The sequence below is a fragment of the Mesoplodon densirostris genome, chromosome X (genome assembly GCF_025265405.1).
Source record: "Mesoplodon densirostris isolate mMesDen1 chromosome X, mMesDen1 primary haplotype, whole genome shotgun sequence".
NCBI classification, from domain to species: domain Eukaryota; kingdom Metazoa; phylum Chordata; class Mammalia; order Artiodactyla; family Ziphiidae; genus Mesoplodon; species Mesoplodon densirostris.
Genome location: NC_082681.1, coordinates 96,724,062 through 96,796,150, shown reverse-complemented (window position 1 = coordinate 96,796,150; position 72,089 = coordinate 96,724,062). Strand labels below are relative to the sequence as shown.

Genomic DNA, 72,089 nt, shown 5'->3' with positions numbered 1-72,089 from the left:
GCTAGTATCTTTTTGAGGATTTTGCATCTAATTTATATTGGCCTGTAATTTTCTTTTTTTGTAGTGTCTTTATCTGTTTTTGGTATCAGAGTAATAATGGCCTCATAGAATGAATTTGGGAGTATTCCATCCTCTTCAATTTTTTGGAATAGTTCAAGAAAGATAGGTATTAGCTCTTCTTTATATGTTTGGTAGAATTCCCCTGTGAAGCCATCCAGTCCTGGACTTCTGCTTGCTGGGAGTTTATTACAAATTCAATTTCATTATTAGAGATAAGTCTATTCAGATTGTCTATTTCTTCTTGATTCAGCCTTGGAAGATTTTATGTTTCTAGAAATTTTTCCATGTCTTCTAGGTTGTCCAATTTATTGACATATACCCGTTCATAATTTCTCTTATTATTTTCTGTATCTCTATGATATTGATTATTATTTCTCCTCTTTCACTTCTCATTTTACTTGGGTCCTCTTTTGTTCTTGATGAGCCTGACTAAAGATTTATCAATTTTATTTACCTTTTCAAAAAAACAGCTCTTGGTTTCATTGATCTTTTCTATTGTTTTTTGATCTCTATTTTATTTATTTCCTCTCTCATCCTTATTATTTCCTTCCTTCTGCTGACTTTGGGCTTTGTTTGTTCTTCTTTTTCTAATCCTTTAGATGGTTGGTTAGAGTGTCTATTTGAGATTTTTGTTTCTTGAGGTAGGCTTATATCACTATAAACTTCTCTCTTAGAACTGCTTTTGCTGAATCCCATAGATTTTGGGAAATTGTGTTTCCATTTTCATTTGTCTCAAAGTATTTTCTGATTTCCTCTTTGACTTCCTCATTGACCCATTGGTTTTTTAGTAGCATGTTGTTTAGCCTCCACATGTTTGTGCTTTTCCCACTTTTCTTCCTGTAATTGATTTCTGACTTCACACTGTTGTGGTCAGAAAGAATGTTTGGTATGATTTCTAACCTCTTAAATTTGTTGAGACTTGTTCTGTGCCCCAGCATGTGATCTATCCTGGAGAACGTTCCATGTGGACTTGAAAAGAATGTGAATTCTGCTGTTTTTGGATGGAATGTCCTGTAAATATCTATTAAGTCCAACTGGTCTAATGTGTCTTAAAAGACTACTGTTTCTTTATTGATTTTCTGTCTGGATGATATGTCTACTGATGTAAGTAGAGTGTTAAGTACCCTAGTATTATTGTGTTATTGTCAATTTCTTCCTTTATGTCTGTTAATATTTGCTTTATGTATTTAGGTGTTCCTGTATTAGGTGCATATATGTTAATGAGTGTTAGATCTTCTTCTAATATTTACCCCTTTATCACTATATAATGTTCTTCTTTGTCTTTTGTTATAGACTTTGTTTTAAGGTCTATTTTGTCTGAGTATTGCTACACCTGCTTTCTTGTCATTTGCATTTGCATGAAATACCTTTTCCCATTCCCTCTCTTTCAGTCTCTGTGTGTCTTTAGCTCTGAAGTAAGTCTCTTGTAAGCAGCATATAGATGGGTCTTGCTTTCTTTTATCCAATCAGCCACCCTATGTATTTTGATTGGGGCATTTAGTCCATTGACATTTAAAGTGATTATTGATAGGTATGTTCTTCTTGCCATTTTGTTACTTGTTTTCTTGTTGTTTTTGTAGTTCTTCTCTGTTCTTTTCTAAGTCTTCTAGTTTATTCATTTGTGGTTTGATGATTTCCTTTAGTGGTATGCTTGAGTTCCTTTCTCTTTAGTTTTAATGTATCTACTGTAGGTTTTTGATTTGTGGTTACCATGGGGTTCATATATGTTGACTTATAACTATATCTACTAGTTTTACACTGGTAGTCATTTAAATTCAAATACATTCTAAAAGATCTTCATTTTTTCCTCTCCTCTGACACATTTTGTGTTTTTGATGTCCTATATTACATCTTCATGTTCATCCCCTTACTCATTAGTGTAGTTATAGTTGTTTTACAATTTTTGTCTTTTAATATTTGTACTAGCTTATATAACTGGTTGATCCTCAGCCTTTAACATATATTTGTCTTTACTAGTGAGATATTTCTTTTCCTATAGATACTTCTTGTTATAGCCTTTTCTTTTCCACTTAGAGAAGACCCTTTACCATTTCTTTTAGGGTCAGTTTAGTGTTGATGAACTCTTTTAGTTTTTGCTTGTCTGAGAAGTTCTTTATCTCTCCTTCAATTCTAAATGATAATCTTGCTGGGTAGAGTATCCTAGGTTGCAGGTTTTTCCCTTCAGCACTTTTAATGTATTATGTGACTCACTTCTAGCCTGCAACATTTCTGCAGAAAAATCAGGCAATTGCCTAACAGGGGTTCCCTTGTATATTACTCTTTGTTTTTCTCTTGCTGCCTTTAGAATTCTCTGTCTTTAGCTTTTGCCATTTTAATTATGTCTTGGTGTAGGTCTGTTTGGGTTCATCTTGTTTGGGACTCTCTGCTTCCTATACCTGGATATCTGTTTCCTTCTTCTTTTTTGGAAAGTTTTCAGCCATAATTTCATCAAGCACATTTTTTACCTCCTTCTCTTCTCTTCTCCTTCTGGGACCCCTGTAATGCAAATGTTGGTATGCTTAATATTGTCCAAAGATCCCTTTCTAATTTTTTTATTTGCTTTTCTTTTTTCTGTTCTGATTGGGTGATTTCTATTATCCTATCTTTCAGATCACTTATGTGTTCTATATAACCTAGTCTGCTGTTAATTCCTCCTAGTGTGTTTTTCATTGCAGTTATTGAATTCTTCAGTTCTGACTGGATCATTTTAATATTTTCTATTTGCTTGTTAAAATTGTCATTGTGTTCATCTATTCTTTTCCCTAATTCAGTTAACATTATTACTACTAATGTTTTGAATTCTTGTTCTGGTAAATTGTTTATTTCTGTTTCATTAGTTGCTTTTTTCAGGGGTTTTCTCTTGCTCTTTCAATTGAAACAAATTCCTCTGTCTTCTCATTTTGCTTAACTTTCTCTGTCTCTATGAAATTAGGTGAAACAGTTACCTATTGCAGTCTTGAAGGGGTGTCCTTGTGTGGGAGCAACACTATACTGCCTGCATGTGCCCCGTGGCTTTGAAGGAGGAACTGGATCTGACATGAACACAAGTCACATCTTTCCCCAGGGTGTGCAGGCAGTTATCACCTTGATAGGAGGTAGGGCTGGAGATTGAGGGGCTAGGGCCTGAGCCAGGTGTGAGCTGAGGGTTCTCCTCTGCTCAGTGGCCTTCCCTCCCCTTTCTGGGTTGGGACTGGATCTCAAGTTGCTGGAGTAGAAACCCTGAGGGTTGAGTCCCAGCTGGCTCCATTCCCTTTAAGTGTGTGCTCTCCCCACTCCCAGCACCAGCACCCTCGCCCCAGAGGGGAGCAGTGCTGGGGCAGGAGGGGCTGATGCAGGTGCTGGGCATGGGTTGGGGTGCAGGCTGTGGGGGTCAAGCCACAGTCAGTGACCCTGACCGCTTTTGATGCCCTGCCTGTGTAAGCACCAGTAATGCCTGCCCCTGCCCTGCTCAGATGCTGCTCTGGGACTGGGCCACCTTTATCCTTGGCTTCAGCAGTCCTTGCCCCAGTGTGGAGCTGTGCCATGAAGCTGTCACTCAGCTCAGACTGGGGTGCACACCAGGGTGGTGGGGGAAACTGGCCAGTGACCCATGAAGATTCAATCTGCCCTCTCCACCCTGTTTCAGGAGTAAATGTGTGCTCACTCTTCATGAGTGAAGTCCAGGCTTCCCACAGCCCTCCTGTTAGTCCCACTGGCCCTCCAACCAGCCAAGGGGACTCATCTTCCCAGTGTCAGACCCAAGGGCTGAGGCACCCAATCTGTGGCTCAAACCACCACTTCCCAGGGAGGATCTCTACCTGTGTAATCCCCCTCCTCTTCTGAGTCCCCTCCTAGGAGCACAGGTCCCACCCTAATCACTTCTCTTCCCTTCCTATCTGATTCTGTGTGGATCTTTCTTACAGTCTTGGCTGTACAGGAGTAGTTCTGCCAGCCTCCTGTTAGTTTTCAGGGAAAATTGTTCCACATGTAGATGTATTTTTGATGTGTTCATAGGGGGAGTTGAGTTCCACCTCCTCCTTCTCCACCATCTTGGTCTCCTCTTCTCTCCTGGCATTTTTGGGTTTAGCATTTCAATTGTCAAAAATCAACTGACCATAAATATAAGGGTTTATTTCTGGAGTCTTTATCCTGTACCACTGTCTGTCCTTGTGACAATACCACACTGTCTTAATTACTGTAGCTTTTTAGTAAGTTTTTGAAATGAAGAAGTGAAAGTCCTTCAACTTTGTTCTTCTTTCTCAAAAATCCTTTTGCTATTCTGGGCCATTTTAGGGTCAACTTGTAAATTTCTGGGGGGCAGGGAGAAGCCAGTTAGGATTTTTGTAAGGATTGAGTTGAATCTATAGATCTAGCTAACAGAATTTGGTTTTCTAATCTATGAACATGGACTGTCTCTCCATTTGCTTAGATCTTCTTTAATTCCTCAGCTATATTTTGTATTTTTGGTGTACAAGTCTTGCATTTCTTTTGTTACATTGGTTCCTAAGTATTTTATTGTCTTTGATGCTAGTGTGGATGGAATCCCTCCCTTAAATTTCATTTGCAGATGGTTCATTGTTAGTATATAAAAATACAATTGATTTTTGTGTATCAATCTTGTATCCCACAACCTTGTTCACCTTGTTTATTAGATCTAGTAATTGTTTTTTGTAGATTCCCATAGGATTTTCTTACATACAGGATCTTATAATCTGCAAAGAAAGTTTTACTTCTTTCTTTCCAATCTTGATGCCTTTAATTTTTCCTCTTGTTGCATTGGCTAGAACATACAGTTCAATGTTGAATAAAAGTGGCAAGAGTAAACATCTTGCCTTTTTCCCAATTTAGGGAAAGCATTCAGTCTTTCATTATTACATAGGATTTTAGCTGTAGGTTTTTCATAGATGCCATTTATCTAATTGAGAAGTCCCTGCTTATTACTAGTTTGCTGACACACTTTGGTTTGTGTTTTTATCTTGAATGTTGGATTTTATTAAATGTTTTTTCTGTATCTATTGAGGTGATTCATGCATTTTTTATCCATTACTCACTAATACAATTTATTATATAAATTTTGAGATGATAAAGTCAATCTTGCATTCTTGAAATAAGTTCCACTTGGTAATGGTGTATAATCTTTTTAATACGCTGTTGGATTTGGTTTGCTAATATTTTGTTGAGGATTACTGTATCTATGTTCAGGAAGGTTATCAGTCAGTATTGTTTACTTTTTTCTTGTGCTATCCTTAACAGGTTTGGGTATCAGGGTAATATTGGTCTCATAGAATGAATTGGGAAGTGTTCCCTTCTCTGTTTTCTAGAAAAGCTTGTGAGAATCAATGTTAACTCTTCTTTACATATTACATAGAATTCACCAGTGAAACAATCTGAGCCTGAACTTTTCTTTGTGGGCAAAATTTTAATTACTAAATTCACTGCATTTACTTATTACAGGTCTATTCAGATTCTCTATTTCTATCAGTTTTATCTATACTCTATCAGTTTTGGTGATTTATATATTTCTAATAATTGGTCCATATTATCTACATTTTCTAATTTGTTCGCATAAAGTTGTTTATAGTATTCCCCAACCGTTCTTTTCATCAATAGTGAAAGATCAATAATGATGATGCCTCTTTCATGCCAGATTGTGGTAATTTGTGCCTCTCTTTTTTTCTTAATCAGCCTAACTAAGGGTTTTTCAAAATGCGTGGATTTTTTTCTAAAAACCAACTTTTGCTTTCATTGATTTTCTAAAAAGTTTTGTTTTTGTTATTGTTTTCTATTTAATTGATTTCTCCTCTAATCTTTATTATATTCTTCCTTCTGTTTGCTTCAGTTTGTTCTTCTTTTTCTAATTTCTTAAGACATAAGCTTAGGTTATTGATTTGGTATCTTCTCTACCTTTTCTAATATAGGTGTTTAAAGCTATAAAATATCCCTCTAAGCACTGCCTTAGCTGCACCCCATAAAATTTGATATGTTATATTTTCATTTTCTTTCACTTCAACATATTTTTAAATTCCTTTTCTGATTTTTCTCTTTCACTCAAGAGTTATTTAGAAGTTTGTTACTTAGTTTCCAAATATTTGGAAATTTCCCAAATTTCATTATTTGTGGTTTCTAATTCATTTCTATTGTGGCCAGGGAATATGCTTTGCATGATTTCAAATCTTTTAAATTTACTGAGACTTTTTATGGACTACTATGGTCTAATCCTAGAGAATGTTCCATTTGCACTTGAAAATAACATGTATTCTGCTTTGGTTGGATGGAATGTTTTATAGATGTCAGTCAGTTCAAGTTTGTTAATAATATTGTTCAAGTCATTTCTATCCCTGCTGATTTTCTATCTAGATTTTTATTTATTATTTAGAGTAGGGTGTTGACATCTCCAGCTATGATTGTGAAGTGTCTATTTCTCCTTTCAGTTCTATCAGCTTATGCTTAGTGCATTTTGGGGCTCTATTGTCATGTGCATATAGGTTCATAATTGTTATAGATTCCTGGCAAATTTATACTTTTATCATCATGAAATATCCTCCTTTAACTCTGATAATACTTTTTTGTCTTAAAGTCTATTTTGTCAGATACTAGCATGACCACTTCAACACTTTCTTAGTTGCTGTTTGCATTGTATATCTTTTTTCATCCTTTTACTTTTTTTTTTTTTTTTTTTGCGGTACGTGGGCCTCTCACTGTTGTGGCTTCTCCCGTTGCGGAGCACAGGCTCTGGATGCACAGGCTCAGTGGCCATAGCTCACGGGCCCAGCCACTCCGTGGCATGCGGGATCCTCCTGGAGCGGGGCATGAACCCGTGTCCCCTGCATCAGCAGGCAGACTCTCAACCACTGCGCCACCAGGGAAGCCCCATCCTTTTACTTTTAATGTACCTGTGTCCTCCAAAAGAAAGTGTGTCTCTTACAGACAGCATAAAGTTGGATCTTGTTTTCTGTCCTAACAATGTCTGGTTTTTGACTGGAATGCTTAATCTAATCACATTTAATGTAATTATTTATATGGTGAACTTACATCTCCCATTTGGTTATTTTTTATATGTCCCACGTCTTTTTTGTTTCACTGTTCCTCCTTTACTTTCCTCTTTGCTGTTATACATTTTTCTATATTATACCATGTAAATTCATTTGCTGAATTGTTTCACAATTTTTTTAAGTTATGGTCTTAGTTGTTGCTCTAGGGATTACTATATATATTTTAACTTGTCACTCTACTTCATATTAATACTAACTTACCTTTGGCAAAATATAGAAAAATTGCACTAACCTAGCTCCATTTCTTCCTCCCCCTTCTTTGTGCTATTATTGTCATATGTTATATCTTTATATGTTACAAGCTGAACAAAAGAGGCTTGTAATTATTATTTTATGAAACCTTATCTCTTTTAAATTTGTTAAGAAAATGTTTTAAATATATATAGCATTTTATATTTACCTACATATTTATCTTTTTCTGGAACTTTTTATTTCTTTAGGTGAATTAGAGTTACCACCTAGTGTCATTTCCTGTCAGCCTGAAGGACTATATGTATTATTTCTAGAAAAACACATCTGTCTATAAAAAATAAGGTTATTGGAGAGACCTTCAAAATGGCAGAGGAGTAAGACTTGGAAATCACCTTCCTCCCCACAAATACATCAGAAATACATCTACATGTGGAGCAACTCCTACAGAACACCAACTGAATGCTGGCAGAAGACCTCAGACTTCCCAAAAGGCAAGAAACTCCCCACGTACCTCGGTAGGGCAAAAGAAAAAAGAAAAAAGAGAGACAAAAGAATAGAGATGGAATCTGCACCACAGGGAGGGAGCTGTGAAGGAGGAAAAGTTTCCACACACTAGGAAGCCCCTTCACTGGCGGAGATGGGGTGTGGCGGAGGGGAAGCTTCGGAGCCATGGAGGAGAGCACAGCAACAGTGGTGCAGAGAGCAAAGCGGAGAGATTCCCACACAGAGGATGGGTGCTGACCAGCACTCACCAGCCTGAGAGGTTTGTCTGCTCACCCACTGTCTGGGACGGGTGGGGACTGGGAGCTGAGGCTCCGGCTTCTTCAGTGGTCAGATCCCAGGGAGAGGACTGGGGTTGGCTGCATGAACACAGCCTGAATGGGCTAGTGTGCCACAGCCAGCCGGGAGGGAGTCCGGGAAAAAGTCTGAAACTGCCTAAGAGGCAAGAGACCATTGTTTCAGGGTGTGCGAGGAGAGGGGAATTCAGAGCACCACGTAAACAATCTCCAGAGGTGGGCGTGAGCTGTGGCTATCAGCGCAGACACCAGAGATGGGCATGAAATGCTAAGACTGCTGCTGCAGCCATCAAGAAGCCTGTGTGCAAGCACAGGTCACTATCCACACCTTCCCTCCCAGGAGCCTGTGCAGCCCACCACGGCCAGGGTCCCGTGATCCAGGGACAACTTCCCCAGGAGAACACACAGCGCGCCTGTTGCAATGTCATGATGACCTCTGCTGCCTCAGGCTTGCCACACATTCCATGGCCCTCCCTTCCCCCGGCCGGAGTGAGCCAGAGCCCCCTAATCAGCTGCTACTTTAACCCTGCTCTGTCTGAGTGAAGAACAGATGCCCCCAGGCAACCTACACACAGAGGCGGGGCCAAATCCAAAGCTGAACCCCAGGAACTGTGCAAACAAAGAAGACAAAGGGAAATCTCTCCCAGCAGCCTCAGGAGGAGTGAATTAAATCTCCACAATCAACTTGATGTACCCTGCATCTCTGGAATATCTGAATAGATAATGAATCATCCCAAAATTGAGGCGGTGGATCTTGGGAGCAATGATATATATATTTTTTTCCTTTTTCTCTTTTTGTGAGTGTGTATGGGTATGCTTCTTTGTGTGATTTTGTCCGTATATCTTTGCTTTTACCATTTGTCCTAGGGTTCTGCCTGCCCATTATATTTTTGTTGTTGTTGTTTTTGTTTTTTAGTATAGTTTTTAGTGCTTTTCATTGGTGGATTTGTTTTTTGGTTTGAATGCTCTCTTCTTTCTTTCTCGTTTTCTTTATTACTTTTTAATTTTTTTCATTTTTAAAAATCATTTTTTATTTTTAAATTTAATAACTTTGTTTTATTTTATTTTTTTCTTTCTTCCTTTCTTTTATTCTCCTTTTTCTTCTGAGCCATGTGGCTGACAAAGTCTTGGTGCTCTGACCGGGTGTCAGGCCTGTGCCTCTGAGGTGGGATAGACGAGTTCAGGACATTGTTCCACCAGAGACCTCCCGGCTCCACGTAATATCAAACAGCAAAAGCTCTCCCAGAGATCTCCATCTCAATGCTAAGACACAGCTCCACTCAACGACCAGCAAGCTACAGTGCTGGACACCCTATGCCAAAAAAGTAGCAAGACAGGAACACAACCCCACCCATTAGCAGAGAGGCTGCCTAGAATCAAAATAAGGTGACAGACACCCCAAAACACATGACCGGACATGGTCCTGCCCACAAGAAATACAAGATCCAGCCTCATTCACGAGAACACAGGCACTAGTTCCCTCTACCAGGAAGCCTACACAACCCACTGAACCAACCTTAGCCACTGAGGGCAGACAACAAAAACAACGGGAACTACGAATCTGAAGCCTGGGAAAAGGAGACCCCAAACACAGTAAGTTAAGCAAAATGAGAAAACAGAGAAATATGCAGCAGATGAAGGAGCAAGGTAAAAACCCACCAGACCAAACAAATGAAGAGGAAATAGGCAGTCTACCTGAAAAATATTTCAGAGTAATGATAGTAAAGGTGATCCAAAATCTTGGAAATAGAATGGAGAAAATACAAGAAATGTTTAACAAGGACCTAGAAGAGCTAAAGAGCAAGCAAACAAACAATGATGAACAAAACAATAAATGACATTAAAAATTCTCTAGAAGGAATCGATAGCAGAATAACTGAGGCAGAAGAACGGATAACTGACCTGGAAGATAAAATAGTGGAAATAACTACTGCAGAGCAGAATAAAGAAAAAAGAATGAAAGGAATTGAGGACAGTCTCAGAGACCTCTGGGACAAAACTAAATGCACCAACATTCGAATCATAGGGGTCCCAGAAGAAGAAGAGAAAAAGAAAGGGACTGAGAAAATATTTGAAGACATTATAATTGAAAACTTCCCTAATACGAAAAAGGAAATAGTTAATTAAGTCCAGGAAGCACAGAGAGTCCCATAAAGGATAAATCTAAGGAGAAACACGCCAAGACACATAATAATCAAACTATGAAAAATTAAATACAAAGAAAAAATATTAAAAGCAGCAAGGGAAAAACAACAAATAACATAAAAGGGAATCCCCATAAGGTTAACAGCTGATCTTTCAGTAGAAACTCTGCAAGCCAGAACGGCATGTCAGGACACATTTAGAGGGATGAAAGGGAAAAACCTACACACAAGATTACTCTACCCAGCAAGGATCTCATTCAGATTTGATGGAGAAATTAAAACCTTTACAGACAAGCAAAAGTTCAGAGAATTCAGCACCACCAAACCAGTTTTACAACAAATGCTAAAGGAACTTCTCTAGGCAAGAAACACAAGAGAAGGAAAATACAATAACAAACCCAAAACAATTAAGAAAATGGTAAAAGGAACATACATATTGATAATTACCTTAAATGTAAATGGATTAAATGCTCCAACCAAAAGACATAGACTGGCTGAATGGATACAAAAACAAGACCCGTATATATGCTGTCTACAAGAGACCCACTTCAGACCTAGGGACACATACAGACTGAAAGTGAAGGGATACAAAAAGATATTCCATGCAAATGGAAACCAAAAGAAAGCTGGAGTAGCAATTCTCATATCAGACAAAATAGACTTTAAAACAAAGACTATTACAAGAGACAAAGAAGGACACTACATAATGATCAAGGGATCGATCCAAGAAGAAGATATAACAATTGTAAATATTTATGCACCCAATATAGGAGCACCTCAACACATAAGGCAAATGCTAACAGCCATTAAAGGGGAAATCAACAGTAACAAAATCATAGTAGGGGACTTTAACACTCCAATTTCACCAATGGACAGATTATCCAAAATGAAAATAAATAAGGAAACACAAGCTTTAAATGATACATTAAACAAGATGGACTTAACTGATATTTATAGGACATTCCATCCAAAAACAACAGAATACACTTTCGTGTCAATTGCTCATGGAACATTCGCCAGGAAGGATCATACCTTCGGTCACAAATCAAGCCCTGGTAATTTAAGAAAACTGAAATTGTATCAAGCATCTTTTTGCAACAACAATGCTATGAGACTAGATATCAATTACTGGAAAAAATTTGAAAAAAATACAAAACTTGGAGGCTAAACAATACACTACTTAATAACCATGAGATCACTGAAGAAATCAAAGAGGAAATAAAAAAATACCTAGAAACAAATAACAATGAAAACACGATGACCCAAAACCTATGGGATGCAGCAAAAGCAGTTCTAAGAGGGAAGTTTATAGCAATACAATCCTACCTCAAGAAACAAGAAACATCTCAAATAAACAACCTAACCTTACGCCTAAAGCAATTAGAGAAAGAAAAACAAAAAACAAAACCCCAAAGTTAGCAAAAGGAAAGAAATCATAAAGATCAGATCAGAAATAAATGAAACAGAAATGAAGAAAACAATAGCAACGAACAATAAAACTAAAAGCTGGTTCTTTGAGAAGATAAACAAAATTGAGAAACCATTAGCCAGACTCATTAAGAAAAAAGGGAGAAGACTCAAATCAATAGAATTAGAAATGAAAAAGAAGTAACAACTGACACTGCAGAAATACAAAGGATCATGAGAGATTACTACAAGCAACAATATGCCAATAAAATGGTGAACATGGAAGAAATGGACAATTTCTTAGAAAAGCACAACCTTCTGAGACTGAACCAGGAAGAAAGAGAAAATATAAATGGACCAATCACAAGCACTGAAATCGAGACTGTGATTAAAAATCTTCCAACAAACAAAAGCCCAGGACCAGATGGCTTCTCAGGCAAATTCTATCAAGCATTTAGAGAAGAGCTAACACCTATCCTTCTCAAACTCTTCCAAAATATAGCAGAGGGAGGAACACTCCCAAACTCATTCTACGAGGCCACCATCACCTTGATACCAAAACCAGACAAGGATGTCACAAAGAAAGAAAACTACAGGCCAATATCACTGATGAACATAGATGCAAAAATCCTCAACAAAATACTAGCAAACAGAATCCAACAGCACATTAAAAGGATCATACACCATGATCAAGTGGGGTTTATCCCAGGAATGCAAGGATTCTTCAATATACGCAAGTCAATCAATGTGATACACCATATTAACAAAGTGAAGGAGAAAAACCATATGATCATCTCAACAGATGCAGGAAAAGCTTTCGACAAAATTCAGCACCCATTTATGATGAAAACCCTCCAGAAAGTAGGCATAGAGGGAACTTATCTCAACATAATAAAGGCCATATATGACAAAGCCACAGCCAACATTGTTCTCAATGGTGAAAAACTGAAAACATTTCCTCTAAGACCAGCAACAAGACAAGGTTGCCCACTCTCACCACTATTATTCAACATAATTTTGGAAGTTTTAGACACAGCAATCAGAGAAAAAAAGAAATAAAAGGAATCCAAATCAGAAAAGAAGTAAAGCTGTCACTCTTTGCAGATGACACGATACTATACATACAGAATCCTACAGACGCTACCAGAAAACTACAAGAGCTAATCAATGAATTTGGTAAAGTAGCAGGATACAAAATTAATGCAAAGAAATCTCTTGCATTCCTATACACTAATGATGAAAAATCTGAAAGAGAAATTAAGGAAACACTCCCATTTACCACTTCAACAAAAAGAATAAAATACCTAGAGATAAACCTACCTAAGGAGACAGACGACCTGCATGCAGAAAACTATAAGACACTGATGAAAGAAATTAAAGATGATACAAACAGATGGAGAGATAAATCATGCTCTTGGATTGGAAGAATAAACATTTTAAAAATGACTATACTACCCAAAGCAAACTACAGATTCAGTGCAATCCCTATCAAACTACCAATGGCATTTTTCACAGAACTAGAACAAAAAATTTCACAATTTGTATGGAAACACAGAATCCCACAATAGCCAAAGCCATCTTGAGAAAGAAAAACGGAGCTGGAGGAATCAGGCTCCCTGACTTCAGACTATACTACAAAGCTACAGTAATCAAGACAGTATGATACTGGCACAAGAACAGAAATATAGATCAATGGAACAGGATAGAAAGCCCAGAGAAAAACCCACGCACATATGGTCACCTTTGTTTTGATAAAGGAGGCAAGAATATACAATGGAGAAAAGACAGCCTCTTCAATAAGTGCTGCTGGGAAAACTGGACAGCTACGTGTAACAGTATGAAATTAGAACACTTCCTAACACCATACACAAAAATAAACTCAAATGGCTTAAAGCCATACATGTAAGGCCAGACACTCTAAAACTCTTAGAGGTAAACGTAGGCAGAACACTCTATGACATATATCACAGAAAGATCCTTTTTGACCCACCTCCTAGAGAAATGGAAATAAACAAATGTGACGTAATGAAACTTAAAAGCTTTTGCACAGCAAAGGAAACCATAAACAAGATGAAAAGATAACCCTCAGAATGGGAGAAAATATTTGCAAATGAAGCAACTGACAAAGAATTAATCTCCAAAATTTACAAGCAGCTCATGCAGCTCAATATCAAAAAAACAAACAACCCAATCCAAAAATGGGCAGAAGACCTAAATAGACATTTCTCCAAAGAAGACATACAGATTGCCAATGAACACATGAAAGGATGCTCAACATCACTAATCATTAGAGAAATGCAAATCCAAACTACCGTGAGATATCACCTCACACCAGTCAGAATGGCCATCACCAAACATCTACAAACAATAAATGCTAGAGAGGGTGTGCAGAAAAGGGAACCCTCTTGCACTGTTGGTGAGAATGTAAATTGATACAGCCACTATGGAGAACAGTATGGAGGTTCCTTAAAAAACTACAAATAGAACTACCATATGACCCAGCAATCCCACTACTGGGCATATACCCTGAGAAAGCCATAATTCAAAAAGTGTCACATACCACAATGTTCACTGCAGCTCTATTTACAATAGCCAGGACATGGAAGCAACCTAAGTGTCCATCGACAGATGAATGGATAAAGATGTAGCACATATATGCCGTGGAATATTACTCAGCCATTAAAAGAAACGTAATTGAGTTATTTGTAGTGAGGTGGATGGACCTAGAGTCTGTCATACAGAGTGAAGTAAGTCAGAAAGAGAAAAACAAATACTGTATGCCAACACATATATATGGAATCGGAGGAAAAAAATGGTTATGAAGAACCTAGGGGCAGGACAGGAATAAAGTCACAGATGTAGAGAATGGACTTGAGGACATGCGGAGGGGCATCGGTAAGCTGGGACAAAGTGAGAGAGTGGCATGGACTTATATACACTACCAAATGTAAAATAGATAGCTAGTGGGAAGCAGCCGCATAGCATAGGGAGATCAGCTCGGTGCTTTGTGACCACCTAGAGGGGTGGGATAGGGAGGGTGGGAGGGAGATGCAAGAGGGAGGAGATATGGGGATATATGTATATGTATAGCTGATTCACTTTGTTATAAAGCAGAAACTAATACACCATTGTAAAGCAATTATGCTCCAATAAAGATGTTAAAAAATATTAATTTAAATTTTTTAAGAAGTTAAAAATTAGGTTATTTTGGCTTTACAAAATACTAGGTATCCCATCCTAGAGGCATGTACAAAGATAAAATGGGAAGAGTACAAATATTTTATTTATATCTATTAATTTCTGGAAGATTCATACTCTTATGTGCTGTCTAGACAGACTCTGGAAAATTTAACTGTAAGGTGGCCAGGTTCTTGGGGTATCAGTCCATCATTTTCCTTCTACCTTTGTGAGAGTAGGTTGGATATTTCTTTTTTAAAAGTATTTTTTGAAAGGAAATCTTGCTTTAGAGAGTACTTTGCTGCTTTCTTTTGGATCTCACCACCACCACCTCACGTTAAGAAGGGGAGCCCCAAGATAACTCAGAATAATGGAGGTTGCCTTTCAGATGGGGAGGCTGACATTTGTTTCTTCCCCAGCTGCTGAGCTGCAGAAATTCACAGACCAATCCTGTCTCTTGGGTGCAACTTGAGAGAGTTGTTTGTAAAGCTTGTCCTCAGGACTTTGGAGTGTTGGTGAAAATAATGACTGATGACTACTCCCACCTAGATGAACTTGTAGAGCAGAGGCTGGTATAGCAGCCTGAAATGGCAAGATGAAGAAAGGGCAGCAGTGAAGACAGTTTGCATGTCCAGAGTTTGGTGGAGTGAGAGTGTTTGGGTTTTCCTAGGGGCCAAGTGGATGCCACAGAAGGCATCCAGCTGGAAGAATCTTAAAGGGTCTTGACCCAAGTGGACAGTCTGTCAGGTGAGGACACTAGGGGTAGGGGTAACCCCTGTGGTAGAAACTGAGGCAGTAAGTAACTGAGCTGAGGAGTAAACACTGAGGAATTCAGTGCTCTTGGGCTCATGGACCATCAGAATGACCCTATATTCCCTCTGGTACTCTTCCGTACTGCTAAACCTGTGCAAAGATCTTGCTGTTATTAATGTCTTGGTTTCACTCATTTGCATTATAGGGTTCCTGGGGATGCTTGTCACCTTGTTTTGTTCAAAATGTAGTCTGTGAAGTTTTTCTTTTGTTATCATAATGGTTCTATTTTTAAGACAGTATTTAGAGAAATCAAATCTACACCATCATCATCACCTTGCCATGACCTGTTAGCCTAATAGTGACTTTTTGAAGAAACAGGGCTAACTGACTTGTAGAATCTCCCATGTTCCGTGTCATCTGATTTTTTCCTCATGATCTAATCTCAATTAGGTATAGAAGTTTGATCAGTTTTAGGTTAAGCATTTTTTAAAATTTATTTATTTTATTTTTGGCTGCATTGGGTCTTTGTTGCTGTGCATGGGCTTTCTCTAGTTGCGGCAAGCGGGGGCTACTCTTCGTTGCGATGTGCGGACTTCTCGTTGCGGTGGCTTCTCTTGTTGCGGAGCATGGGTTCTAGGTGAGCAGGCTTCAGTAGTTGTGGCATGTGGGCTCAGTAGTTGTAGCTCACGGGCTCTAGAGTGCAGCCTCAGTTGTGGCACATGGGCTTAGTGGCTCCGCAGCATGTGGGATCTTCCCAGCCCAGGGCTCGAACCCATGTCCCTTGCATTGGCAGGTGGATTCTTAACCACTGCGCCACCAGGGAAGCCCAGGTTAAGCATTTTTAACACAAATACTCAATAACTGCCAAGAATACTTCATAGGTGCTACTGTGCAACCCCCTATTAAGGATGCAATTAGCAAATCATTTGTAGAATAACATTTTGGTTCTACGTGAGCATCTTGTTCAAACAACCTTTTATCAAATGCATTTAACATCTGCTATGGACTGAATGTGTCCCCCCCAAATTCATATGTTGAAATCCTAACCCTCAATGTGATAGTGTTAGGAGGTGGGGCCTCTGGAAGTTGATTAGGTCATGAGGGTGGAGCCTCATGAATGGGATTGCTGCCCTATTAAGCAGAGACCAGAGGGCTAGCTTGCTCCTTTTCCACCATGTGAGGATACAACAAGAAGTTCAGCTAGCTACAACCCAGCAGTGGGCCCTCACCAAGAACCCAACCATACTGGCACCATGAGCTCCCATTTCCAGGCTCCAGAACTGTGAAAAATAAAGTTCTGTTGTTGATAAGCCACTCAGTTTATGGCATTTTCTCTTAACGGCTTAAGCTGACTAAGGTAACATCTCTTGAGGTTCCTTGCCTGAATCAATTATCTAATTCTTTCTGTGTTTATTGGGTGGCATTCTTCTATAAATAATTGCTGTAGTGAATACTGTGTTGCTCTGCTCAGATCTCTTTTTTGGGGCCAATACATTATCCCCCAGTTTCTGGGAAAATCAGCTACTGACCTCATAGCTATCTCTCTCATTGGGAACTGCCCTCAGCTACAGGGAACTGCCTCACTCAAAGTTATGCCCTCACCTCCCCACCTCTGCTCAGGGAGCAGGCAGTATTAAATGAGTGTCTTGTGCAGGAACACAAAGGTCCAGCCTTCCATTTGGGACAACTCTGAAGGGCCATCCCAGCTCCAGAGCTCCCTGTAAGACTGTCTGAGGCCTCAGTTGCAACTGCATTGAGGGTAAATTCTCCCTCTGTCCAATCCTATCTTCCTCAACCTCTTACAGATGTTTCTCCCCAATAAACCTTCTGTATGCAACTTTCCATTTTTGTTAACCCAGAACTCATTCTAAAACAATGACAAAGAGCTTTCTTCTCTTTTTCTTTCATCTTTTTTTTCATTTGATTGTTTTTGGAGTCACTAAAACAATCATCACTATGAACTCATGGTTTTGTATTTATTTAATGTATTACAACAAATTGCAGCCATTTTTGTCTTGGGGCTCAAATGATCAAATGTGGCCAGTGAAGGCCCTTCATGATGCCTCCTATGTCCTTTAGACATTAATCTTTAAGTGTGTCTTTTCTAGCACAAGAAGATAACCTATGCTCATCATGTATTCTTCTAGGTCCAGACCCAGAATCAGATATTTCTCTAAAAATCTCTGATTCCCTTTTAGTGGGAATGGTGGTTAAAGATCAAGATCTGGGCACTAGGGATAAAATGTTTTCTTTTAATTTCATTTTCTAAATGTCTTTTTGCTGGTATACAGAAATACAATTTATTTTTGCATAGACATTTCACTGTGGTCACATTAGAATTAGAACCAAGTTTTCCTGAATCTCAGTCTCTATTAGTTAGAAATATTTTCAGCTGCAAATAACGGGAAGCTGACTCACAATGGCCTGGGAAAACAAGATGTTTGGTTAGCTCCTCTAATAAGGAGTCTGATGATAGCCAGTCTGGGACTGATGCAATGGCTCAATAATCCCGTCAGGGACCCAGATTGTTACTATTTAACCACTTCTTAGTTTGTTCTCATGTTTCTTTCCTTGTTCTTACAAGATGACTGGGCTCCTACCAGATATTATCTATATTCTAGGCAAAAATAAGCAAAGATAAAGAGGTTAATGGTAAAAAAGTTTTCTCCTTTCCAGGCTTTGTTTTTTTTTAATTTGAGAAAGATGCCCTCTCCATATAATTCCACTTCATCATTATTGGATAGAACTGTCACGAGTCCAACTCGATATAAGGTAGGTGAGAAAACTGAGGGGTTTTATTTCTTAACTTCCAATAACTGTTAAAAGGAGGGAAAGTTAGAAGGAGTCAAGAATGGATGTTGAAAGTACCTCTTGTGGTATCTTCACTAAAGCCAACATTCTTCCCACTAGATAATTACGTTAGGTAAAACTTTGACAAAGTGTGGCAAAGCTTGATTCATGTAAAAAAGGATTCCTTTGAACAAAAAGACCTCAAAGTACTTATATTTAGTATGTGTATCTGAAGACAAGATACACTATAAAAAATGTGATCCTTGTTCACTGGAGAAGAATTTTTATTTAGTTTTCTCAATATAACTGAGGTATAATATTAACATCATATAAGAAAAAATTCTAGCAAAAGATGAATTACTTGTTTTGGACCAACTATCCCAGGGAAAACAACTAGAAAACCTGGGGAAAATATAAAAAAAACTGTTGGAAGGCATCATAGAATCACAGGCAGTAAGACTTTGTACAGCTAAGACCCAGAAGTAGAAGGAAGCCAACAGCGGCTGGCTTTCCTCTCAAAGTGATCACCATTCTGCGCATTCTACAAGTGAGAGCTGCGACTCAGAGATTTCAGCACTCTTATGTGGTCGTTGAAAGTTCAGGGCATGCCAATGCAGAGAGGTCTTTATAAACACTCCAAGATTTTAACTGGAATAAGTGTGAACTGAAATAGATCATTCCTAGGAATGAAGCTCGGACTTAAATTAGCTCAATACCTGACTGGATTAAGGTGGGAAGTCACAAATAAATTAATATCAGGAATGAAAAAGGGAACATCACCACAGATCTTACAGACACTAAAAAGGTCATTAGAAAAGATTGTGAAAAGCTTTTACTAAAAATATGAAACTGAGATGCAATGAGCTAAATTCTAAGGAAACACTGTAACAAACTGACACATGAGTAGAGAATCTAAATTTTCCTGCATCTATTTATAAACATTTAATCCATAATTTAAAACTTTTCCATACAGAAAACTCAAGGTTCACATGGCTTACTTGACAAATTTTATCAGGGAGCTAAGGAAGAACTAACACCAATATTACACAAACTCTTCCAAAGAAAAGGAACTCTTTCAAAGAGAAGAATGAAGGGCACCTTTTCCATCTCGTTTTATGAGGTCAGCATTACTTTGATCCAAAAGCTGACAAGAACATTACAAGAAAGGAAAATTCAGTTCAATCTTTTTCATGACATTCTAAATGAAACATTAGTACATTAACTCCATAAATATATTAAAAGATAATAGGTTATTAGTAAACTGGGTTTATTCTGGGAATGCAATATTCATAAATCAATGAATGCAATGTTATAATGATAGAATAAAGAAGAAAAATCACATCTCAATAGATACAGAGAAGGCATTTAATAAATGTAACAACCATTCATATTAAAACCTCTTTGCAACCCAGGGATAGAAGGAATCTTTCTTCAACTGGTAACTGATATCTATAGAAATTCTATAGCAAGGATTTTCTGTGTGTGTGTGTGGTACGCGGGCCTCTCACCACTGTGGCCTCTCCTGCCGCGGAGCACAGGCTCCGGACACGCAGGCCCAGCAGCCATGGCCCACGGGCCCAGCCGCTCCGTGGCACGCGGGATCCTCCCGGACCAGGGCACGAACCCGCATCCCCTACATCAGCAGGCAGACTCTCAACCACTGCGCCACCAGGGAAGCCCTATAGCAAGGATTTTTTTCTTCCAAATATGACAGGTTATCTTCTCTCATACCAATTCTTTGGCTGATAGAAACTGTGAGAACTAGACAAAACCCCAAAAGATCACAGCTTTTTAAAGGCATCAGACATAAAGCAAGGAAACCAGCATTAGAGAGGTCTAGATAATTAAGTAAAGGGAAACACACTGAGGTGAGCTGCTTCTTTTTCCCTTGAGGCATTTGTCAATTCCTAAGCTGTGTGGAGCCAAGGTGAAGAGCAGAATATAGCGTTTCATAGCTTTGAGAAGTCTCATGAAGTAGGGCACAAAAATTGGATTTACTGTTTGTTATTAAGGCAGCCAAGACTTGAAGGTCAAGATCCAACAAAAACAACAAAAGGAACCACAGAAAACTAAGCTCCAAATTGTGAGCATAGTTCAATTTCTAAACTACACAAGACAAGATGTCATGAAGTCAAGCAGAAAGCAGCAACTAAAAAGCTAAAAACTTAAGCAGAGCTTTTGGAAGTCTCATAGTAATAGAGAAAAAACTAGAAAACTAGAGATCAGGGTCTGCCAGGCTTTCAGGTAAAAATCCTGAATAGCTTTGTCCTAGGAGAGGCAAACCAGTTAAACATCAGCCCTCATGAAGATGAAACAGATTCTCAGATCATCTTAATCCTTTTTTAAAATTAATTAATTATTAATTAATTTATTTAATTTATTTTTGGCTGCATTGGGTCTTCATTGCTTCTCACGGGCTTTCTCTAGTTGCGGCGAGCGGGGGCTACTCTTCGTTGTGGTGCGCGGACTCCTCATTGCGGTGGCTTCACTTATTGCTGGAGCATGGGCTCTAGGAGCACGGGCTTCAGTAGTTGTGGCATGTGGGCTCAGTAGTTGTGGCTCACGGGCTCTAGAGTGCAGGCTCAGTAGTTGTGGCGCACGGGCTTAGTCACTCTGCAGCATGTGGGATCTTCCCAGACCAGGGCTCGAACCCATGTCCCCTGCATTGGCAGGCAGATTCTTAACCACTGCGCCACCAGGGAAGCCCTCATCTTAATACCTAATGGACCAAGGTTATCTGCTTCTACTATATCTGGCCTCCAGAAGAAAAGTAAATTATTTCTAGAGGATGAAACATCATCCAGAGAAATTTTTTAAAACACTTCATATACAATTTCTGGCATTCAACAACAACAGTATAAATGATAAGAGGGGACTGAGCTAAAATATTTTCTATCATTGAATTGTGGAAGAAGCAGTAGAAGTATTTATCTACAGAAGACATAAATTGAGGGTGTATGTCATAAACTCTAGGGTAACCACTAAAAGAATAATTAGGGGGCTTCCCTGGTGGCTCAGTGGTTGAGAGTCCGCCTGCCGATGCAGGAGACACGGGTTCATGCCCCGGTCCGGGAAGATCCCACATGCCGTGGAGCAGCTGGGCCCGTGAGCCATGGCCGCTGAGCCTGCGTGTCTGGAGCCTGTGCTCCGCAACAGGACAGGCCACAACAGTGAGAGGCCCACGTACCGCAAAAAAGAAAAAAACAAAAAGCTCAAAAGTAGAGTAGACGAGAGATCTAACAATGGGCAGCCTTGTCTCTCAGCCTCAATTTTTCATAGTGACACAGCCAAATTATCTACCCATTCAGGTGTGCAACTGTGGCCCCTAGACATTTTAACTACACAGTGACTAGCCAGCAAGAAGCAAATGAACTGCCCATTCAGCAGTGTTTCTGGGACCTATAGACATTGTGGCCATATAATCATAAGGCCATAAGTTCACATGGCCTGCCAGTTCAGGGGCATTTGTGGCCCACAGAAAATGAGGCCATTCAATCATGAGCACTACTGGTGATTTGTCCACAAACCCAGAGAGGATGCTTCCCACCCCTCAAGTGAAACAGTTCAACTTTTCTGCCATGTTCACTCCACATTAGGTACCACTGTCAGGCAAAGGGACCAGCAAGCATCATTGAGGCAGGCTGGGTCATAGACACATGGATCAGCAAAAAGCACAGGTCTCACATTCTCTTGTTATCCTGTAGAGGGACATGCTTGAGTTGGGTGCAGCTGGACCAGGACCACCCCCTGACAATCTTCCTTCTCACAGCACGAGCATGAAAGTGCCATTGTAAGCAGAGTAAAAGTATTTGAGCTCAGGTATCAGATGTTCAGGGGAATGCTGAAAATGACAGCTGCCCAGCAACCTGGTGGGAAGTTGAGATCATGAGCAGCCCCTCACTCTATCTGGGGGAGGAGGAGCCACTGGTCCCACCTAGCCCACTGTCAGGCCACCCAGAGGAAGCCTGTTATTATTCCACGTATAATCCTTTTTGTCTCCCAACACGTTCTTTGGAAAGAGTTCTATGGTGAAATACATTTGGAAAACGCTGTATTTTTTTTTTACCTTTTTTTTTTTTCTTCAGTACACGGGCCTCTCACTGCTGTGGCCTCTCCCGTTGCAGAGCACAGGCTCCGGACGCACAGGCTCAGCGGCCATGGCTCACGGGCCCAGCCGCTCCGCGGCATGTGGGATCTTCCCAGACTGGGGCACGAACCCGTGTCCCCTGCATTGGCAGGCGGACTCTCAACCACTGTGCCACCGGGGAAGCCCCTGGAAAATGCTGTATTTTACAGACCTTTTGGGAGATCTATATAGTATCCTACCTACATAGTATCCTAGTGGTTGTCCCTCCATTAAAAAAAAACACATCTAAACAATGTTTCCCAAGTTTTTATGATCATAGAACCTTTTACTCACATCATGATTGTTAATAAGCCAGAGAACCAGTGTTTCATGGAAGACATTTTGTGAAATGCTGACCTAGGGCAGGCCTAGCAAATAGGTTTCAACATAATTACCAACTCTGATTGGTAGAGGTAGTCTAGAACATACTGTTGAGAAGAATTCTAAAAGCCTGTCTGACCTTGACCAGGAAGAGTACCATTATTTTTTTTTGAATTTTATTTTATTTTTTATACAGCAGGTTCTTATTAGTTATCTATTTTATACATTTTAGTGTATATATGTCAATCCCAATCTCCCAATTCACATTATTGACAAACGATAGCTGCCGTGTATGTAGAATATAATGGCAGCATAAGGGCAACGGACTTGCCAGTCTTGATCTAGGTTCTCTAGCTTCATTTTCTCTGGCAAAAGATTCCTCTAGGTCAGAATCGGTGACTTAAGAATTCCTCCAACAGGAACCCAACTTGGGAAATGTGAGTCTTCATTCATTACAATTTGCTCATGTTCACTGAGTCTTTACTGAGTGGACTGGTCCCTCAGGAAGGGGAGAAAGTTCTTCCCATTGAAAGGAATGCTCTCAGAGGTGCCATATAAAATAAATCCTGGATTCCATCTCCAAGCTCAGTACCCAGGAGGATGCTCTTTATCCGAATGCCCCCATGACTACAGCCTTGGCCTCTGAGGTCAGGAGCATTTGGGCAGAAACTAGGAATTTCTCCCAACTCTCTGAAGCCTCCTTGGCCCTAACACCTATGAATGTTTTGGGCTCCTCCATTGTGAAGCTGATCAGGGCTTTGGAGGCCAGTACTTTGCACTTGAGGATCTGCTGTCTGAGATGTGGGTCTGTGTGTATGTACCTGCACACCTATAAGAACATACATGTACAACTGTGTACAAAGATAGTGGGGAGCACAAATTAGGGCTCACTTGATATCCATAGGGTCCAGGGCCAGGAGAAGAAGACAATTCCATGACACAAACCACTGTTGCTTACCTCAGAAGTTGATGCTTCAGTTTGCAGAGTGACAATGGAGACATCGGCAGGGATCAACTTCAGTCTGGAAGGAGGAAAAGGGAGACAAATCTTTCAATTTTAATGGGATTTTCAAAGATGTGCCAGGTATTGTCTGTTGGCACTCTGTGACATTCCCATTCCCATTCCCTCTCCTGTACTGCCTGGGCTGGAAGCACTGAGATTACATTTCTCAGACTTGCTAGCCAATGTGACCTCTCTGCATGAAATTTGGAAGGGAGAAGGGAGTTAGAAACCATACTTTTCCTCTAGCAGGAAGAGTAGGCAAGTATCTTTCAGCAGATGTGAGTTTTGTTTTGTTTTAATTTTATTTAAGTATAGTTGATTTACAATGTTGTGTTAATTTCCTTGCTATGCTAATCACCCAACCACCCTGGGGCCATGGGACACCTGTGCTGTCAGCAATGGTTTTCTGCAGTTTTTTGACCTCTGGGTCTCAGAGAAAACTTCCTGACTTTCTGTACCATGGTGATCCTGAAAGCTAGTGGTGTCTCCTGACTTGTGCTCCTCCATTCTCTTCCTCACTTCCAGGAATGATGACAACCAGAGTGCCCTGGAAGCCATGTTGAAGAGGGCAGAGATGCCAACAGCCTCGAACTATATGGAGGAACACTACCGGTCAATATGGACTACCCACGGTTGATTCTTATGTGAGCAAGAAAGGTTGTGTCTGAGCCATTATATTTTCCATCTAATTATTCCAGTAGTTTGGCTTACCCAGACTAATACAAGAGTTGTAGCATGTATCTAGTTACTGGTAGCCCCTGGGGTTTGTAGACAGGCAACTGTGCTTACAAATAGTGTCTGACCATCAGAGAGACCTCTGTGGGTCCGTTTTCCCCAGAGTGGTGCCTGCATGGGTATGCAGACCTATGAAGAGAGCTATTAGGGTTGGCCCAAAAGTTTGTTCGGGTTTTTCTGTAACATCTTATGGAAAAACCCAAACAAATTTTTTGGCCAACGTAATATATTGACCTTTTGACCTGGGCTCAGTACAGCTGGGTCCTCTTGGGCAGCTGAGACCTGTGTTCAGTACAACATGCAGACAAGGAGGCCTGGAATGGAGATCACCCTGGTGGTTCTTATAAAGTGTTAAATAATCCATCATTGAACAATGCCCATTCCTTTACTATTCTCTTCCCCCAGAAGCTCCTGTGCAACAGAGGGAGGGAAGGAGGAGAGAGGCACATTGGCTGGGAAGTCAAGTGGAATAGGTCCCAGTCGCAGCCTGTTAACAACTCCCTGAAGCATCCTCTCCCTCCACGGGCCTCAGAGTCTTCAACCCCAGAAGGGAATTAGTGAGGGGTCTCACTAGTGAGATCAGAGAGCACCCCAATCCTACTCCTCATCCCTGACTCACTATCTGTGTCTCCATGTGTGTGCGCGTGTGTGTGTGTGTGTGTGTGTGTGTGTGTTCCAAGCAGAAGTCATAGCTGCTAAACCAGAGGGTCCGTAAAACTTTATTTGGACTCAAAGTGTGTTCTGAGGACCAGCATATTAGCACCACCTGGGAGCTTGTTAGAAATGCAGACATTCAGGGCCCCCCACAGAACTACTGAATCGGAAGCTGCAATTTAACAAGATTCCTAGAGGAACTCTATGTAAATTCAAGTCTAAGTTGTACTGCTCCAGAGGACCGGGGAAAAGACAAATCACCTTGAAAAAAGAATGGGATCTGGAGTCAGGAGACCTAAATTCTAGTTTGAGTTCTGTCACTGACTTGCTCCACAAAATTCCCCAAGACATGTAACCATCCAGATCCTTTTCCTAAATGAGGATGTGCTCATGACTACTGAATGGTATAAAAGTCAAGGGTATGCATTCCGGAGCCAAACCGCCTAATCTTAACTCTTTATTTCATTTACTAGCTGTGAAGCATTGGATAACTCACTTGACATCTGTATCCTTCAGTCTCCCGATCCGGAAGGTATGGTATAATAATAGTGAGGGATTCTACTAATAATTTTAAATTAGAAATGAATATAAATAACATAGCACAGTGCCTGGCATAGTCTACGTCCACAGTACATATTATTACACTCTGGCTTATTACAACATCCTTCAATAACAGAGAGACCTTGAAAGTAGAATTGTCATCAGCTAGCTGAAGTCTTCCTCCTTTGGGGTTTATTGTGGTTCACACACTTCTCAACTAACAGACACAGTCATCCAAAGACTGAAGCTCTAACCTCTGTGCCACCCGACAGTCATGTGATTGGCTTCATACCACCATCTTGGAGCCATCAACCACTTCCCTGGGGTGGATTCCCATTTTGTCTATTCCAGCCCCATTCACTCTGCACACTCTCCTGCCTGTGGAAATCTGCAGAGGCAGTGGCACACACACCAATGCAGTGCAGCAGGAGATGAACACTTGCAACTGGCCTTCCCCGTCCTACAGGAACTCACGCAGTTCAAAGAGCAGAACGTCATCAAGACATTGCTGGATGGACCTGTCACCTCAGTCACTGCAGGGAAGACTTCCAGGAAGAGGCAGGTACCAGGGACCCTCCGCAGAACCCTGCACCACAGCAAGAAAGCAAGCTCCCTCAGCTGCCGCCCACTGCAAGTACTCGGGACCCCTGTTCCTCGGAGGCGGGAAAATCACAGCAGTGCCGTCCGGCTGCTGCTCCTCAGGTCTGCAACCTCCGCACAAACACCAAGCAAGTGTACTGCTGGGGGCGGAGTCACACTGTGTTCATGAGGTCCACCCACTGGGATGGTGGCAACAAATCAACCTCAGAATCTACAGCAACAGTATGTTCAGGTTCCCCAGGACCACCCTCAGGCTTGAAGATTCCCTAGGACTCGGAACTCAGAAAAGCTGTTAGTTCTTTCCAGAGTCTGTGAGTCCTGCTGACCTGTTATATACGGAGTTATTATTATTTTTTTAAGATATTTATTTATTTATTTATTTATTTATTTATTTGGCTGCACCAGGTCTTAGTTGCGGCATGCAGGCTCTTTAGTTGTGGCATGCGGGCTCTAGTTCCCTGACCAGGGATCGAACCCGGGCCCCCTGCATTGGGAGCATGGAGTCTTAAACACTGGACCACGAGGGAAGTCCCATACACATAGTTAGGATTTATGACAGTGAAAGTAAAATCAGCAAAGGCAAAAGGTGCAGGGGTGAAGTCCAGTGGAAACCAGTGGTGAGATCCACTTGTCCTCTCCCAAAGAAGTCACATGGACAATGCTTAATTCTCCCAGAAATGATGTGTGACAACACATGCAAAGTGTTGCCAGTCAGGGAAGCTCACCCATGCCTAGGGATTCAGAGATTTGACTGGAGGTCACTCATGCAGGCATGCAGCTTCCATGTCACTCACTTTAGCTACTCGGTCTACAGCCCCCAGATGTCAAACTAATACAGCACAGCCGAGGACTTCACACATACAAAACACAGCCTCACCACATGTCACACCAGTAGCATGAACTACCTGGTCAGATGGAACAGAGGTGCCTGGATTACAGAAATACCCTACTAGGCAGAACACGCCAGGGTCTGTGTGGTGCTCTCCCAGGAGTGGGACAAGGACCAGTCTTCCCAAGACAGGCTTTTCTTTGGAATGTAAGGGCTTGAGTAAACTGGGCCTGCTGGGGTTACACTTTACAATGAATTTTAACTTAATTAGAGGCCTAATTGCCATTTAAAAAAATGTTTTCAGGGAATTCCAGGTGGTCCAGGGGTTAGGACTCTGTGCTCTCACCGCCAAGGGCCCGGGTTCACTCCTGGGTCCTGGGCAAAAAAAAAAAAAAAAGACGTTTTCAGTGGTGATCCTGAGCAAGGTTGGTGGCGAAGGGGAGGGAAGAACACAGTGCAGGAAGGAGTAGCATTGGCACCAGCATGCTCCCTAGTGTTGGGGAGAGGACAGCAGAAATTGCCACGGTAACCAAGCAGGACCCTATAGGCCTTCCCGGGACAGACCCCTCCCATGTCCTCCACCTGCTTCTCATCTGTAGAAAAACTTTAGCCTCCTTGGTCTTCCCCAAGTTTCAAAGAATAATTTAATCAGAGAAGTGAGAAAATGCAGAAACAGAGGAAAACAGTCAAGCAAGACAAAATAATAGTTTAGCCATTAAACAAAGTCAAGGACCTTTAGTTCCTCCCCAAGGGCTATAGATAATCTTCGGAGCCATATCCTGTGAGCTGTTTTGCAGATACTGAAACCCCCATCAGGTGGAAGACCTTAAGTGCATGCTGACCACGAGCACGTAGACCCCAGACTGGTTGGAAGCAGAAGGTTGATGAGGTTGACTCCCCGATTACCTCACCACCAACCAATCAGAAGAATGTCCATGAGCTGATCACACATCCCACAACCTCCTGCCTCACTCTGTGTTTAAAAACCCTTCCCTGAAAGCCATCGGGAGTTCAGGCCTTTTGAGCACTAGCTGCCTGGACTCCTTGCTTGGTGCCCTGCAGTACATGCTGGACTTTCCTTCACCACGACCTGGTGTCAGTACATTGGCTTTATGGGGTGTGGATGAGTGGACCCAAGTTGGCTTTGGTAATACCACCACTTACCAGGTGCCTGCCTTAGGACACATTCTGGGCTGGGGGCGCTAGAGATGTGCCTTTAAACAATCCTGACAGCCCGTTGGGATGTGTGGTCTTTAGCTATGACGTAGAAGAGGCCCAAAGGGCTGGTAAGTGGTGGAGCCAAGCCTTCTCTTCTACGGATCGGTAGATCCCAATGGCTGGGTGGAGTGTGGCCTGGAAGAACACCTTGGCATCTTTTTTTGGTTCCTGGATGCCCACGTCACACTAGGAAATGCTGGCACGGCATGAGCAACAACTGCACGCCCTTTGCCCGCCCCTTCTCTTTCTGAGAAAGCACTCATTCCTGCAGAGTCAGGATATGGGGAGCGTCTGACCAGGGCCAATAACCAGGTCTTTCTGCAGCTGGGGGTTTCTCTACTGTCCTCAGGACACTGTCATTCTAACTCTATTAACTTTCTCCTGCCTCCTGACAGGGGTGTCAGAAAAACTTATCAGGTCACCTCTCTTCTGGAAATAAATAGGTTAGCATCCCTAAACCTGGCCAACATTTAAGAAGGTACAAAGAATCACAGTGGGGGGCAAGTCCCCAGTCACGTGCCTGACAGAAAACAGACTCTTCTCCCGGGACTTCTACACAAGACTGGGACAGAGTCACTTCCAAGGAGACCTCCAGGTTGTCGATTTGGGCAATGATTCATCCAACCAACCTGGGAATATCACACATGCCACCACCTCCTCAGAGGCGAAAGGGAAAGACAGGGAGAAAGCAGTATGTTCAGATGGAAGAGTAAAGAAATGTATGTTGGATTCCATGACTGCTTTTGTCACTTGCTTCTCTCAACAGTGCCTGGCACGTGTTGGCTGTAGCACAGAAGGAATTGGGTGTACTGAGCCCAGACCCTGCCTTGCCCAGCCCACGGAGTTCTCCTTGGTGGCCAGCCAGGTACCACAAGCACACGGCACACACTTGGCCTCTTTCCCCAGATCCCGACAGGGAACAGAAAACTTTCCTCAAGGGCACTCCAGGACTTTTAGCAGGCCATGTTGCCACTGGCTGGCATCGTCAGAGAAACAGCTCTCCCCCCACTTTATGCTGTGCTTTCAAACAGGCAAAGCCCAGATTCTCCAAGGATCCCCAAGGTCCCAGAAACCGGAGTTCCTCGATTTATTTCAGGAGAATCAGACATCATGGTTTCCTCCTCATTTGTGCATGCTGCCTGCCCTGCAGCCCAACTCCCAGCCCCTCCTCCATGCTGCTTCCCCGACTGAGCCTGAACCCTGCTCTCTGAACCCTGGCCTGAGACCAGAGCCCGGCTCCGACGGCTCCACCCCGCGCCCAAGATGGCCGCGCCCATGTGCCGCCGTGGAGGCAGCAGGCACGACTACCGCTTTCTTATCCTGAGGACCTAAAGAAAGAGGAGAGCGTGGCTTTGGAAGATGGAGGGGCGGGAACTCCCCAGGGAGCACAGCAACAAGGAGGCCCGGCCGCGCGGGAGAACGGACTGGGAGAGCGGGCCTCGGTCTCTGAGGCGGCGGACTCGGATCGCCACGACAGGCCGCGCGGAGCCCGCTCGCCTCCCGCCGCCCGAGACGCCTCCCCAGCCTCTTTTACGACTCGTCGCGGAAAATGCTGGCACGCTCTCGTCGCTCCATCTAACCTCAGAGGGAACGACGTCAGAATCCTTCGTCCCCGAAAGGCGCCGTGTTGCCCATTGGCTGTGTTGTCCCCCGCCCCCAAAGCCCGCTCCTGCGCGTGCACAGCGCTCGGGCTCCCGGCGCGACGGCGAGCGGAAGTGCCCTGCTCACCCCGAGGGCGGTGCGAGTTGACGCTTGCGGTTGTTGTCTGCCCTGAGACCTAGGGTCCCTGGCGGTGGAGTAAGGGGAGGCGGAGTTGGGGATGGGCTGGATGGGGAGGTCGGAGGGCCCTTGGGCAATGAGGTCGCGCCCCTGGGGTGTTGAGCGACAGGGCCGCGGTGGTGAGGGGAGGGGGCGGGGCTACGGGAGTCAGCGAGTGATTGGTTCATTGCTTGATTCATTCAGCGACCGTTTACTCAGTGCCTAGTAAATGCCGGGCACCCCTGTGTTTCACAGTAGCCCTGTGAGTAGGTACTACGATGCTCTTTGTTTTACAGAGAGAAAGCAAGAACAGAAAGGCTGGGAAACCTAACCAAAGTCACACAGTAAAGTGGAGGGGTCCTTTTTCTTTTTTCGTTTTTTCGGCATAACGCTTATGCCTTTCCGACAAACGCACCCTAAATGTATCACTTTGCTGGCTCACTGTCTGTCTCTCCCCTGCTAAGAGTATGGCTCCGCAAGATGGGGCAACTCTGAAGTCTTGTTCACGTAGAACAGTAGAACCCGTAGAACAGTAGAACAGGCACACAGTAGGCACTGGCCTCTTATGAAACGCATGAAAGCGGCAGAGCAGGCGGTCAGTTTCGTTCCAGAGCCCAGGCCTTATCGGGCGGTAATTGAGCTCTTACTGAATGTCAATGCTTAAAACTAGAGTGAGGTACTGTGCCTTCTGGTGGCAAGGAAAACTTTGGGGTTTTCCTCAACTTCGCTCCATCATGGAGGTTGCTAATTGCATCGCCTGTGTGGTCGTTGCCTTTCCAGGGTCAGGGTTCATAACTGAGCCCACGGCTCAGCAGCTTCACGCACCAGCTGATCTGCCATGGGCTTCCTTAGTTAGACTACAGAAGACCCAGTCTGAGGCCTGAGAAGGAGGTGAGCTCCTCGGGTCAGAGGCAGAGACATGGTCCTGAAGTGATGGTCCCAGCAAAGATGATACCTTTTTCTTTGAATCTTTGGGTCCTGCCTCCTTAGAAATAAAATAGCTCCTCTGAGGGGAGTTGGAAGCGGAGCGCCAGCCCAGACCCCAGGTGCAGGGGGGAAGGCTCAAAGGACAGACCCAGATGCTCTGGTTAGAGGGAAGGGGCTCACAGGATAGCAGGTCCTGGAAGAACTGGACCTGCAGTGCCCTCTGTCCCTCCCTTCAGCTGAGAGAGAGCCAGGCTGCCTCGGTGACTCAACTTCTAGCCACCATCAAGAACTGTGTGATGGTGGTCAGTTGAACCCCTATCGGAGGAGAGGGATGAAAGTTACAGAGGGATGGAGGGACGCTGCCCTGCTGTAGTGCCTGCAAAGGCAGGATCAGGCTGGAAAGATTGACCCCCTGCCTCACGGGACTTTCTCCACTCCTGACACATTTGTGCACACACCATATACTTCCCTCTTGTGCCATGGGCTATTTTTGTTTTGTTTGTTTTTTTTGGCCGCCCCGCGAGGCATGGGGGATCTTAGTTCCCCAACCAGGGATCGAACCTGCGCCCCCTGCGGTGGAAGCAGAGTCTTACCCACTGGACGGCCAGGGAAGTCCCCTGGGCTATTTTTGCATTTGAGTCAGTCCCATTGTATAAACAACCCACTTACCTGTAGCAGAAATGTTGACTCTCCTGTACCCTGACTAGATGACCAAAGAGGTGTCTTTGGATTCTGTGTGTCTGTGACCTTTCAGCGTGGTCTCTAGGTAGGCCATCACCTAGCTCTGCTGCCTCTCATTTTGATGCTAGTAACTGGGTCTGGGAAGTGACTCATCAATCTGCATCTTGCTGAACCTTGCTGTCCTGATCCTAAGGCAGGGATTGCTACAGTAGCAATGGTTAACAGAAGCTCCTTGCTGAAACTGCGTTTTGAACACCGCCAAATAAGGAAGAGCATGGCAATGAAATAAGGAAGAGCATGGTGATCAAATGGACATAATGGGAAATAAGGAAGTATTGGGGCGGGAACAGGGTGGTGGTGGCCTCCTGAAGGGCGGAAGGAGCCTGGCCCAAGGTCAGTGGTTTCCAGCTCCATGTGGAACTGACCAATGCCTGGCCCTTAACCTCCCTCTCCCCGCTCCTTCCCTCCCTCCTCGCCCCTCCCCTCTGCCCTGCGCTCAGCTCTGGTTTGTCTCCTTCCTCCAAACCACAGCAAGCTGTCCCTGTCCTCCAGACTTTGCTCAGGGTCTATCACCTCCAGGGCTCAGTGTGATAATAGGTGACTTGTAATCATTTCTCCTTTTTATTTTACTAGTAAATGATATTGGGAAAAATGAAAAAATGCAAGTAAATAAAAGAGGAAAGGTAGAATCACCACTGGAAGGTAAGCAATGTCAACGTTTTCATAAATGCTCTTCTGGACTGCTCTTCCTCAATAAATACATATTGCTTAACAAAGGAGATCGCACTGCACTTGCTTTCTGGTAACCTACTTTTAAATATGTTAAGATGAGAACAGGATTGCATTGCATTTTTAAAGCCCACGTGGTATTTCCCATGTTGTGTGTCTAAGTTTTGATCTGAGTCCCCTTTGCTGGAGGTTTAGTTGCTTCCAAATTGTTGAGTGGTGGAAACACCTACAGTTAACATCCTTGTAGCCTGTGCTTATTTATGATTGCCTTTTTATGATACATTTCCAGGCATAGAATTCCTGAGAGAAAGGAGATGTCAGGTTCTTAATGGCTTCCGAGGAGATGTCTTGAAACACAAGTCATAAATCTGTCCAGGAAGAGGAAATAAATTCACGTGGGAAACCCACAGGATCTTAGCCGTGTCCCAGGGGAACAGGCTGGAGCCACCAGGCCACGTGTCCAGATCATCCCCGCTGTGGGGCAAGAGTGATTGGTATTAAGCTGGTGATGGTGGTCTCATGGCTGTGTGCACTGATCTCGACCCTCCTAATTCTGCCTTCGTAGATCTCCATCCTTTGTCAGGGCAGAGCCAGATGGCCATGTCCCAGGTGAGTTCCTAATTTACCCCCTACTTTGTTTCCAGTTAATTTGAGGCAGCAATTAGGAAATTATATTGCAACCTTGAAAAATCTATTAGTCCCCTCGGCTCTGGCTGTTTTCTATTCAACCTGTCATCCACCTCAGTTTTCTCCAATCCTTCTCTTCCCCACCAGAAAAAAAAAGGGGGGGAGGTTAGAATGAAAGATACCTCTCAACTACTTCCCTTTTGGAACTGCACTTCATCTTTTCCTCTTTTCCTTCTCAGAGAAGATTGTTTACATACATAGACTTACCTTTCTTCCAGTTCACATTTTTCTTTTTAATTAGGGAAAATAATGAAAGTAAATCGATGCTTAATGTTTTAAAATGCATATAAAAATAGTCGCCCAATCATCCGTATTTCTTCTCCCCCCAGTACCTCATTCTTCCTCAGAGATTCCCACTTTTAACATTTTGGTGATAAGGCGCTGTAGATGCATTTACATCAGTGTAATTAAGTGAAAATAGACGTATGTGTAACATATTTTTCCACAAATGCTATCACATTCCCATACCCATCTTGCTTTCCCCATATGATTATATCCTGGGTGTTGTTTCTCATCAATACATAAAGATTATTTCAGTTTGTATTTCGTGGTATGGATGTATCATGTAACTATTGCTCTATTCGTAGATATTGGGGTTTTTATTCATTTTTTTACTATTATAAACAGTGCCTCATGAACAGCTTTCTATGTATCTATAAGCTCAGTAGTATACGTGTTGTGGAGGGTTCACATGGAAATCAGATTGCTGAATAAAAGCCTGGAAAATTGGATCACAGAAATTATCTGGTCTTTGAAAATTAATGAAAGTAGTGATTATGAAGGATTTGGGAGTACAAATTTAAATGTAAGATGAAAAGGCACCCAATTCATTTTATGAAGCCACTTAAATTTGATGAAGATACTACAAAAAAGAAAATTATAGACCAGCTTTGCTTAAGAATATGAATGCCCCAAATTTTAAAATATTCTGCATAGAACGGTAATACATTGAATTACACATATTTTAAAGTAATGCATGCACAGGGTAAAAATTTCAAGCAAAAGCTTTGTTCAAGAAAAGGTAAAAAATAATTCTCCCTCTCACTCTGTCCCCATGTCTCCTTCTTCAGTGTTTCATACATTCTTCCAGAGATAATGTACGCATCTCTATCTAGATATATGAATCTCTTAAAAAAATTTTTTTTGCAAATTAAAGCACATTCTGGTCCTTGTCTTAATGATCATTACATTGCAGTTGTACATAGCTTATCCCAGGGATTCTGAACTGTGGCACTCTCGCCATTTGGGGCCAGATTATTCTTTGTTGTTTGGGACGGTCCTGTGCATTTTAGCATGTATAGCAGCATCCCTGGCCTCTATCTGCTAGATGCCAGTAGCACTCACTCCCCCAGTTTTGACAAATGTCTCCCGACATTTGCCAAATGTCTCCTGGCGGACAAAATTACACAAGGTTTCACACCAGTGGTCTACCTTATTTATAAAAATAGCCACTTGATATTCTACTGGATGGAAATGCCATTTATTATTTACCTTTCTCCTAGTGATGTATATTTAGGATATTTCTAGGCTTTTGCTACCATAAACAACATAGCAGTGAATATCCATGTACATTCCAGTTGTATGCATGTGAGTATGTCTTTCTAGAAGTGACATTTCTAGGTCAGTGGCTACACACATTTTGAATTTTGATTTAAGAGTGTCAAATTGCCCTGCAAATAGCATGTAGCAGTTTGTACTCCTAGCAGCAGTATGATGCCTTTTCCCATAAACAGGCAATCACAATGATTTTTGCCATTGTGAGGGGAAAAAAGAGTGGTGCATTTTAATTTGCATTTCTTGAATTGAGTGTCTGTTCATATTTTTAAATGCCATTTGCACTTTTTCCTTTCAGATGATTATTCTAAGTTGTTTGCCCATTTTTCTCTTGGGTGTGGAATTACTTTGATTGCTGATTGCTAGCTCTTTATGTTAACGTAATAAGTAAATTAGACCTCTATAATGTATGTTGTAAATATTTTTTCATGGTTTCTCATGACTGGGTTTACGTATCTTGGAGAGTAGACACTTAAATTTTTAAAATGTGGTCTAATTTCACAATCTTTAGTGGCTTCCAGATTTCATGTATTGCTTCAAAAGGCTTTTGTGAGTCAAGATTATAAAAATGTCATTTCAGTTATGGGAAAAGGAGCGGTTAATGAATGATGGTGGCACAACTGAGTTTCCATCTGGATGGAAACAAAGCTAGACTCTTCTACATCATATGAAAGTAAAATGCCAGATTGATTAAAGAACTACATATATATTTGAGAAACTACGTGAAAATTTAAGAGGATATTTCTGTAACCTTGCTCAATGCAAGAAATATTTTTAATGAAATACAAAACCCAGAAACCATACAGAGAAAGACTGTCAGATTAGACTGCATTAAAATGTTAAAATCTGTACAGTCAAAAGACATTTGAGGCTGAAAGGCGGTGCATATGATACACAGAGGATTTATATACAGAAAATGCAAGCTGATGATACAAAAAAGACCAAAAATGTGATAGAAAAATAGAAAGATAGTACAGGCAATCCAAAAAAAAAAAGGGGGGGTGATGCCATAAGGGAAGATGTTTACCTTTTCCTTATGGCTCATTTTTATTCCTCCTTTTCTGTTGCATTCCAACAAATGAAACTAGTCTTGGCCCTTCTGCTAACTGTTTGCCTTCCAGGTAGAAGTGTGTGTGTGTACAAAAAAACCCAAAATTTTTGCACGGGTTGTTTTTAATGAAAATATGCTCCTACTATGCATACTCTGCTTTTTTTCATTTAACAAAAATATATCAGATATCCTTTCATGTCAGCCAATTTTTATAATGGCTGTTTTAGAGTATAGCCGTAACAATTTATTTAACGACTCTGTCATCCACCAGTCCAGATGCAGCTTGTTGACTATCAGGGTTCATTCTTATCAGAAGCAATGTTGCCTGGTGATATAGCTGTCATGCCACCATTATTAGATTCCCAGGAACACAGGACATTGAGGATCATCTCCCCTTATTTTTTGCTAATACAAATAATGCTGCCTTGACCATCCTTATGGCCATATAAATATTTCAGTAGGATAGAGTCCTGGTTAAAATATGAGAAAAAAATGTAATAGGTACTGCCAAACTACCTGTCAACCAGCCTTCTATGAGAGTACTCATGTTCCTATATGAGGAACAGTGGCTCATGAACAGTGAGCCACTCGTGAACAGTGGCTCTTCTCTACCTTTTGAATGTTTACAAACCTTATAGGTAAAAGACAGTATCTTACTGTTTAATTAGCATGTATCTGAACTTTAATGAGGTTTATAATCTATTTGTATGTTTATGCTTATATTTTTGTTGCTATGAATCTTTTGTCTATTCTACTGAGTTGTCTTTTCTTAACTGACATCAAAATGTCTAGGGTAACAATCCTAGAAAGGGCACTGCTGCATTAAAGAGTATTTGCAACATACATTTTGATGTATATTAACCTGTTGCTCCACCCCCTTCCCCCAAAGGCAATAAATAGTTTATAACTTCTTTGGTGTTTTTCTACACACTTGACTGCAGTAGGTATTATCAACCTGTTTAATGTTTAAGAAGCTGAAGGGTATAAATAAGTCCTGGAGATCTAATGCCCAGCATAGTGATTATAGTCAACAGTACTGTATTATAAACTTCAAAGTTGCTGAGAGACTAGATCTTAATTGTTCTCACTACAAAAAAGAAATGATAATTGTGTGACATGATAGAGGTGTTAGCTAATGCTACTGGACTGGTGGTAATCATATTGCAAAATATAAATTTATCAAATCAACACATTGTACATCTTAAACTTACACAATGTTATATGTTAATTATATCTCAATAAGAAAAAGAATCTGAAGGGTGATAAATGGTATACTATTATAAACTTATTTCACATTCCTCCAGTTATACTGTATTAGGTTGTGGTCTTTCTTAAAGATTTGTTAGAATTTTAGTCTATAAAGGAAATTAGATCATTGTTATGTAGCTTACAAATATTTTTACCACTTTGATACTGATGTTTGAGAATTTAAAAAATTATTTTCTTTCTGCTATTTAGAAATTTCTAATGTCTAGGTAATCAAGTTTGCCAGTCTTTAGCTATATGTCTTCTGAATTTGGGGATGGCTTAGAAAGACTTTCGCCACTCTAGAATTATAAAAACTTTCAACTAGTAATTTTATGGTCATCCTGCACACATTTAAATCTCTGACATATCTGTAATTTATTTTGGAGTTCGGAGTGAGATAGCTAATGCAGCTTCATGGTATGCTTTTTCCCTGCATAAATACCTAGCCAGATTTTGCTAATGACTTCTTTTCTACAGCGATTTGAGATACTTTCATTCTGAACCAAATTCTGACCCTGTGTATGTAGGATCTGTTAGTGGTTTTTAACTTTCTTCATTGTCATTACTGAAGCATAACACTAAGTATAGCATGAATAAAATTCTTCCTCCTCATTAGAGAAATCTGACCTTGAGTTAAACTGGTTTTAGCTTTGTGTCCCTGGAAACCCAGTAATGGTGGAATGACAGCTGTATTACCAGGCGTTGTTACTTAGGATCAAAATGACTCTTTTCTTTTTAATCTGTACAAATCAAGCATTTTATTTATATAGCAAGGAAGCACTCATTTTTTCTCCATTTAAATACCACACTTGAGATTTAAGATCACGTTTGGCAGTGTACTGCAGGATGCTAAATAAGACTTCACTCATATCGCTTTGGATTTCTTGATATCTTGTTACGTTTTCCATCATCCATTGGAACAATTAGTTCAGCTTCCTTTACCTAAACTCGAAGTTTCCCGGATGTAAAAGCCACAATGACTCTTGATTGGTAAACAAACTGCACCTGGACTGGGAGGATTGTGAATAACTGAAAATAGCTAATAGGAAGCCACCAATTTGGGTTTTCCTCAGTCCAGTGTAACTCTCATAACTGGGCATGTCCTTGGCCAGGACCTTGGAAGATGTACTCAGGGGCCTGTTACAAGAGATACTGGTACATGGAGCAGCTTCCGGCTTCTAAGCCAGATACTGCCTGCACTTGCCAGTGTGGCCCTGTTCCCGGGCACCTCAGGCGGGCAGGGGCAGGTTGAGCTACTGGATTGTACTGAGAACTCCTCTTGCTGGCGCCACTGCCCTTTGGCCCACTGTGTCCTGTCTCCCTCTGCAAAGCTGAGTAAACTGGTGCCACATATGGCCCATGGGGGCCTTGTGGGTGCAAAATGTCTCCTTGAATTTAAGGCCACCAAGTGTGGGTGGGACAGGATGGGATCCAGAATGTAAATAGGTGGATTATTGCTCTCTGATAGGAATCCAGGCACCTAGAGAAGTAAATTCTTATTTGGTGGTGATAAGATCAAGTACAGACCTTTCCTTTTTTACCTCAATCTGCTGACCAGGCCAGATATAGTCCTGTTCTTTGACTCATGATTGATTGGATAATCAGCACTGTTGGTCATGATTGAGTAGCTGTGTTTTGAACTCTTTGTTCTAGTTCTACAGCCCCTTCAAAGCCTTCTCTGTCAGCCCTAAGCAGAACTGACTTCTCCCTCTTCTGGGTTCCCAGCTCTACCTCTGCCATTGCCTCCTTCCTTTCCTCCCACCCTTTCATGTATGAGTTTGTAAGTGTTGTTTTTCTCCCTCTACTAGACTGTATGTAGCTCCTTCAATTCAGGAGGTGTTTGTTTTTATTAACCTTTACATCCTTAGAACTTATCAGCTTGGTCTCCAGTCAATAAATATGTGTTGGAAGAATGAATTTCCAGGGTAAAATATTTCTAACACTCGATCTCTTTCCCCATAGAGTTTAAAATAATTTTAGTTACATAAGCACCCTATATACTATACTATGTCAAATTGTGGATGGTGAACAGCATAAGAACAATTACGTAGAGAAAGGCAATGCAGTGTCTAAAAAGTGTGTGTGGAAACCCGACTGAATGGACTTTAATCCTTAATTCCTACCTGTGTGACCCTGGGCAGGTGACCTCACACTCTGTGAGCCTTCCTGTCCTCATCTGTCAGGGTTCTCCTGGGTGGTGGGGAGGACTGAAATCTTTCTACATGTGAAAGACGTAGGATGGGCACAGAGTGGGCACTTGATGTAACATACTGTCTCCGTCCGCAAGCCAATCACTGGGCTAAGGAGGAGTGTGCTGTTGCAGGGAACCTTGACCTTCAGGGACGTGTTTGTGGACTTCACCCTGGAGGAGTGGCAGCAGCTGGATGCCACTCAGAAGAACCTCTGCAGGGATGTCATGCTGGAGAACTACAGCCACCTGGTCTCCGTGGGTGAGGGACCCTCCACAGGGTGACTGGAACACACCCCCTCATGTCTCCCTCTCTCTCAGCTGCTGCAGCTCAGGGGCGTCTGGGCCCTGAATGAGTCGGGCCTCAGGCTCGCGGTCAAGAATTCATAATGGCGTTTGCACCTTGCATGGGATGTCCGTGCTCTCACCTTCTCTGTGGATGGTCTGCACCGAGGGCCCGCTAGCTGGGCTCACAGGGCAGTCACCGAGGCCAGACCATCTCTGCCCTGCGAGGATGGGCCTCGGTTCCGGAATGCCTCATGTGTCAATAACAAAGTCCTCTGTCATTTCCCCTTAGCAGGATTCCTCATGGCCCAACCAGGTGAGATCTTCAGGTTGGGACAAGGAGAAGAGGAGGCCAGGATGGCAGCTGGAGAAAGCCCAACACCTGGAGGTGTCCAGGTGAGCCCGCGCCAGGCCAGTTGGGCCAGGACAAGGGGACCTGGTGGGTCAGGGAGAGCTTGGCCTCGGGGGCGCGCCCAGGAGTTCTTCTCAGAAACCCCAGACTTGGGGACACAATTCGGGTCTGATGGAACGAGCTGCTGTGATATCCACATGATGCCCCACCTGCTGGCCCTCTGCAGCCCCTTGTTCTTGGGGTTCAGACAGAGGCAGCCACTGCTGTTCTGTAGATCCCATCTCCACCTTCCAGCATCTGGGTGGCTAGGGAGACGTGCCCAGCCTTGTCTCCTTCCTCCTCCCTCTCCTTTCTGGAAGCTGTTGGGACTTTCCCCATCTCTTGGGCATTTGCGTGTTCATCAGAAGACAAGCAGATGGAGGGGTGATGTTTCCTCTTTACTTGGCATACTGTGGGCCCTCGAAGTCTGAAATGCAGAGTCTTTAACCTCAGGGAAATTATCCTACCTGGTTTACTGGAGTTGGGATGGACAAAAAAGCTTTGCTAGTGACCTTCAGCTCTACCAGGCAAGTGAGAATGGTCTCATGGAGATTGTCCTCCAATATTTATAATGATATAATATCAATCCTATACAAACCCTTTAGAAAAATAAGGAGGAAATAATTCCCAGCAAGTTTTTTAGACCAGCATTACCCTGACACCTGACCAAGAAATTAAAGGGAAAGAAAAGTACAGACCAATAAACCTCATGAATATTGATGTACAAACCCTTAACAAAATATTTAGCAAATGGAATCCAATAATACTTGAAAATGAATGCAAGGTTAACATTCAGAATTCAATTTAATTAAATATATTAACAGAATAAAGGCAAAAACATATTATCATCTCAATGGTTACAGGAAAATAATGTGGCAAAATTAATATATGTTCATGATAAAAAAAACCCTTAATAAACTAGGAATAAAAAGGAACTTCCTCAATCTGTTAAAGGGCATCTATAAAACGCCAACATCATATTGAATGGTATAAGCCTAAACACTTTCTCTCAAGCTCATTAATTCTTTCCTTGGCTGTAATGAGTCTGTGATGAGCCTGGCATCCCTAGGAGTAAGACTGATGGGCGCCAACAGAATTGCTGTCTAATATTACAATCAGAAAAAGGCAAGATTTGGGAATTCCCTGGCCTAACCAGGGACTAACCACTGGACTCCGCACTTCCATTGCAGGGGGCTCGAGTTCGATCCCTGGTCGGAGAACTAAGATCCTGCAAGCCAGGTGGTATGGCGAAAAAAGAAGAAGAAGAAAAAAAGGCAAGATTCAAAGAGAGGAGTCTGAGGGCAAATGCTTCATTAAAAAGTGAGAGTCCCTTGCTGAGTTCCCAGACCTGAGCTAAATTTTAGATCTGGAACCAATTGTCTAGAGAGGTACCCATGTCCCTCATAGGAAGAACCCTACAACATTGTAGCAAACATAAAATACATAACTTAGTCCCTTCCCGAAGGAACCTATGGCCATTTATCTGGATGACTATAGTCACTGGGGAAAAGGGAATATTTTTAGGACTATTGGACACAACTTTCTGAGTTGACATTAATACCCAGACATGCAAAGCATCACCATGGCCCTCCTGTTAAGAGGGGGGGCTTACTGGGTACAGGTGTTACATTGAGTCCTGGCTTAAACCTGATTCACAGTGGCCCACTGCACATGCAGATCCACCCAGTGGTGATTTCCTCAGTCTCCTAGTGTATAACTGGAATTCATATACTTAGCAGTTGGACCATTTACTACCTCTCTCCTCACCTGTAAAGTTTGTTAGCTGATAATTTATGTAACAGTATTCAGTGGTTACAGAGTAAAGAACTATGGAGATAACTTATTTTTATCCAAAAAAATCACATACAGATATTACAATCACAGGATACCCATTTTTAAGATGCAAAACATATACTCAAAACCATACACTCAGACAACCACATGGAAAGGGAATAGGGAATATATAGACATATATGAAAATGGGGTCATTTTAAGAAGAGAATGGTGTCACATATTAAAGACAAAGCTGAATGGGAAAATGGATTCGAAGACAGAATCAAGTATGCACAAGATCATTTTATTGGTAGTTTCTGCAGATGACATTTAAAAAATTAAAAAATCAATAATCCTACCACCCAAGTGGTAATCTGGATAATCTGCTTAATAATTTGTTGTATTTCCTTCTGAGCTTTTTGTTCTGTGTCTACCTATACACACATACCTAAAACAGATACAAATATAAAACAAATATATTTGTATACATATATATGTGCAAATAATTTTACTCAGCATAAACTGCTACTTTTCTGTCAGCCAGAGTCACTGATATAATGGTGCATTATCCATCCTTGATGTATTTTTTTAATAATGTAAATTATGTGGTACATTGTTTTATGTTTTTTCACTTAGCCAATTACCATGAACATTTCCCCAAATCCTCAAACATGAGAAAATTTTTAATTAGTGCATACTATTCTATCTTATTGATATGTCAGTTTTTAATCAATTGACTATTGGATAGTCAATTTAGTTTTTTTCTATTTTAAATAGTATTGTGTTAAGGGAGATAAGCTGAAAATTAAAGACTTTTTATTGACTAATAAAATGAGGCATAAATGTAACCATAAAATGATTACCCTTAAATATTAGGTTGTAAGCACTGTTCCTAAGTGAGGTGTGTCAAAGCTTAATATATGCCTTTTCTGTAAGGGGTTTGCATTTTTGCACTGAAAGTGTTGATGAATATGTGTAAGGTCTCCTGTTTGAGCTCCTTTGTTTCAGGGATCATGATGACTCATCCTCCATCACACCACTTAAGGAAGCAATTTTTCTATTTTGTTTAAGAAGTAAACTGGAAGTTTGCCCTAGCTAGGATTAACAATTTTTGCTTTATATTTTTCTTTCAAAAATGTCATCCTCTACTCCACAGTGAACATATCTTAATGACTGAGTGCTTGTTTGCAGCCTCTGCACCTTTCACACAAAATGTGTGGTATAGACTATGGAGCATATTTCTCTCATAATTTCTAACACAGTTTTCTAAACTCATTAAGTTCTTTGTTCTTCCTCAGCATAAATACTCTGATAGGCAAGGACATTTAAATTCTTTCTAAGGTCTTTTCCAGATCAATATATTCACAGTTTTGCCACTTTTGAATTCTCTGGTATATAGTTCTCCACTTGTGTAAGAATTCTGGGTGAAAAATTGATCACATTTATTATATGCTTCTGGAATTATACTTCTGTGCCTTTTATTAAGTTAAATGAACATTAAATATATGAAGAGTTTTTGACATTTTTTGATATTTATAAGGTTACTCCCCAGGATGAATTGGTATATAATATAATGAGGTATAACTAGTGAAATTATCTCACAGTAAAGTATATTAATAGGTTTTCTCTCCTGTATGTCTTTTCTGATGTTTAATGAGAGTTGACTTCCCACTGAAGGCTTTGCCACATTCTCTGCATTCATAAGGTTTCTCTCCTGTATGAGTTCTGTGATGTACAATGAGAGTTGATTTCACACTGAAGGCTTTGCCACATTCACTACATTCATAGGGTTTTTCTCCTGTATGAATTCTCTGATGTTTAATGAGAGTTGACTTCCTACTGAATGCTTTCCTACAGTCACTGCATTCATAGGGTCTCTCTCCTGTATGAATTCTCTGATGTTTAGTCAGTGGTGACTTTTCACTGAAGGCTTTCCCACATTCATTGCATTTATAGGGTTTTTCTCCTGTATGAGTTCTCTGATGTACAATAAGGGTTGACTTCTCACCAAATGCTTTCCCACATCTTCTTCATTCATAAGGTTTCTCTCCTGTATGAGTTCTATGATGGACAGAGAGGTGTGATTTTCCACTGAAAGTCTTCCCACATATGCTGCATTCATAGGGTTTCTCTCCTGTATGAACTCTCTGATGAACAGAAAGGTGTGACTTTCCCCTGAAGCCTTTTCTGCATTTACTGCACTCATAAGGTTTCTCTTTTGTATGAGTTCCTTGATGTTTAATGGGGGTGGGTGTCTCATCAAAGGCTTTCCCATGTTTATTGCACTCAGGTTTCTCACCTGTATGAGCCCTTTGATGTGTAAGGCTGGACTTACCACATTTGATAGCTTCATAAAATGCTTGTCTAATGTGTGTTTTTTCATGTCTAATAAGGTGATATGAACTCTTAAAAGCTTTTGCACATTCACCACATACAGATGGTTTTTCTCCTGTATGAGTTCACTGATGTTTAATCAGAGTTCACTTCTGGATAAATGTTTTCCCACATTCACTGCATTCACACGGCTTCTCCCCTGTATGAGTTCTCTGGTGTGCAATGATGGTTGACTTCTGGCTGGAGGTTTTTGCACATTCACAGCATTCATAAGGTTTCTCTCCAGTGTGAGTTCTCTGATGTACAACAAGGTTTGCTTTCTGGATAAACACTTTTCCACATTTAGAACATTTATAGAATTTCTCCCCAATTTGAATTCTTTGACATTTATTAAGGGCTTGCTTATGGTGGAGGGCTTTTCCATGTTCATTAGGCTCAAAGAATTTCTCTCCAGGTTGAGCTTTATCAAGATTAGAATGGAAGCATAATTTCCAATATGCCTTACATTCATCATCTTTCTTTCTTACATAGCTTCTACTTTGACTAAGAAAATTTAAATTATGTTTTGAACACTCTCCCCATGAATCATAGTTAGGGAGTCTTTGTCTTACAGAAACAAAGTTTGTGCTTGGATAAATGATTTTTCTGTATGTTCTGAATTTTGGGCCACTTCCATCCTTCAGTGTTTCCTTATCAATGGATGCAGCTTGCCACAGAGGTTTGTCTTGGCTTTCCTTGTGATTATCTATTGGGTCACCAACTTGCCAGAATTCTAGGGAAAAAATGCAATGAATCATCAAACTTATAAATATTTCTACTATAATGTTATGGCATAAAATTAATTCATAAATGCCCTGCTGTGAACTCCTATTAATGGACCTGAGCTGATGTGGATGAACCCTCCCTGTGCTCCACCACCACCACCTCCCTCAACTGTAAATACAAAGAAATGCTGGCCCATATTTAACAGAAAATAATTTAATACCCAGTCAAGCTCAAAACCAAGAAAAGAAAGTTTTTAGGTGTCAAAACTGAAGTGAGAGTTTAAAGTGATGGGGTGAACAGAAACTGAAGGTTGAAGATTTGCAGGGGAATCCAGACCACAGGGCACAAATGTTCAGGAAACTAGAATATAATCTGCACTTAAAGTAGGAGCCACAAGGGCATCCATGCGTGTTAAACAGGAACTAGAAAGACTCCCCACTGGTCAAGGAAATTGGAAAGAAGGATATTATATATAAGAAATCAAAAGCCTGATATGATACTATATATAGAAATCCCTAAAGACTCCACACAAAAACTACTAGAACTGATAAATTCAGCACGGTAGCAGGATACAAGATTAACATACAGAAATCAGTTACATTTCTTTACACTAACAGTGAAATATCAGAAAGGGAAAGTAAATAAACAACCCCTTTTAAAATCACATCAAAAAAATGAAATACTTAGGAATAAACTTGACCAAAGAGGTGAAAGACTTATATGCTGAGAACTATAAAACATTGATAAAGGAAACTGAAGAGGATTTGAAGAAAAAATATCCCATTGTCTTGGATTGGAAGAATTGTTAAAATGGCCATACTACCCAAAGCAACCTATAGATTTAATGCGATCCCTATCAAATTACCCATGACATTTCTCACAGAACTAGAACAAATAATTCTAAAATTTATATGGAACCATAAGACCCAGAATTGCCAAAGCAATCCTGAGGAAAAAGAACAAAGTAGGAGGCAAAACCCTCCCAGACTTCAGACAATACTACAAAGCCACAGTAATCAAAACAGCATGATATTGGCACAAAAACAGATACATGAATCAATGGAACAGAGTAGAGAGCCCAGAAATAAACTCACACACCTACAGTCAATTAATTTTTGACAAAGCAGGCAAGAATATAAAATGGAGAAAAGACAGTCTCTTCAGCAAGGTGCTTTGGCAAAGTTGGACAGCTGCATGTAAATCAATGAAGTTAGAACACACCCTCACACCACACACAAAAATAAACTCAAAATGGCTTAAAGACTTAAATATAAGACATGACACCATAAAACTCCTAGAAGAGAACATTCTCTGACATAAATCCTACCAATGTTTTCTTAGGTCAGTCTACCAAGGCAATAGAAATGAAAGCAGAAATAAACAAATGGAACCTAATCAAACATAAGCTTTTGCACAGCAAAGGAAACCATAAACAAAATGAAAAGACAACCTACAAAATGGGAGAAAATATTTCCAAATGACGTGACCAACAAGGGCTTAATTTCCAAAATATACAAAGAGCTCATACAACTCAATAACAAAAAAAACAAACGGCCTAATAAAAGAAATGGGCAGAAGACCTAAATAGACATTTCTCCAAAGAAGACATACAGATGGCAAATAGGCACATGAAAAGATGCTCAACATCGCTAATTATTAGAGAAATGCAAATCAAAACTACAATGAGGTACCACCTCGCACCGGTCAGAATGGCCATCATAAAAAATTCTACAAATAACAAAAGCTGCATTAGGATGTGGAAAAAAGGGAACCCTTCTATACTGTTGGTGGGAATGTAACTTGGTGCAGCCACTATGGAGAACAGTATGGAGGTTCCTCTAAAAACTAAAAATAGAGTTGTTATATGATCCAGCAATCCCACTCCTGGGCATATATCTGGACAAAGCTATAATTCAAAAAGATACATGCATGCCTATGTTCATAGCAGCACTATTAATAATAGCCAAGATATGGAAGCAACTTAAATGTCCATTGACAGATGAATGGATAAAGAAGATGTGGCATACACACACACACACACTGAAATATTACTCAGCCACAAAAAGAATGAAATAATGCCATTTGAAGCACCATGGATGGACCTAGAGATTATCATACTAAGTGAAGTCAGAAAGACAAATACCATATGATATCACTTATATGTAGAATCTAAAATATGACACAAATGAACCTATCTATGAAACAGAAACAGACTCACAGACATAGAGAACAGACTTGTGGTGTGTTCCAGGGTTTCTGTGCCAAGGTGGAGGGGGCACGGGGGAGGGATGGATTGGGAGTTTGGTACTAGCAGATGCAAACTATTATGTATAGAATGGATAAACAACAAGGTCCTACTGTATAGCACAGGGAACTATATTCAATATCCTGTCATAAACCATAATGGAAAAGAATATATATGTATAACTGAGTTACTGTCCTGTACAGAAGAAATTAAACACAACATTGTAAATCACCTATACTTTAATAAAATTAAAAAAAATCAAAAGCCTAGTTCTGTAACTCAATGCAAATGATTATAAGTGTAGTACAGAGCCCATAAGCTGAAAAATTAAACTAAAAATTGGTCCTGTATTAGTAGGTTCATAGTAGTGGCAAGCTTTCCAAAAGATATATTCTTGTGTTTTTATAGCTTAGGAATCACAGGATATCTATGGAATACCAATTTTCACTGAAGAGTTCACAGTAAAAAATTAACAACTTCACAAGGAAATGACCCATCATGAAAGAGAATCAGCAGATACATTTAAAGATACTCCCATTCCTAGAACTGTAGCTAGTAGAACCATGTGAACTTCAAAATAAATATATTTCAACTATTCAAATAAATAAGGTAAGAACTAGACTGTGGGGGAAAAAACTAGGAAAATTATATACAGGCATTATTTTTAAAACTCTAAATAAAGAGGTTGAACAGTAGATAGAAGTTGAACTTCTAACTACTACTTCTATCTAGTCACAGATAAAGACAGATTTAACAAATTAGATGACAGATCTTGAGAAATCACCCAAAGTGTAGCATGAAGAGCTAACAATGGAAATATGGTAAGAGAAATAGAGAAATTATAAGTTCCAAAATAGGTTTAATAGCAAATCCAAATAGAAGACTAGAGAAAAAGGGAGAGGGGGCAATATGCCAAGAAATGGGTTAACTGAGCAACCCTGAGACTGCTATACTTAGAAAGAGTAGCTTGCAAGGTTGGCCCTTGGCTGCCATCTGGGAATCTGGAGTTCAGGAATGTCCCCACCACTGCCTAACTGATACGGCTGCTTGTACAAACAATGTGATTTAAGCAGAACATTTCCTTTCCTTCTGGGGGTCTGGAAGTTTGGTATGTGCTAGGCAGTCTGTGATGTGAGGACACTGACTGAGTCTCTAATGGGCTTCCCTGGGCATAAACATCATACACATGTTGCTGCACTTTCACTGCTGGGAGAAGTGTGCCCTGTGTGACCCTAGGTGGGAGGGAGAGAGCATAAGGAACCCTGTACAAGGAGTCCTCCAGATTCTGCTAATGTCTTTTTCCCTTATGCTCTAGTTGTATATCCTTACTGTATCACTATAATAAATTTTAGCTGTAAATACAACTAGATGCCAAGTCCTGGGAGTCCCTCTCAAGAATCTCTGAATGTGGTAGTGGTCTTGGGGGACCCCCAATCTAGGCAATATTTGAAGAAACAATGACTGGCAGTTTTCTGGTATGGAAGAAAGGCATGTATCCTACTCTTAAATGTCCAGAGTCCTGAGTGTGGTAAATAAAAGCAAATCTGCACCTAGCCACAGTTCTGTGTAACTGTAAGGCTTTAAGAAAGTATGTATTGAAAGCTACCATGAAGAAATTTTAAAAATCACCTATAAAGAAACAATTAAGTCAGCAATAGATTTCATCAGCTAAAAAAGAAGCTAAAAGATTACATATTTTCAAAGTCCTAAGAGAAGATGTCACCTCAGAACTCTATCCCCAGATAAATTATTGCAATGAAAGATGACAAAAAAAAGATGTTTTTGGACAAGAAAAGACAGAGAATTTGCCACACACAAAGCCTGCTAAGAATAATGCTTAGTATTGAATTATTCAGGAGGAAAATGACCAAAGGGGAAAAAGGCAGGGGGGAGGGTAAAGAAAATCCAGCAAAGGCAGGAAAAAAGAGGTAAAGGAAAAGCAGGATATCTAGAAAATACAATAAAATAAGAAATACAAATAAAGTAGTAGTACAATAAATAAGTATTAACCCCATTAATTATAGGCCAACCATATTAAATTGTACTTTTAAAAATCAGCTGTAAGTTTTCAAAAGACAATTAGAGCAAAAAGAAAGAAATGTTGAAAATAAAATCATAGAAATATACCTGGCACTTAACCAAAGGAAAATTGGTAAAACAATGCTTATGTTATACAAAATAGAATGACCTGGATGCCAAAAGCAAGTAAGGACAGAATATGACAATATTATAAAGGAATTTCACTTACATAGATGCAAAACTCTTAAATATACAAGGCAAATTGTTTCTATTTATGACAGAAAAAAGGTTATACATCTAGTAATGTTGAAAATGAATATACCCTACTATGTATTCCACTTATACCAGAGAGAAATTCTGCAAATATGTACATGTAAAAGAATGGCAACAAGATATTAGAAACAACCAAATGCCCAGCAATAGAGGCTTGGATTGATGGACTGTGATACTCAGATGTTGGAATGCTATGCAGGAGTGAAAAATGAATGAACTAAATCTAACATATCAGCATAGCTAAACTCAAAGGGTAACACTGAATACTGAAAAAAAGTTGTAGAAAGACCCTTATGGGTCTAGAGCACTAATCTGGTAAATTTACAAAAAAGAATGCTATACTGATTACAGATGCAAATTTATGTAGTAAAAGTTTAAAAACATGGGTTAGAAAGGTAACGCACCAAATTCATGATATTGTTTGCCTGGGGTGGGAATGAAGGGAGCAGGATTCAGGAGAGGAAAAGGGAGGCTTCACCTTTAATTGTAAACCTCTAGTTCTTTTATAAACAAAAAACCACCACCACCAAATGACAAAATCTTAGCATTTGCTAATTCTGGGAGGTAACTACAAGGGTATTTGTTATGACTATGATTTTCTATACTTTTCTGCAGTTTTAAGAGAAATGCCTTAAGGCGGGGCTTCTGGAACAGTGGAGTGAGGACCTTAGTAAATCCTCTTCCCCATAAAAGCAATGAAAATACTGGCAAAATTATCAAAATCTGTCATTTCAGGACTTTGGAAATTAATCAAAGGCACACAACAGGTTAAAAAGCATTTATTCAAGAAGAACCAGTGAACCTCACTAAGAGCAGCCAAGTGTGTGGTTTTCCACTTGGTGCTACTTTCCCCCACCCCCAACTCCACCCCAAACCCCTGGCTCCTCGGCTCCGTGGTCCGGAAGCAGTGAAAACTGGCATTGTCACAGCAACTGAAGGGAGTTCCACCAAAAGCCTCATCTCCAGAGTACTGTTACTACTTGACCTAACTTGGAGCTCGGCTCCAAGAAAGAAGGGACAGTATCTGGTAACTCCAATCCCCATGAAGAAATAAACAGCACCAGTAAAGGTAATATGCAGCAAAGTGTTAACAGTCAGGCCTGGCTCCTGCCTGAAGTTTGGGAATGCAGATTGTGGAATGTTCCCTATGTTGATAAGATGATTTTTGCCTGCTTGGGGCACTGAACACCTGATTTTCTTCTGGGTGACTAGATGCCTGGAGGTGCCTATTTTTAGTGGGTAAACTTGGAATCTCCCACAGACAAAGTGAAAAGGGCTTTCTAAAAAGCCTTACTTGCCGCTTGGACTTGAATTGCAGCTGTCTAGCCCTGTAGCATCTTGGCTTTGCACGAGAAAGGAGCAACTATCCCTGCGGGGATTTGTCTCCTCTACCAAGTGCCCAGCAATGCTGGTGAAAATGAACCCCCTATTAGGACACGTGAAGAAATGTCAGCAAGCATTGAAATAAAGGGGAAAAAATCTTACAAGCTTACAGATAGAAAAAAAATGATACCAAGTATCAATAATCAGAATAGGCTTCAGAGTTCTCAAAAGGAAAATTACAATCAGAAGACAATGGAACAATGCCTTCAAAAGTCTAAGGGAAAGAAACGTCCATCCTAGAACTCTACCCCAACCAAGCTCAACTCTCCATCTTGGATGAGGATTCAACACTTTCAGATATTAAAAAATCTCAAAAAATTTACCTCCCATGGACCTACATTCTTTCTTAGGAAAGTACTGGAAGAATGTGCTCCAGTGAAATGTGGAAAAAGGCATGGCATAAAGCAAACGAAGGAATCCAACAATGCAGAAATGGAGGGAATTCCCAGAATGATGGTGAAGAGATGTCAGGATGGTAGCTGAGCAAACAGGAATGAGGATAATCCACCCAGAAGGAAGTGGTCAGAGGCCTCCGGAGAAACTCAGGGGTATGACATTGATGGGACACTTGAAGCTCTGAAAGCATTCAGAATCACTCTAGTCAACTGGTCATGTTTAAGTTAAACTGGTGATAAGTACATAGCAAAAGAAGCAAATGAAAGAAACGACAATTTTTAACCAAACGAAACTAAAAGTTATGCAGAAAAGGTAAATTAATCATAGATGACTACATGGCTAAGCTGTCTATAGTGTTTATATAGTCATTATATTGTAAACAGTAGTACTGATGTAAACCAAATTTATGGTATAATCATATTGGGAACATGGGAGAACAAGAAGTATTTGTGTTCCAAAAAGAAATAGAGATGGCCAACAGGCACGTGAAAAGATATTCAACATCACTAATCATCAGGAAAATGCAAATAAAAATCACAATGGGGCCTCCCTGGTGGCGCAGTGGTTAAGAGTCCGCCTGCCGATGCAGGGGATACGGGTTCGTGCCCCGGTCTGGGAGGATCCCATATGCCGCGGAGCGGCTGGGCCCGTGGGCCATGGCCGCTGGGCCTGCGCGTCCGGAGCCTGTGCTCCGCAACGGGAGAGGCCACAACAGTGAGAGGCCCACATACCGCAAAAAGAAAAAAAAAAAAAAATCACAATGAGGGGCTTCCCTGGTGGCGCAGTGGTTGAGAGTCCGCCTGCCGATGCAGGGGACACGGGTTCGTGCCCCGATCCCGGAAGATCCCACATGCCGCGGAGCGGCTGGGCCCGCGAGCCATGGCCGCGGAGCCTGTGTGTCCGGAGCCTGTGCTCCGCAACGGGAGAGGCCACAGCAGTGAGAGGCCCGCATACAGCAAAAAAAAAAAAAAAAAAAAAAAAAAAATCACAATGAGATATCACCTCACACCTGTCAGAATGGCTACCATCAAAAAGAACACAAATAACAAATGTTGGTGAGGATGTGAAGAAAAGGGGACCCTCATACACTGTTGGCGGGAATGCAAACTGGTTCAGCCACTATGGAAGACACTATGGAGGTTCCTCAAAAAGTCAAAAATAGAAACTACCATATGATCCAGTAATTCCACTCCTGGGTATACATCTGAAGAAAACGAAAACACTATTTGAAAAGATACATGCATGTCAATGTTCATAGCAGCATTATTTACAATAGCCAAGACATGGAAGCAACCTAAGTGTCCATCAACAGATGAATGGATAAGGAAGATACACACACACACACATACATACACACACACACACACATACATGCAATGGAATATTACTTAGCTATAAAAAGGAATGAAATTTTTCCATCTGTAAGAACATGGATGGGCCTGGAGGGTATTATGCTTAGTGAAATAAGTCAGATAGGGAAAGACAAATACCATATGTTTTTGCTTTAATGTGGAATCTAAAAATTAAAACAAATGAATATAACAAAACAGAAACAGACTGACAGATACTGAGAACAATTTAGTTGTTACCAATTGGGAGAGGGAAGGGGGAGGGGCCAGATAGGAGCAGGGGATTAAGAGATAAAAACTACAAGGTATAAAATAAATATGACACAGGGATGTAATGTACACACAGGGAATACAGTCAGTATTTTATAATAACTTTAAATGGAGTCTTCTATAAAAATATCAAATCACTGTGTTGTACACCTAAAACTAATATAATATTGTAAATCAACTATACTTCAATAAAAAAGAAAAAAAATATTCAAAAAAGAAGTCTTTGTGTGTTTGTATGTGTATGAGTGGCAAAAACAATGAAGTGAGCTAAATCTTCATCTTCCAAAGCAGAAAATTTTAAATAATTTTTGTAAGATATATGTAAATTATAAAGAACAGAGATACCAGAAAGTATCTGCATGTCCACCACTCATTAAAAAACAAATTATTTTTACCTTTGAAGTTCTTCATGTGCCCATTTCATTCTCTTCTCAGATAATCACTATTCTGAATTTTTATATTTGTCATGCCCTGACTGCTTCTCAGCCTTTTGGCTAAAACCAAGTACACTATCATGCCCTTGACATTCATTATAGTTTTATCACATTTATTTTATTCTTTAAACCTCAGGCATGATTTAATTTGATAAAAATTAAACTTTTTTTAAATCAAAAGAGACTACTGCCTTAGGTCAGTAAATTTGAAATCTCAGATGAAACATAATTATCTAAAAAAATGACCAGAATTGACAGAAGATACAGAAAACATGAATAAATCAGTAATTATTTTAAATAACTATAAAATTCACTAGGTAATCAAAAGTCTTGCCCTAAAAAGGGGCCTCTTATCCAGATGTTGTTGTAAATGATTGCTATCAAACTCTTAAGAACAGGTATACTCCAGTCAGTGCAGTTTCAGAAACTAGGAAAAAAAAAAAAGGGAAGAGTACCTAGTCTCTTTTATGCAGCTGGGATAACCATAGATACCAGAGTTAGAGTAGAGTATAAGAAAAGAAAATCTAAGATCTGTCTCACTTCTGAACATTAACGGAAAACTCTGAAATTAAATATGAGTAAACTGAATTCAATTAATTTAAAAAATGTCTTACAACTAAGTAGAGTTTAGTACAGGAATGCAAGAACAGTTCAACATGAGAAAATCTATTAATATAATCCGCCACATTAATAGATTAAAGGACAAAAAAATTATCTTCCCAATAGATGCAGAAAATAAGCATTTGAGAAAATACAACACACATTCATGATTTTATTTTAAAAAGTCTTAGTCACTTTCTCACTTTGTCACAGCTTACCCTTCCCCCTCCCCATATCCTCAAGTCCATGCTCTAGTAGGTCTGTGTCTTTATTCCTGTCTTACCCCTAGGTACTTTATGACCTTTTTTTTTTTTTCTTAGATTCCACATATATGTGTTAGCATACGGTATTTGTTTTTCTCTTTCTGACTTACTTCACTCTGTATGACAGACTCTAGGTCCATCCACCTCACTACAAATAACTCAATTTCATTTCTTTTTATGGCTGAGTAATATTCCATTGTCTACCAAATGTAAAATAGATAGCTAGTGGGAAGCAGCCGCATAGCACAGGGAGATCAGTTAGGTGGTTTGTGACCACTTAGAGGGGTGGGATAGGGAGGGTGGGAGGGAGGGAGACACAAGAGGGAAGGGATATGGGAACATATGTACATGTATAACTGATTCACTTTGTTATAAAGCAGAAACTAACACACCATTGTAAAGCAATTATACTCCAATAAAGATGTTAAAAAAAAAGTCTTAGTCAACTAGGGATATAAAAGGAGCTTTTGATGAAAGGTATCTTTCAAAAAACCACAGCAAATATACTTAATGGTGAAAGTTTTAGAAGTTATATTTTCTCTCTGTGCCTCAGTTTCTCATCTATAAAATGAGGATAACAACCAGTCTCCTTTACAGGGTCATTTGGAGGATTAAACTCTGTAATGTGTATAAAGCACACAGAATACTGCATTTGTGGCACACAGCAAGTGCTCACACATTGACTATCATTACATTTCTAGCATTGTCCTCATCATTATTTCCATTAGAATCAGAAACAAACAAGGAATTCGCTATCACTGTATCTAAAACACTGTACTACAGGCCCTGACTAATAGAATGGGAGAAGAAAAAGAAAATGTATAATTGGACAGGAAAATACAAAATTGTTTTTATGAAGATAATTGTTTACACAGAAGACCCAAGAGAATCTAAAAACTATTAGTATTAATAAAAGCATTCAGAGAGGTTTCTGTACACAACTTGAATATATAAATATCACTGCATTGTCATACATTAGTATTAACCAATTAGGAACCATAATAGGAAAAAAGATCCCAATCACAATTGCAATAACACCTAAGAGGTATCTAGGAATAAATTTAACAAAACATGTGCAAGCACTTCCTGAAGACAAGTTCAAAACATTACTAAATGGCAGAAAACACAGGTTGAATAAGGGTTCACTGATGGTAAAATTCAATAAAGATACCAAACCCCAACCTACTTCCAACTCATCTCCAAACACAGTGCAATTGCAATTGAAATCCCTACTAGTTTTCCATGGAACTTCACAAACTAATCCTATGATTCCTATTTGAAGACCAAAGGATCCAAAGAGATAAGGAGAATCATCCCACCAACTATTTACAACATCAGTAACAGTAAGAATGGTGTGTGTAACAGTTGACATTTATATAGCATTCACTCAGTATCAGGCACTTTTAAGTGCTTTACATACTTTAACTCATTAGAATAAAGTTATAAAAACATGTAAATGGCAAAGGGACAAACAGACCAATGGAACAAAATAGCCTGGGAACAGACCCACATGGATATGGAACTTGACCTGTAGCTGAAGGGGCATCATACCCCACTGTTGAAAGGGTTCAGTATGCAGCATGACACAAGTGGATGTCCACGTGGGGAAATAAGGTGATGTAATAGTTTCCTTTCTCATGAGTTATATAAAAATAAATTCCAGGCAGATTTTAAGAAAATAAAAAGCAAAATTTGAAACTTTTAGAAGAAAATTATATGACAACATCTTTATGAGCTCAGTCAGAAAAAAGTTACATAAAATTATACAAAAAGCACAAAGTAAAAAATTGATCAATCTAATTACAATGAAAACTTCTATTAAAAAAACAACAGCAATAACCAATATAAAGAAAAGATATTGACTACACACGAACACTCTATGACATAAATCACAGCAAGATCCTTTTTGACCCACCTCCTAGAGAAATGGAAATAAAAACAAAAATAAACAAATGGGACCTAATGAAACTTCAAAGCTTTTTCACAGCAAAGGAAACCATAAACAAGACCAAAGGACAACCCTCAGAATGGGAGAACATATTTGCAAATGAAGCAACTGACAAAGGATTAATCTCTAAACTTTACAAGCAGTTCATGCAGCTCAATAACAAAAAAACAAACAATGCAATCCAAAAATGGGCAGAAGACCTAAATAGACATTTCTCCAAAGAAGACATACAGATTGCCAACAAACACATGAAGGAATGCTCAACATCATTCATCATTAGAGAAATGCAAATCAAAACTACAATGAGATATCATCTCACACCGGTCAGAATGACCATATTCAAAAAATCTACAAACAATAAATGCTGGAGAGGGTGTGGAGAAAAGCGAACACTCTTGCACTGTTGGTGGGAATGTAAAGTGATACAGCCACTATGGAGAACAGTATGGAGGTTTCTTAAAAAACTACAAATAGAACCACCGTATGACCCAGCAATCCCACTACTGGGCATATACCCTGAGAAAACCATAATTCAAAAAGAGTCATGTACCAAAATGTTCATTGCAGCTCTATTTACAATAGCCAGGACATGGAAGCAACCTAGGTGTCCATCAACAGATGAATGGATAAAGAAGATGTGGCACATATATACAATGGAATATTACTCAGCCATAAAAAGAAATGAAATTGAGTTATTTGTGGTGAGGTGGATGGACCTAGAGTCTGTCATACAGAGCGAAGTAAGTCAGAAAGAGAAAAACAAATACCGTATGCTAACACATATATATGAAATCTAAGAAATAAAAAAAAATGTCATGAAGAACCTAGAGGTAAGACGGGAATAAAGACACAGACCTACTAGAGAATGGACTTGAGGATATGGGGAGGGGGAGGGGGAGGCTGTGACGAGGTGAGAGAGTGGCATGGACATATATACACTACCAAGCGTGAAGTGGATAGCTGGTGGGAAATAGCCGCGTAGCACAGGGTGATCAGCTCGGTGCTTTGTGACCACCTAGAGGCGTGGGATAGGGAGGGTGGGAGGGAGGGAGACGCAGGAGGGAAGAGATATGGGAACATGTGTTATGTATAACTGATTCACTTTGTTATACAGCAGAAACTAACACACCATTGTAAAGCAATTATACTCTAATAAAGATGTTTAAAAAAGGAATCTAGGGCTTCCCTGGTGGCGCAGTGGTTGAGAGTCCGCCTGCCGATGCAGGGGACACGGGTTCGTGCCCCGGTCTGGGAGGATCCCACATGCCGCGGAGCGGTTGGGCCTGTGAGCCATGACCGTTGAGCCTGCGCGTCCAGAGCCTGTGCTCCGCAATGGGAGAGGCCACAACAGTGAGAGGCCCACGTACAGCAAAAAAAAAAAAAAGGAATCTATATAAATCAAAAAAGACAAACACCCCAACAAAAACACAAATAAAGGATATGCACAGGTTAAGTCACAGAAGAGGAAATCCAAACAGTTAACACCAAATATGAAATGACAAATACTTTTACTCATAATCAGGGAAACGAAAATTATAATAAGATACCAACTCATACTTACCATATTACCAGAATGTAAAGAGTGTGCCCATACTACAATTCTAGAGAGAGAGAACAGTGCCATCACTGCAGAATGTTCTATTGGGCAGCACTGGTCTGAGTCATGCATTGTCTGTATCATCAGTATGGCTGCATAAGGTTACAGAGCTTTGCATTTTTACATTGACACTTCCTGTTCAAAAGCTGAAGTTTCAGATATTTGAGAAGCTACATCTGCCCACCCAGCTGCAATCCATGCTCTTAGGGAATTGGTTTAACATGATATTTATTAAAACCCATGTAACAGCATGGTGACTATAGTTAATAATACTGTATTGCACATTTGAAAGTTGCTAAGAGAGTGAATCTCAAAAGTTCTCATCACTTGGATAAAGAAGTATGTATATTGTACATACATACAATGGAATACTACTCAGCCATAAAAAAGAATGAAATAATGCCATTTGCAGCAACATGAATGGACCCAGAGATTATCATACTAAGCGAAGTAGGGTCAGAAAGAGAAAGACAAATACCATATGATACCACGTATATGTGAAATCTCAAATATGACACAAATGAATCTATCTACGAAACAGAAGCAGACTCACAGACATAGAGAACAGATCTGTGGTTGCCAAGGGGGAAGGGGGGTGAGGGAGGGATGGAGTGGGAGTTTGGTGTTAGTGGATGCAAACTATTATATATAGAATGGATAAACAACAAGGTCCTACTGTATAGCACAGGGAACTATATTCAATATCCTGTGATAAACCATAATGGAAAAGAATATAAAAGAGAATGCATATATGTATGTGTATATGTATCTCTGAATCACTTTGTCATATAGCAGAAATTAACACAACATCGTAAATCAACTATACCTCAATTAAAAAATCTATTATGAAATTGTTTTATAAACAATTTTTTAAAAGTTCTCATCACAAGAAAATAAAGACACTTTTAAAACCCCACTCTTTTTGTTTCAAAGGCTGGTAATAAAATACTACCAAGTGCTTCCCCAGTCCAGAGGCCTCTGCAGGACTTAAAATGAGTAGGCCAAAACCACTTAATGTCCCTCAGCAGTAACAGACACCTTAAAACTATGAGTATTAAGGTTGAAGAAGCTGAGGAAGAAACTTTCTTCAGAGAGAGCTGTTGGAAAGCTGTGGCATTTTCTCTAACAATAGGGATGGGAGGAGTGCATTCGCCTCAGCCCTAATCTAGGAAGAAAAACTTCAAGGAGACAACTTGCTTGATATACGCCCAGTAGAGTTTTGGGGATGCAGGGGACTTGGCACCTGATTTGCACCTAGAAAAACTCTACAGGTGACAGGCAGGGTTAGGCAGTCTGTGACCGCAGAAAAGAGGTTGCATGGGGGGTGAAGAGACCAAGGTGCAGATCCCACCACACACACATATTCCACAAGCTAGATGTGGACCCTCTGGATAGGAACAGAATTGTGTTACTTTGGAGAGAGAGCTTTCTGCTAGTATCCAGGTGACCTCAGCAAAAAGAGATTGGAAGTATACAATGGTGCTGCAGGGTGAGGGTGGGGAGGAGATATATTAAATAATTTATTGGAAAAGAGGCACTGCCTATACTAAGGAAACTGCAGTCAATGTTCCTAGCTGGGACGTCTCCAAGGAAACCATAAACATGCCAGGGACAGGAAGAATCAGTCTTTGGAAATCTGCCACATGCAGAGGGCATCGATAACAGATCACATCTTTATCGGTTAGGGCAAACTGTTTTTGTCCTTTGTATGTCCTTCCTTCCTCACTTGCTTCACCCAAGGAGCCAGAGATGGCCTAGTTGTTGCGTAGGGGAGTGAGGGGGAGTAAAGAAAGAAAAAGCTGAGCATGCTTCCTTTGCTACTAAAAACTCCAGCCTGAAGCACTGAAGCAGGCATTAGCTGGGGGAGAGATTTCCCTTTAAATGAAGTTCATAGTTTTCACTTCTACATGTGATTAGACTTTTTTTTTAACTAAAATGAGACTACCACACACCCTCAGAAATTAAAAGGATACTAAGGAAATACTGTGAACAAATTTATGCCAATACATTTGACAACTTAGGTGAAATGGACAAACTCCTTGAAAGACAAGTTACCAAAGTTTGTTCATGAAGAAATAATCTGAATAACCCAATATCTGTTAAAGAAATTGACCTTGTAGTTTAATGCGTTCCCACAAAGAAAACTCCAGGCCCAGATGAGTTCGCTGGGGAATTCTATCAAACTTTTAAGGAAGAAATAACACCAATTCCATACAAATTCTTCCAAAGAACTAAAGAGGGGATGGAATACTTCCTAGCTCACTCTATGACTTCACTATCTTGACTGTGGTGATGGATTCTTGGGTGTGTGCATGTCAAAACTTATCCAATTATGCACTTTAAATACATGCATTTTTTTGTATGTCAGTAACACCACAAATACACAGGCTAAAACAGCTAAATCAGTACTTAGAGGCAGTCATAACATTCACAATGCTTGTATTAGAAAGGAAAGCTATCAAATCAGTGATCTAAGCTTCTACCTTATGAAACTAGGAAAAGAGAAAATTACATTCAAACTAGCAGAAGAACAGAAATATAATATTAATAAAAGCAAGAACGAATGAAATCAAGGTTTCCATTTCTAGCCACAGTGGAGTATGTCTACTACAGCCCCTGTCTCCTGCTGATTATTGCAGCTAAAAACTCTGGACAAATTATATAAAGCAGCTACTTAGGACTCTGACAAGTTAAAAAGAAAAAAAGCAGGTAGACTCTGAAGGTGAGTCAAAAAGTGGAGAAGCAGCCCATACACCAGTGAGTTTCTTTTTTGTCCCTGCTCTTTTTTCACAAGACTCTGTCCCAATGGCATACAAAACTCCAGAAGTCCTGAGCTCATCCAAGAGCTGTGTGTACAAGGGAAAGCAAAGCCTCACACCAAAGCTTTAAGAACTGAACAAAACTAAGATTTCAACCACAGCTCAAGTCTAACACCTGAGTGACAAATGCATGGAGACAACCGTAAAACAGGAGAGCAAAGGCTCTGAAAACTGCACAAAGACTTAAACCATCACTCAAGACTAAAGTCTCAAATTAACCCCCAAATGGTGCATACACAACACAGATGCAAACAAGCACAGCAAAGGCTTTGAACAGCGAACCAACCGGAATCAACACCCACAGAAGGCAAGACAAAACTAGTGGTTTGAATCTAACTAGGTTTATTACATGATAAACAAAGATTAAAAGGAACAAAACAATCCCCCTATCTAAGATAGAATCCAAAATTATTCAACATAACAAACAATTAGCAAAATGTGACCAATTCTCAAGGGAAAAGATAATCAACAGATGCCAGATGCTGGAAATACCAAAGACATTTAAGCAGCTGTTGAAACTAAGCTCTATGAGGCAAACACACTTGAAATGAATGGATAAACAGAAGTTCTCAACAGAGATACAGAAACTGTAAAAAAAAAAAGAAATTGAAACTTTAGAACTAAAAAAGACAATATTTGAAATTAAAAACAAACAAACAAACAAAAACAACACATGGGATGAACTGAGCAGCAGAACAGAGATGACAGGGGCAAGAGTCAATGAACTTGGAGTTAAACTGACAGAAATGATCCAACCTGACAAGGTGAGGAGTAGAGACAAAAAAATTTGGAAAAATAAAAGAAAGAAATACAGCATCAGGTATTCCTAGGACAATATCAAAAGGTCCAACATTCATGTCATTGGAGTCCTCAAAGGAAAAGAGACTAGTGCAGAAAAAAAGGTCCGAAGAAATAATGGCCAAAAAACTTCCCAAATTTGGAGAAAGACATAAATTGACAGATTCAAGAAGCTCAGCATACCAAAAACAACGTAAACTCAAAGAAACACCCAGAAATATGACAATCAAATATCTGGAATGCAAAGTTAATGAAAACATCTTGAATATAGCCAGGGGAAAAAAAGCACACTGCATGTGAAGAAACAATGATTCAAATGACTGTGAGGTTCTCATCAGAAACAATGGAGGCCAGAAGATAATGGAACATCCTAAAAATACTAAAGGAAAAGAAATGTCAACCCAAAATTTTACACTGATGCAAAAATATTCTTCAAGAATGAAGACAAAATTTTAAAATTCTCAGGAGAACAAAAAGTAAGAGATCTTGTCACCAGCAGACCTGTTCTAAGAGAAATGATACAGGATCTTCTTCAGGGTGAAGGGAAATCATATCAGAGGGAAACGTGGAACTTCAGGAATAAATAAAGATCAACAGAAATGGTAAAATATCTGGGTAAATATAGAGACTATTTTTCTCCTTTTGAATTCTTTAAGGTATGTATGACAGTTGAAAGCAAACATTATAACATCATCTGAGGGGTTTAAAATATATGTGGATATAATACATTTGAAAACCTATAACATAAAGGAGGGAAGGTAAGAGACCTATATTACTATAAACCTTCTACATATGACTTGAAGAGTTAAAATATAACTACAGGTGGTGAAAGGGTTAAGTATGTATATCTTAATCCCCAGAGCAACCACTAAATTAAAAAAAAAAACCCACAGGAGATATTGACAAAAAGCAAATAGATATGTTTAAAATGAAGTATTTAAATCGCAGTTGCATTCCCTATGCAAGACCTATGCATTCAAAACTACCAAATATTACTGAGATGAATTTTTATAGACCTAAATAAATTGAGAGATACACTATGTTTGTGAATCGGAACACTCAGTATTGTTAGTATTTCAATGACCCACAGATTCAAAGTAATCCCAAACAAAATCCCTGTAGGCTTTTGTGCAGAAATTGGCAAGTTGATTCTAAAAGTTATATGAAAATATCAAGGACCAAAACATTATGAAAAGGAAGAACAAAGTTGGAAGACTCACAGTACCTCATGTGAACACTTAATGTAGGCTACAGTAATTAAGACAGTGCGGTATTGGCAGATAGACCAACGCTTATGTGCTCAACTGTTTTTGACAAGGGTGCCCAGGTAGATCAGTGAAGAGACAGTCTTTCCAAAAATGCTGCTTGAACAATTAAATATGCATATGCCAAAAAAAAGAAGAAAAACAATGACCCTTGCCTCATACCAGGTAAAAATATCCATCTCATTATTGGCCATAGGCCTAAATATAAGAGCTAAAATGATAAATCCTCTGAAATAAAACATATGAGAAAATCTTTGTTACTTTGGGTTACAGAATTGTTATATAGGGCACAAAAAGCATGAACCATAAAAGAAAAACTTGATAAACTGGACTTTATCAAAATTAAAAATGTCTTTTTATGGAAAGACACTGTTAAGATAAAATCAAGCCACAGCATGGGGGTAAAAACTTGGAAAACACATAGCTGATAGAGGGCTTGCATCCGGAATATATAAAGAACTCTCACAACTTAATAATAACAAAAATGGCAACAGATTACAAGAAACAGTTCACCAAAGATGTATAGATGGCAAATAAACACATGAAAAGATGCTGAACATCAGTTACTGGAGAAATGCAAATTAATATCACAATGAGATACTCTTATACAGCTACTAGAAAGAAAGACTAACAATATTAATAATACCAAGTGCTGGCAAGGTAGCAAAACATCGGAACTCTCATATGCTGCTGCTGGGCATCCAAAATGGTACAGTTACACTGGAAAACAGTTTGGTAGCGTCTTGTGAAGTTGAACATACACTTACCACATGACCAAGCAATCCCACTCTAGATATTTACCTAAGAAATATGAAAATATATGTCCACACAAAGACCTGAACATGAATGTTCATACCAGCTTCTTTCATAATAACCAAAAGTTGGAAAAAATTCAAAAGTGCATACCCTGGTCTATGGAGTATCATTCAGCTACAAATAGGAACAAACTGCTGATACATGTCACAACATGGATGAACCTAAAAAGCATTAAGGTAAATGAAAGAAGCAAGATACATAAGGCTACATACTATAAGATTCATTTATATGACATTCTAGAAAAAACAAAACTAGAAGAAGAAACAAGATCAGGTGTGGGAGTAGGGGAGAAGTTTAATTGTAAAGGGGAACAAGGGAATGTTTTAGGGGGAATGAAAATGTCCACTATCTTGATGGTGGTGGTGTTTAAATGACTATATATTTGTTAAACCTATGAACTGTACACTTAAGAGAGGTGAACTTCATGGTATATAAATTATACCTCAATAAACCTCATTTTAAAGAAAAGAATGCAGTTACATCAGAATAAATATATCATGAAAATACATGGAAAATGCATATGGAAATTACGTTAAAACATTACCATAGGGCTTCCCTGGTGGCGCAGTGGTTGGGAGTCCGCCTGCCGATGCAGGGGACACGGGTTCGTGCCCCGATCCCGGAGGATCCCACATGCCGCGGAGCAGCTGGGCCCGCGAGCCATGGCCGCGGAGCCTGTGTGTCCGGAGCCTGTGCTCCGCAGCGGGAGAGGCCACAGCAGTGAGAGGCCCGCGTACAGCAAAAAAAAAAAAAAACATTACCATACACAACCCACTATCATATTGTGCTATTTATGCATTTCCTTTTATTAAACTACCTGTTAAGCATTAAGGATAGAAAAAATACTAACAAATATTTAATTCTAGTTAATGATATGCCTGTGGGAATATTTAGGTGTGAAGTGTACTGATCTCCGCAACTTACTTTGAAATGCATCCCACACAAAAAATAAGGGAGATTGATGGAAGAGCAGAGGAATTAGTACACAAATAGGAGATAAAGCAAATATAGCAAAACATTCATTGTAGAATCCAGGTGGTATTATATGGATGTTCAAAGCATAATTCTTTTGCTTGTTTTGTCTGAAAATTTTCATAATAAAATGTTGGGGGAAAAAGGAGCTGATAAAGAACAGCAAAGTAAGCTCAAAGAAGTAGGAGTAGAAATAAAAGTAAAAGGAAAACGGAAAACACACAACAGAGAAAATTAACAAAGGTAAAAGTTCTTTCTGTGAAAAGCTCAACAAACTTAAAATAATAAATACGACAGTGAGGCTACTCTTGATACTTGGATCTTGATAGAAGATTTTTATTATCTCAGAATGACCAGAGAATTTATGAGATCTGTCAGAGATTTCATCCAGGGGCCAGAGGAGAATACAGGCCCTGAAGTAGCTTAAAGAATGGAGGAATGGGGGAAGAGAACCAAGCTGTTGCGCTCCTGTTTTCCATCCCACCTGACCTGTGCTCCTAGGTGATGGCCTTGCTAAGTCTCCCAGTCCTTTGAACCCTTCTCAGCGGACATTTAAAGCAATGAATCTGAACTAGACATGGGCTTCACAACTATCTGGGGTGTTATTCACTACGTGCATAACTAGGCCTACCCCAGATTTCTGAAACAATTTCTAGAGGGTGGGGCCTACTCATGAGTATCCCAAGGGTTCCACAGGTCACTATGTGATACACCTCCAGTTGACGACCACTACATTTAAAAAAATATTCTGTATGGCTAATAACAATAATAAAAAGAGTGATAATATATATTGAGAACTCCCCTTATTCCAAGCACCCTTTTTGGTGCTTTACATTCATCAACTCATTAAATTCTGACAATCCTGTAAATTCTAGCATTAGCCCCATTCTACAAACAGGCAGAGAAAGGCTCAGCCATGCGTGCAAAGTGACAGCTTGTGAGTGAAGAAGCCAGAATCTGAATCCAGGCTGTGAGCTGCAAAGCCCAAGCTCTTCACCACTGGGCTGTGGGAGAATAACAAACCTTCCTCTGCTCTGGTCCAAAACAATGAAAGCAATACTTATCCAGTGCTTCGACCAGCCCCGCACCTGGATGAATGAGAATAAGATGCAGGCTCTTGCCTCTAGAGGTTTGTGTTCCAGGCAGAGAAAAAAGCCACAGGCACTTGGCTAGGTTTTAAAAAAGTTACCAAATGGAATGCAAACATAGAAGTTTAGTTACGTTATTTAAAGTTACAAATGTAGCTAACAAAGAAACAAAAAATAAAAATTTAACAAACATTGAGAAGACCAGGGGAGCAGAAGGTCGAGGTGTAATTGGGGTAAATCCTTATTTTTTCATAGAGGGGAGAGAAAACTGAGAGCTCTAGAAATGCAGGTGTGCAGGTATACGCTGGACCTATGGAGATGCACATGAGAGGGATTAAAAACAAAAACCTTGAAAACAAGCTGTGCTTGGAGGTGTGACTGGGAATTCACCGAGATTACTTTGTACTCCATTATGTTCTGCAGACTTAGACTGAACATGTGCATGGGACACTTTTAATATAATACAGCTTGTAATATAAGGGAAAGGTGACTCAAAAGGGTTGAAGGTGCCTCTGAGTTTGCTTCCTCCTTCCTGGAAACACTGGAAGCAGGATAAGGCATGCCATTACCAGACAAGAAACCCTGATGAATCTCTACAGGGCAGCAGATATGGGATTGACAGAGCAATATAGAGGGAACTGTAGCCCAGAAAGTCCCTGGGAGAAGGTACAGGGAGGTGGGTGCACACGCCAGCACAACTGTGGAGGCTCTGAGCGAGAGGGTGCATCTGCCGGGCAGGAGTGGGCTCTGGGAAAGACAGCTGGGGAGTCACCTGGGATCAGCTGGGCCCGCGTCTGACTACAGCTGCAGCTGTGAAACTAAACTCTAAACAGCTGTTGAAAAGCAGATTCAGATTCAGTAAATCTGAGGTGGATCCCAAGAGTCTGCACTTCTACTTTGAGGCCGGGCCATGCCCAGGCTGCTGGTCCACAGACCACAGTGAATAGTTACAGCGCTCCAGACAGACTTCTTCGGGAGGGGGCCACTGAGTGGCCACTGTGAGTGGGAGAGAAAAGGAGGAAGACCAATGTCTGAAGACTTTCTGGATAAGGGGCCCTGAGCAAAAACAAAGAAACAACAGAAAAGGAAAGAAGCAGCTCTGTCCGGAACTGAGACACTACTCACTGAAGCATGCCATCGTGGGAGTAATATGCTCTCAAGTTTATTTATTTTTCTAATAGAGATAACACAAAAGACAAAATAATTGAGTGGGAGGGAAGTACTGACAAGAGGAGGAATCTAACAACAGGCGGAATCAAGTCAGATTTGGAAGAGCCTCAGAGAAATAAGAAAACAGAAACCCGTGTGAAGTTGACACTGTTTAACCACAAAGTGAGGGCAGACAAGGACATGGTGGTACTTGGCCTGGTAGAGCTGAAGGTCACTAGCAAAGCTTTTTTGTCCATCCCAACTCCAGTAAACCAGGTAGGATAATTTCCCTGAGGTTAAAGACTCTGCATTTCAGACTTCGAGGGCCCACAGTATGCCAAGTAAAGAGGAAACATCACCCCTCCATCTGCTTGTCTTCTGATGAACACGCAAATGCCCAAGAGATGGGGAAAGTCCCAACAGCTTCCAGAAAGGAGAGGGAGGAGGAAGGAGACAAGGCTGGGCACGTCTCCCTAGCCACCCAGATGCTGGAAGGTGGAGATGGGATCTACAGAACAGCAGTGGCTGCCTCTGTCTGAACCCCAAGAACAAGGGGCTGCAGAGGGCCAGCAGGTGGGGCATCATGTGGATATCATAGCAGCTCGTTCCATCAGACCCGAATTGTGTCCCCAAGTCTGGGGTTTCTGAGAAGAACTCCTGGGCGCGCCCCCGAGGCCAAGCTCTCCCTGACCCACCAGGTCCCCTTGTCCTGGCCCAACTGGCCTGGCGCGGGCTCACCTGGACACCTCCAGGTGTTGGGCTTTCTCCAGCTGCCATCCTGGCCTCCTCTTCTCCTTGTCCCAACCTGAAGATCCCACCTGGTTGGGCCACGAGGAATCCTGTTAAGGGGAAATGACAGAGGACTTTGTTATTGACACATGAGGCATTCCAGAACCGAGGCCCATCCTCACAGGGCAGAGATGGTCTGGCCTCGGTGACTGCCCCATGAGCCCAGCTAGCGGGCCCTCGGTGCAGACCATCCACAGAGAAGGTGAGAGCACGGACATCCCATGCAAGGTGCAAACGCCATTATGAGTTCTTGACTGCAAGCCTGAGGCCCGACTCATTCAGGGCCCAGACGCCCCTGAGCTGCAGCAGCCGAGAGAGAGGGCGACATGAGGGGGTGCATTCCAGTCGTCCTGTGGTGGGTCCCTCAGCCACGGAGACGAGGTGGCTGTAGTTCTCCAGCATGACATCCCTGCAGAGGTTCTTCTGAGTGGCGTCCAGCTGCTGCCACTCCTCCAGGGTGAAGTCCACAAACACGTCCCTGAAAGTCAAGGTTCCCTGCAACAGCACACTCCTCCTTAGCCCACTGTCAAAACAAGGGGGGCAGTGGGGGGTGGGGCACTGGCATCTAGAGGGTAGAGGCCATCGATGTTGCTAAATATCCTCCAATGCACGTGGCAGCCCTCCACAACACAGCATTATCTTGCCCAAAGGTCAAGAGGGCAGAGGTGAGAAAACCTGGGGTTGAGCAGTGAAATGGAATGATCATGAAAAGGACTAGAATGTGCTGTAATATGCGAAAAGAAGAAAATAAAAAGAAAAATGGATTCTTATATCAAGATAGATGAATAGGCACACATGATTTTCGGAAGAATGCATGAAAAAAATGAAGGAGACACAAAGGGTGAGAGGGAAAATTATTTTTCACCTTTTGATGAACAAAGTTATGTTTGAATTTTTTACCATATGCACAGAGTACTTTTTAAAATACTCAATTCAATTTATTAATGCTCTATTCAGAACATGTTTTTAGAATTTTGGCATCCATATTCTTAAGTGAAAGTGCTCTTTCACTTTTTGCTTTTTTGTAGTATCTTCTTTGAATTTAAGTTAACTGGCATCATAACATGTACTGGATTCCTTTTCATCTTTTAACAGCCTGGAAAAGTTGAACACAGAAATTATCTGGTCTTTAAAATTTTGTGAAAGCAGCAATTAGCTCAGGATTTGGAAGAGCAAATTTAAAGTATGAACACCTTGGATTCAAAAATCCTACTTCCAGGTGTATTCTCCATAAATAACTGTACTAATGGGCCAAGAGGTACATAGAAAGTTGTTCATGAGGCACTGTATATAATAGAAAAAGAAAATTAAAAATCTAAGTATCCATTCATAGAGAAATCATTAAATGATACTTTGATACCACGAAATAGGAACTGAAATAATCTTTATGTACTGACCCAGAATATAATCAGGTGGGAAAAGCAAGATGGGTATGGGAGTGTGATGGCATTTGTGCAAAAACACATGTTACATATATGTCTATTTTTAGTTAAATTGATGTAAATGCATCTACAGCACCTTATCACCAAATTGTTAACAGTGGGCATCTGTGAGGAAGATGTGGTACTGGGGAGAGAAGAAGTAGGGATCTTTTGGATACTGTTTTTATGCATATTGGAACATGAGACATGGATTTACTTTTATTATTTCCAATAATGAAAAAGCAAAAAGTGAACTGAAAGTGAAGAAAGAGAAAAAGCAAGATGAGTCTATATATTTAAACAATCTTCTCTGAGAAGGAAAAGAAAAAAAAGAAGAGCAGTTCCAAGAGTAAGAAGTAGATTTTAAAAGTCTTTTCCTTCCTACCTTTTCTTGTTCCTTTTTTTCTTTTTTTTTTTTTTGGTGGGGAGGGGAAGGACTGGAGAATCTGAGGTGGATGACAGGTTGAACAGAAAACAGCCAGAGCCGAGGGGACTAATAGATTTTTCAAGGCTGCAATATAATTTCCTAATTGCTGCCTCAAATTCACTGGAAACAAAGTAGGGGGTAAATTAGGAACTCACCTGGGACACGGCCATCTGGCTCTGCCCTGACAAAGGATGGAGATCTACGAAGGCAGAATTAGGAGGGTCGAGATCAGTGCACACAGCCATGAGACCACCATCACCAGCTTAATACCAATCACTCTTGCCCCACAGCGGGGATGATCTGGACACGTGGCCTGGTAGCTCCAGCCTGTTCCCCTGGGACATGGCTAAGATCCTGTGGGTTTCCCACGTGAATTTATTTCCTCTTCCTGGACAGATTTATGACTTGTGTTTCAAGACATCTCCTCAGAAGCCATTAAGAACCTGACATCTCCTTTCTCTCAGGAATTCTATGCCTGGAAATGTATCATAAAAAGGCAATCATAAATAAGCACAGGCTACAAGGATGTTAACTGTAGGTGTTTCCACCACTCAACAATTTGGAAGCAACTAAACCTCCAGCAAAGGGGACTCAGATCAAAACTTAGACACACAACATGGGAAATACCACGTGGGCTTTAAAAATGCAATGCAGGGCCTCCCTGGTGGCGCAAGTGGTTGAGAGTCCGCCTGCCGATGCAGGGGATACGGGTTCGTGCCCCGGTCTGGGAGGATCCCATATGCCGTGGAGCGGCTGGGCCCGTGAGCCATGGCCGCTGAGCCTGCGCGTCCGGAGCCTGTGCTCCGCAACGGGAGAGGCCACAACAGTGAGAGGCCCGCATACCGCAAAAAAAAAAAAAAAAAATGCAATGCAATCCTGTTCTCATCTTAACATATTTAAAAGTAGGTTACCAGAAAGCAAGTGCAGTGCGATCTCCTTTGTTAAGCAATATGTATTTATTGAGGAAGAGCAGTCCAAAAGAGCATTTATGAAAACGTTGACATTGCTTACCTTCCAGTGGTGATTCTACCTTTCCTCTTTTATTTACTTGCATTTTTTCATTTTTCCCAATATCATTTACTAGTAAAATAAAAAGGAGAAATGATTACAAGTCACCTATTATCACACTGAGCCCTGGAGGTGATAGACCCTGAGCAAAGTCTGGAGGACAGGGACAGTTTGCTGTGGTTTGGAGGAAGGAGACAAACCAGAGCTGAGCGCAGGGCAGAGGGGAGGGGCGAGGAGGGAGGGAAGGAGCGGGGAGAGGGAGGTTAAGGGCCAGGCATTGGTCAGTTCCACATGGAGCTGGAAACCACTGACCTTGGGCCAGGCTCCTTCCGCCCTTCAGGAGGCCACCACCACCCTGTTCCCGCCCCAATACTTCCTTATTTCCCATTATGTCCATTTGATCACCATGCTCTTCCTTATTTCATTGCCATGCTCTTCCTTATTTGGCGGTGTTCAAAACGCAGTTTCAGCAAGGAGCTTCTGTTAACCATTGCTACTGTAGCAATCCCTGCCTTAGGATCAGGACAGCAAGGTTCAGCAAGATGCAGCTTGATGAGTCACTTCCCAGACCCAGTTACTAGCATCAAAATGAGAGGCAGCAGAGCTAGGTGATGGCCTACCTAGAGACCACGCTGAAAGGTCACAGACACACAGAATCCAAAGACACCTCTTTGGTCATCTAGTCAGGGTACAGGAGAGTCAACATTTCTGCTACAGGTAAGTGGGTTGTTTATACAATGGGACTGACTCAAATGCAAAAATAGCCCAGGGGACTTCCCTGGCCGTCCAGTGGGTAAGACTCTGCTTCCACCGCAGGGGGCGCAGGTTCGATCCCTGGTTGGGGAACTAAGATCCCCCATGCCGCGCGGGGCGGCCAAAAAAAACAAACAAAACAAAAATAGCCCATGGCACAAGAGGGAAGTATATGGTGTGTGCACAAATGTGTCAGGAGTGGAGAAAGTCCCGTGAGGCAGGGGGTCAATCTTTCCAGCCTGATCCTGCCTTTGCAGGCACTACAGCAGGGCAGCGTCCCTCCATCCCTCTGTAACTTTCATCCCTCTCCTCCGATAGGGGTTCAACTGACCACCATCACACAGTTCTTGATGGTGGCTAGAAGTTGAGTCACCGAGGCAGCCTGGCTCTCTCTCAGCTGAAGGGAGGGACAGAGGGCACTGCAGGTCCAGTTCTTCCAGGACCTGCTATCCTGTGAGCCCCTTCCCTCTAACCAGAGCATCTGGGTCTGTCCTTTGAGCCTTCCCCCCTGCACCTGGGGTCTGGGCTGGCGCTCCGCTTCCAACTCCCCTCAGAGGAGCTATTTTATTTCTAAGGAGGCAGGACCCAAAGATTCAAAGAAAAAGGTATCATCTTTGCTGGGACCATCACTTCAGGACCATGTCTCTGCCTCTGACCCGAGGAGCTCACCTCCTTCTCAGGCCTCAGACTGGGTCTTCTGTAGTCTAACTAAGGAAGCCCATGGCAGATCAGCTGGTGCGTGAAGCTGCTGAGCCGTGGGCTCAGTTATGAACCCTGACCCTGGAAAGGCAACGACCACACAGGCGATGCAATTAGCAACCTCCATGATGGAGCGAAGTTGAGGAAAACCCCAAAGTTTTCCTTGCCACCAGAAGGCACAGTACCTCACTCTAGTTTTAAGCATTGACATTCAGTAAGAGCTCAATTACCGCCCGATAAGGCCTGGGCTCTGGAACGAAACTGACCGCCTGCTCTGCCGCTTTCATGCGTTTCATAAGAGGCCAGTGCCTACTGTGTGCCTGTTCTACTGTTCTACGGGTTCTACTGTTCTACGTGAACAAGACTTCAGAGTTGCCCCATCTTGCGGAGCCATACTCTTAGCAGGGGAGAGACAGACAGTGAGCCAGCAAAGTGATACATTTAGGGTGCGTTTGTCGGAAAGGCATAAGCGTTATGCCGAAAAAACGAAAAAAGAAAAAGGACCCCTCCACTTTACTGTGTGACTTTGGTTAGGTTTCCCAGCCTTTCTGTTCTTGCTT

The 72,089-nt window shown here is 40.9% G+C and overlaps 2 protein-coding genes across 2 annotated transcripts; one reads left to right on the top strand and one right to left on the bottom strand.

Moving 5' to 3' along the window:
• Positions 1-30,312: 30,312 nt before the first annotated feature.
• Positions 30,313-41,228, top strand: KRBOX4 (KRAB box domain containing 4). Its single transcript, XM_060086529.1, has 5 exons — positions 30,313-32,445; positions 32,762-33,081; positions 39,336-39,462; positions 39,781-39,881; positions 41,067-41,228. Exons 2-5 carry the CDS (start codon positions 32,992-32,994, stop codon positions 41,226-41,228), a joined length of 480 nt encoding a protein of 159 aa, XP_059942512.1. The 5' UTR covers positions 30,313-32,445; positions 32,762-32,991.
• A 709-nt stretch (positions 41,229-41,937) lies between these two features.
• ZNF674 (zinc finger protein 674) lies at positions 41,938-70,154 on the bottom strand. The gene is given in 5 exon segments (XM_060087245.1): positions 41,938-44,755; positions 63,768-63,913; positions 67,171-67,271; positions 69,225-69,544; positions 70,081-70,154. Coding segments are annotated over 4 exon segments (1,830 nt in total). The 5' UTR covers positions 69,315-69,544; positions 70,081-70,154; the 3' UTR covers positions 41,938-43,262.
• Positions 70,155-72,089: the final 1,935 nt, after the last annotated feature.

What these genes read in the sequence shown, in the direction of transcription:
- KRBOX4 (XM_060086529.1), top strand. Translation starts at nt 32,992, where the DNA reads ATGGCTGTGTGCACTGATCTCGACCCTCCTAATTCTGCCTTCGTAGAT. An exon ending in GCCAGATGGCCATGTCCCAG is followed by an intron (nt 33,082 to 39,335) that starts GTGAGTTCCTAA and finishes GTGCTGTTGCAG; the next exon opens with GGAACCTTGACCTTCAGGGA. An exon ending in CAGCCACCTGGTCTCCGTGG is followed by an intron (nt 39,463 to 39,780) that starts GTGAGGGACCCT and finishes TCCCCTTAGCAG; the next exon opens with GATTCCTCATGGCCCAACCA.